The sequence below is a fragment of the Epinephelus fuscoguttatus genome, linkage group LG10 (genome assembly GCF_011397635.1).
Source record: "Epinephelus fuscoguttatus linkage group LG10, E.fuscoguttatus.final_Chr_v1".
In the NCBI taxonomy this organism is placed as follows: Eukaryota; Metazoa; Chordata; class Actinopteri; order Perciformes; family Serranidae; genus Epinephelus; species Epinephelus fuscoguttatus.
The window spans coordinates 10,693,069-10,765,157 of NC_064761.1; the positions used below are offsets into that span (position 1 = coordinate 10,693,069).

Consider the following 72,089-nt stretch of genomic DNA (forward strand, 5'->3'; position numbering starts at 1 on the left):
ACATTCAAAGTAGGCTGATGTGTCTTGATCATTGAAACATTCAAATATGTACCTCAAAAACTGTTGTTTCCATTCCGGATAAATTAGTGATAGTGATATAAAAAATAAGTATGCTCTGCCATTTCTCCTTTACTGTAACGTGGGTCACTCAGGGCTGACCATCAGACCCCCCCAACACACACACACACACAAACACACACACACACACACAACACTTTGGAAAAAGTCCTTTTGTGGGATTTATTTGAATTACCTCACTATTATACAGTATATACACAGACTCACATAGACTCACACAGAATCACACAGTGAACATGGTCCAGTCAGCTTTCTGTGTCTCTGGATCATCAGGACACAGCTGATCCCCTCAACACATCCACCATCCTGTTTATCAAACTGCAGTTTCCTTCCATCTGATGAGAGAAGAAGACAACAGAGGTTATAAATCAGCTGTCCGTCAGTAATGCAGCACATCCAGTACAGTAATTCTGCAGAAACAGAGTTATTCACTTTAATGATGGATTTACTGAGTCTGTTATAACAGTTGACTAACAAACAGATATATAATGTTAAATTTTCTACAAGTTCATCCAAAGACTGAACTGCAACACATCAACTGTGATTACTGGACTTCAGCAGAAGTTCTGCTCTGTATGAAGAACACATGGTTACCAACTGTAATGATAGTTCAATAAAATAAGAGTCAGCAATTTGTAAGCTTCAGTCAGACTGATCTCAGAGCTGTGACAAAGATAAGGACAACAAACACTTTAAAGAGGACATATTATGCTCATTAACAAGTTCTTATTTGCATTCTGGGTTTCTACTAGAACCTGTTTACATGCTTTAATGTTCAAACTAGAGTTAACAATTTACATCCATGTCTGTCAAGACTCATATGTAGCCTTGACAGTTGGCAATTCTTTTAATATGGATGCTGCTGTAACAAAGCTACACATTCTAAAATGTGGATGCTTCATAAACATCTTCAGCCCTAACACTAACACTCAGAAAAACACAATGCCTCCTGTCATGGCTGTCGTGGGTGTGCAGGCATAATAACGCTTTGATTTCCTCCTGTTAACTGTCTGCATTGGAACGCTTGTATTTTCGCCCCTCTGTCTGAGAATGAATGACTATAACAGAGAATATCAGCACTTTCTGCTGTGAAAAATCACCAATAATAGCTTCTAAACAAAACCGGCTATGTTCCAGCACGAATATGATCTGACTTTGGGGAGAAACTTACAACATCGCCAACCAAGATTATATGTTTCCCTGAAGTTAGCATGTAGCTACATGTAGCAGTTAAGGTCATGTAATGTTAACACTTAATGTGCCAGGAGCAGTTGACCATTTAAAGACATCTTAGCTTGAGTAGAAAAAGCCATCGAACACAGAGTATTCAGAGCATGCTGAAGTCCGAGGTTTTTGTTCACAGGGTCTTTGGCCACATTTAATAAGAACGTCCTTCATTGTAACATTATAGGCTAAATAAAACACACAAAAAACAGAATATCATAACCAATTATCAAGGTCAGATTTGATGGTATGACAGTTAGATGAAAGAGGACAGCTGTCTCTATACATGTGATGCTGTCAGTTGTAATGCAACTTCACTTCCTGTAGACATGAACAGTCATCTTCAGATCAACTTAAACTCATGATAACAACAAGTGATCTAACTGGCTGACTGTTCTCTCTGTCTCTCTATCCTCACAAGAAGATTTTCCCCGTTACCCTCTTTTAGCCACTCAGAAGGTCTGAGGTTTACAGGAAATACTGGATCTTTGCTCTGATACTAACTGTGTTAAATGTAATACTGCTGAAACCAGCATGGACTGACTTCAACCCTCTACTTACTCCAGAGTCTCCAGTCTACAGTGTGGACTCTTCACAAGATCAGACAGCAGCTTCACGTCTGAATCCTGCAGGTTGTTGAACCTTAGCTCCAGCTCTCTCAGATGGTAGGGGTTGGACTTCAGAGCTAAGGCCAGAGAGACACAGCTAATCTTTGTCAAACCGAAGTCACTCAATCTGAAATAAAGAATAAATTATGTCACTTTAGAAGACAATGTTCCTGCTTTAAAGGACAACTTTAGTATTTTTTAACCTGGGCCCTATTTCCCCATGTGTATGTGTGTGTATGATTCATAGGTACAACTTGTTCTAAATTTGGCTCAGTATTGAGGGAGGCGGATGGAGTTGGGAGCCATGAAACGAGCTAAAACGGTAACGGGGGCAAATGCAGCCCGTATAAGTTTGTGCATTAAAAGTGCTTTTTTTCGCCACTTACCGGTTCAGATCGCCAGTGTTATCTCTGTAAATAGCATACTAAGCGTTTCCCTTACCTCTGGGCTGTGTGATGTCATGAGCTTTGCTCTACTGTGTCTGTAGCTCTCTCTACTCGTGGGACAGCCATTTTCTTGAGGAAGAGGTGTTTCGGGATTGGATGTCTTCTCTTCTTCGTCTGGCAGTAGTCATCTTGGGAGAAGTGAGCACTGCAGACCCGATGGTCTGCAAGGCGCAGTGTCTGGACAGGAGTGTTAGCATCCATTTGTAGCACAACTAGCCACAACTTCAACATCTCCCCATCTGACAAAGGCAGCCAGCAATGAAAGCTGTACGGGGTGTTGCGCGATATCCTGTTCTTGCGTTCGGGAAAAAGGCTCGTTTATTTGAGCTCTCCAAAAACTCCAGTAACACTCCAGGGGGTAGCACGTAAAAGACTCCGTCCCAAACTCTGACTCTTCTAGCGTAACACACACACTTCATACACACATACTCACTTACAGTACCCAGCGGGGCAGCCCTCCCCCTCTCTGCTCCAACACTGACTGACAGCTGACTCCACTCATACCACACTCACGCTACAATATGCTATTTACAGAGATAACACTGGCGATCTAAACCGGTCAGTGGCGAAAAAAAGCACTTTTAATGCGCAAACTTATACAGAACGCATTTGCCCCCGTTACCGTTTTAGCTCGTTTCGCACCTCAATACTGAACCAATTTTAGAACGAGTTGTACCCATGAATCATATGCACACATACACATGGGGAAATAGGGCCCAGGTTGAAAAATACTGAAGTTATCCTTTAAATCCTTCAATTTTAAAAGTCTGTTCAGAGCTAAGGAAGACTTAGAATGTACAAGTATAGAGAATAGAAACTTAACACTCAACAGGATGCAGGTTAAAAACAGCAACATACAAAAAGTGAAAAAGAGCTCTCATAAATATCATTGACAACGTGCTGCTACCTCCATAAAGACATAGTGACTTCACCTAAACTCTGCCAGCTCCATCAATGGCTTTATCAAACCAGTCAAGTTGCAGTTACAGTTGACATCCGTGTCTGTGAAAGCATGGATGCTTCAAACACATCAATTCAATACCTGACCAAATGTTTCCTCCTCTATTCCTGAGATATGACATAGAATAATGGTCAGAAAAGTGTTTTTGCAGAACATGATGTTACAGTGAAGTTGACTTTTTAGATATATAATGACGTCACTTTGTTTTATTCTGTTTGACGTTTGTGTGATTTTTTTTTGTCATTATTAGTGAATTAAATTTTAAGTTATAGCCTAAAACATGTTTTGTCAGGTCACAGTGATCTTGACCCTTGACAACCACAACCTATTCACTTTATCATTCAGTCCAAGTGGACGTTTGTGCCAATTTTGAGGAATTTCCTTCAAGGCCTACTTGAGATATTGCTTTCACAAGAATGGGATGGATAGAGGGGTAAACAGACAACCAAAAAACATAATGCTTCCAGCAACAGCTATAAGTGGCGTGAATATATACAATGGTGTCTGACCTCAGAGTCTCCAGTTTACAGTGTGGAGTCTCCAGAAAATCACACAGCAGCTTCACTCCTGAATCCTGCAGCTTGTTTTCACTCAGCTCCAGCTCTCTCAGATGGGAGGGGTTGGACTTCAGAGCTGAGATCAGAGAACCACAGCTGATTGCTGAGAAACTGCAGCGTCTCAGTCTAAGTAAAGAACAAATGATGTAGACAAAAATATATTAATAATAAAATCAGATATGTTAAGGTGTTGAATGTGTAAATTAATATTACTATGTCCTAATCAAAGAGCATTGCCATGAACTGAGTGGAGTGACATTGTCATTGTGTTATTGTGGTGATCCCAACAGGATGCAAATAAAACTGTAAAATACAACAACAACAACAAAAAAGAGCTCTTGTGAGTATCATTGACAATGTGCTGCTAGCTCACAAGCTAGCCTTTAAACCAGAAAATGTCAATGGGCCAGACGTTTTCAGCAGCAGGCAACGTATTAGAAATTTTTTAGCAATTGGTAATGACAAATTTCTAAACAGGTACAAATTACTCTAGTTAGAGTACTCATGTTTTGTGTCACATTTGAAACAAAAACAAACAAAAAAGAAAACCATTTAGTCATATAACTGACTGAGGAACATCACATAATGCAGAAACAATAAAAAAGAGCTGTCAATACACAGAAGCATAACAAGTGACATTAACAGTAACTAATAACACACAGGATATAGTTTTATACAGTCCATGGCAGCAACAGTCACATTTACAACAGCAAAGTCACTTTATTAGCTCAATAATTTATCACTGGAAACAAACATGATAATAAAATAAATATTACTACTGACATCACAATACTGAGTTATCTTATGTAAACATGAAGAACAGATATCAATATCAGTCATTCATCCTGTTCCCTTGCCCACCTCTACTTAGGACACACCCTGTCCACAGGTTGGCTGTCTCAGGTACATTTAAAGATACGTGGCAAACTAAGTTAAACAGACTACATACAGTCAGCTTGCATTTTAGTTTGTTTTTAACAATTTGGTATTGGGGGCGGCACGGTGGTGTGGTGGTTAGCACTCTCGCCTCACAGCAAGAGGGTTGCCAGTTCGATCCCGGGCGTGGGAGCCCTTCTGTGCGGAGTTTGCATGTTCTCCCCGTCTCAGCGTGGGTTCTCTCTGGGCACTCCGGCTTCCTCCCACAGTCCAAAGACATGCAGATTGGGGACTAGGTTAATTGGTAACTCTAAATTGTCCATAGGTGTGAATGTGAGCGTGAATGGTTGTTTGTCTCTATGTGTCAGCCCTGCGATAGTCTGGCGACCTGTCCAGGGTGTACCCTGCCTCTCGCCCGATGTCAGCTGGGATAGGCTCCAGCCCCCCCGCAACCCTCAAGAGGATGAAGCAGTTAGAAGATGAATGAATGAATGAATTTGGTATTGGTCCCACTTGCATGATGTGCTTGTGCAAAATGTGACTGTAAACCATAACGGCGGTAAATGAGGGACAGAGCACTTTCTACATGATGAACTCGTGAACTAACAGTAAGTACTGGCAAAGGTTTTTTGCACTTACTTACTTATAGTAACAAGCGTAGTTGTTGTCAACTAGAGTAATCTTGAAGTAATACTCCCTTCACCTGCACCATGGCTTCTCTGCTGTTGTCTGACCTTACTCTGTTGTGTTTGTGTGTGTGTCTGTATGTGTGTGTAGGAGGTCAGCATTCAGAATGCAGGAGAGAGTCTGCAGTGTGATGTTACATGAAACCAAAACTTTAGAAAGTAACGATAAAAGACCCGGTAACAGTGGAGCTTTTGTCCCACCAGGTTTAATACTTGGTCTCGATACCAATGCCTAGCCGGGCCACTCGGAGGCTGCTTCTGGGCCTGATGTGGCCTGTGAGTCTTAATTGTGGATCAGTATAATATCAGCCTGATGTCTGCAGTTTAATGTCCCCACAACTTTCACATCTTAAAAAATCTCAGTACAGGCATAAAAAATGGTGTCTGACCTCAGAGTCTCCAGTTTACAGCGTGAACTCTTTAGAAAATCACACAGTAGCTTCACTCCTGAATCCTGCAGGTTGTTGACACTCAGCTCCAGCTCTCTCAGATGGGAGGGGTTGGACTTCAGAGCTGAGACCAAATAACCACAGCTGATCACTGACAAACTGCAGTTCCACAATCTGAATAGAGAATATGTGATCATTCATCATTAGTAATCATGTCAGATGTTTCAGGTGTTAAATGTGTAGTTCAACATTACTATGTCCTCATCAATAAGTGTTGGCCTAAATTGAGTAGAGTGACATTGTCATTATGTTATTGTGGTGATCCCACCAGGATGCAGGTTAAAAACTGTAAAATACAAAAAGTGACAAAAAAGGACTCTCATGGATATCATTGACAATGTGCTGCCACTTCAATAAAGATGTAGTGACTTCACCTCTTAAACTTCCTGCCAGCTCCACCAGTGGCTCCATCATCACAAGCTCATGTTGTGCAACCAAATACAAATCATTTATTTAAAGAATCATGAGGATAAATGAATTTTAAACTCAACTTTACTACATCAATTAAAGTTACTGTAAAACTTTAATTAGTAGCCTGGGCTATTATTTTCTTAAATCACTGAAATTGACGAGTCTGTGTTTAGGACAGGCGTATATAAGGGACAGGAATTTAATTTATTTCATATCAAACTGTTGCTCAGCAAAAAAGGGAAACACAATTAAATAGTTTTTTAAACTAGTATAGATGTTACTTGTATAGAAATTAGGCTTCAGATAATATATCATTTATGAATCATTTATTTGATGTAGCTCTAACAGACAGCGCGTTAGAGAGTGAGTTACAGAACTCAAGGATTACAGGACCCCGTAAACTGACACAACACCACTTTATTCTGTTAAAACAATACTCACAACTTGGATTTTTTTTTTTTTATGAAAAAACATTTTGATTCTTTTGATCTGAGAATGGACTAAAATAATTTGAATAATTTACTGGATAATCCAGGAATGGACACATAATTTGAGGTACATCCAAAGAACTTCTATAAAAAAATGAACTGCTTGGCAACCAGACCTAAAGTCTAATTGAGACAGGTGTTTACTTGTCAAAATGTGTAGCCACACCGGGCTAGTAAGAGGTACTGGGGGTTTAATTGATACTCTGCTTTTAACGGAAGTTTTACTGTACACTATGCAGGATTGTAGGTTACTGTTTGTAAACACGTTCGCCAGCAAAAGTGAAAGTAAAAGCCAACTATACAGTATTTGCATTTTCTAGTGGTGCATCTCTTTGATGCCTGCTGCTACAGTTTGGCACCTAGTCACTACCTTTTTATAATGCCCTGACCTCACCTGAGTGCTGTGGGGGTACATGCTCAGAAACCTCCCAAATGCAGAAAATAAGAAGTAAGAAAACACAGGCAGAGGGCAGAGTCTCTGCAGATTAATACACTACAACACACTGAGAGAAGATCATAAGTGCTGATTAAGATGAATTATTTTTGTATGAGTCTATACACTGTTTTTAAGGAAAATCCTGCAGAATTTATCTTTAAGGTTTTAGCTCCACATAGCTCTGCCACAGTCAATTGATTAAACCACTGAACAAAAAAACAGACTTAATTGTGGATCACTATAATATCAGCCTGATGTCTGCAGTTGAATGTCCCCACAACTTTCACATCTTAATAATCTCAGTACAGGCATAAAAAATGGTGTCTGACCTCAGAGTCTCCAGTTTACAGCGTGAACTCTTTAGAAAATTACACAGCAGCTTCACTCCTGAATCCTGCAGCTTGTTTTCACTCAGCTCCAGCTCTCTCAGATGGGAAGGGTTGGACTTCAGAGCTGAGGCCAGATGAACACAGCTGATCTCTGAAAACCTGCAGCCCCACAGTCTGAATGAAGAGTAAAATCAGGTAGATAAGAATCCATTAATAATACAATCAGGTTCAGGTTAGGGGTGGGCAATATGGCCCTAAAATAATATCACAGTATTTCAGGATATTTTTGCAATAACTATATTCCTGATGATATGACAAATTAGTAAAAACTAGTCCATACCCATTGAGTACAGCATACCATACCATGACTTAGTCATACCAAAAATTAGAAAAACCCCCCAAACATTCGGCCACAGGAGGAGCCAATGTGATCGGTCACATTTTAGCCATTTTGAAGCATTTTTCTGTTGTTATAGCGCCACCCAGTTGCCAATTAGAGTTACATTCTTTAGTCACCTTAAGGCATCCTGTTCTACATATCAACCAAGTTTAATAAGAATCGATATGGCGGTTAGGCCTAGATAAGAAATTAGCTCTCTAGCGCCACCATTTTGTTTGATCAGCTCAGTAATGGAGGGGTCCCCTCAGATTATGTGTGGTCATATGCCTACAAAGTTGCGTGGTGATTGGTGAAACCCTTGAGATGTTATACACCTTTATATGATGACCCACGCCCTCCGCAATATTCATTGCCTTATAGAAGCTCAGTTTTAGTAAGTTTTCCAACTTTTGCCAAGAGGGAACTTTAGATATTGGTCCCTAGATTATGTTCACCGAGTTTCATGCAGATCGGTTAAAATTACCTAGGAAGAGATCGATTTTAAGTGTTTCTTAAAAAATTCAAAATGGCGGAAAATCTATATAACCGGAAGTTATGGGTTCTTGAGGCAAATGTGTTCCTCATGAGGAGAGGCATCTCTGTGCAAAGTTTCATGTCTCTACAACATACAGGGCATGAGATATGCCTATTCAAAGTTCGCAATTTCAGTCGGTTGCTATAGTGCCCCCCTTCAGCCAATTGATGTAATATTGCTTCATTTGCATCCTCCCATGACCCTCTACCACTATAAATCAACGGGTGATTTCCTTCTCTTTTAGCAAAATCCTAAATGACATGGTCACATGGACCTTTATGCTCCGCCATTTCTCCTCTAATCATCACGTAACACAATAACTATTGCACATTCACATATATGTCGTTTTTTGTTGAGCCGTGAGCATCACATAGGTTTACATTACCAAAGGTATATGACAAAATCACTTGATGACACTGACTCCTGTGTACACACAACGAGAGAGGAAAGGGAGAGATGCTTTGTTGCTGCCAGAGGAGCAACTGAATAAGTTCCCTCTGAGCGGTAAGACGCTACAAGAGTCTGAGAGGTCTGAGGCGGTTCATAAAACATTAAGGACTCCCAGGCCTAGTAAAGTCACAGTTTATTCCATACTACTGGAGCTTCTCCTCTTCTTGGAACCACCGTTGAATCAGTAATACTTTAACAAAATATAAAAAAAATACAAAAAATATTATTTTTTTATATGATAACAAAAATATATTGATATTATTGTGAATGACATGATTTGGCACACCCCTAGTTCAAGTGTTAAATGTGTAGCTCAACAGTACTTTGTCCTGATCAATGAGCCCTAAACTGAGTGGAGTGACTTTGTCATTGTGTTATGGTTGATCATCATGATGTCAGCGTTCTACAGACATTATCCAAATATCACCACAACATTCATTCATCTTTTCATGTCAACACAGATTGTTGCTGATCTTAGTCAAGTATGTATTTAGAGGATCAATATCAAATCAGACATGTTGGCCTAAAAAAACTGTTCATTAATTAGTTTCTTACATGACCTTCATACTGTACTTGTATATGGAATAAAAAGGAGAGGGACACATTTGTAAGGCTTGTTGTTTTTGGTTTATGATTTCGTTAATCACTTGCCCTCCCGGCTGGTTAAGTGGAGTGAGGAGTCAGCAGTCAGTGATGATATGAAACAGTCAATAAAACAGGTTTTTCCACAATTGTGGATCACCGCAACTGCGAGACGTCCTTTAGCATACGTTCATACATGTGCACATAAAAGATGAGGCTGATTGGTCCAGTGGTTTGTGAGAGGAGCTGTGGACAGAAGCAGATAGACATATTCACGACCAAACACATGATCACTTCCAGGCTTATGCCTGGGGAAAATAATAACTTTTTGAATGTAGATGGGTGTGTGAGTTTTGTATGACAAAGGCCCCCAAAAATAGGAACCTGTCTTTTAAGTCAAAGATGTTTCCATCGCAGACCATTTATATGAGTTGCAATGTAAAGGTCTGTGGTTTGCAATGATTAGTCATTGTTAATGGTAAATGGTAAATGGACCTGCGCTTTGCGATGATTAGTCAATGTTAATGGTAAATGGTAGTTCGACCTGCATTTGTATAGTGCCTTTCTATTCATCCGACCACTCAAAGCGCTTTTTACAGTACGAGTCACATTCACCCATTCATACACACATTCATATACTGGTGGCCGAGGCTACCATACAATGTGCCACCTGCCACTCAGTTTTTAACACACTCACACACCGATGGAAGCATCATCGGGAACAATTTGGGTTCAGTGTCTTGCTCAAGGATACTTCGACATGCACACTGGAGGAGCCACGGATCAAACCACTGATCTTCTGATTGGTGGACGACCCACTGTACCTCTGAGCTACAACATAACTCAAGAACGTCAAGAATCTTAAATTCTGTTTGGATGGTATCATCATTCTAAATCATTATTTCTCTACCTTTCATAACTGGTCTGCTATTTGGAAAGAGATAAAATTTCAGAAAAACTGAACGCTTTATATCTTCAGTCAAAGATTTTAATTGAATATATACAAAAAAATACAATACAAAAAAACACACAAAAAAAACACTATAAGCAAGTCAACTGACCTCAGAGTCTCCAGTTTACAGTTTGGACTCTCCAGTCCAGCACACAGCTGCTTCACTCCTGAATCATGCAGCCTGTTGTCACTCAGGTCCAGCTCTCTCAGATGGGAGGGGCTGGACTTCAGAGCTGAGGCCACGACTTCACAGTGAGTCTCTGAGATTCCACATGAAGTAAATCTGACATGACACAAATATTACAAAGTATGTTATTGTCAAAGAGGACACTTCATATTTACTTCATGCATTTGATAAAAAAAAAGTTTGACATATTCTGTTTTAATAGTGAAAATAATTAAGTATAAAAAACAACATGGAGAATTAAAGCTAATTAAAATCCAATATAACTAGAATTTTAATCAAATTTCGAAGAAATATCTCAAAGCTTTCTTGTTTATCACATTCACTAGAATGAGATGAGATCACAGTGACCTTGACCCTTTACCTTTACCAGTTTTTTGGGACTTCAGAAATCTCCTTTGGAAAATAATGCTGATCATATTTTAAACTTTTAAGGCCCAGACACACCAAACTGACTTCAAAGAATTAGTGCCAATGAAGGCCCCCTGCATTATCTGATGTCACCATGTCTTGGCCAAAAAGTTGCACATAAACACACCGCAAAGACTACAGCAGATGGTCAACCAGCACACCAGCAGACAGCAGTCGTCATTCAAAAAGGGTAACCAGATGACCATCTTGACGCTAGTTAGCCAGTTAGCATGTTAATAACACAATCCAACGTTTAAAGAACAGAGCATATTTACTGTGCGTCTCTGAACAATAGCACAAACCATCAAGAAACGTTTCTGCTAAAGAGCTCAATGGATAAAGAAAAATAATCTGACCTTATGGAACAGGTTTGTTTTGGTCTCACTCCCTCTGGACTTTAGCTCTATGTTTACTTTCCTCACTTCCATTTCTCTTCTTGTGCGCTGAGCTGAACTGCCAATCAGAGTGATGTCATTCACCGTCTGGCCCCGCAGTCGCCAATTCAACACTCTAAATTGGCTGAAAAAAGCTGACTAGTGCTGGTGAGGGCCAACAGTAAAGAACACACCGCACCAACTTGGGTGATGGACACTCACTGATGACCCAACACTGACCGACAGCAAACCATCAACTTGGTGTGTCAGAACCCTTAAGGGTATCGTAAAGAAACTCAGGCATTATCTGCATGTCTAATCATATAAAACACCTTGCAGAATCTGTTTATGGAGTAATAACTTTACTGCTTTCATATATAACCATAAAATACTATGATACTGTGATGAAATGCTGCTGTGATAAAACATAAACAACAACCTTTGAAGTTCATTATTTGTTTTATCAGGTTCACATGGTGCCTCCATCATAAAGGTTAAAAACTGTTAACTGTAACAATTATTAGAAATAAATAGATAAAACATGTTCATTAACTCAACAGCTATAAACACAACCAACTGAAACATCTACACAGCATCACAGCATTTGAAACAGCTCAAGAACATCTGTGACAAAATACATCAGATATGACATTTTAACATTTTATGAGTAAAAAGAATTTCATAGTGCGTCTATTTGAAAAATTAAACTGGTAATCTACAAGATTTATGATGTTAATCACATCTGGACTTACCGAACCTTTCTGCAGTTCCTCACAGCTGGAATCAGTCTCAGTCGTCCCTCTTGTGTCGTGTTGTATTTCTCCAGGTCCAACTCATCCAGAACCTCCTCTGACATCTGCAGCATGTAGGCCAGAGCTGAGCAGTGGATCACAGAGAGTTCCTTCTCTGATCTATTCTCTGACCTCAGGAACTCTTGGATCTCCTGATGCACTGAGTGGTCGTTTATCTCCAGCAGACAGTGGAAGATGTTGATGCTTCTGTCAGGAGAGATATTATACAGGTTCATCTCCTTCAGGTTGTTGATGGCTCTCTGAATGATTTCTGAACTGTTGTTTGTTCGACCCAAAAGGTCTCCTAATAGTCTCTGGTTGGACTCCAGAGAGAGGCCATGAAGGAAGCGGACAAACAGATCCAGGTGACCATTTTCACTTTGGAGGGATTTCTCCATGGCTCTCTTTAAGAAGACATCCAGGGATGTGTAATTAATCCGGTCTCTCCCCAGGAAGTCCTCCAGTACCTTTGTGTTCTTGTTGGTAAAACAGTGGAACAGGTAGACTGCAGCCAGAAACTCCTGAATGCTCAGATGAACAAAGCAGTAGACTGTTTTGTGGAAGAGCACACTCTCTTTTTTGAAGATCTCTGTACAAACTCCTGAGTACACCGAGGCCTCTGTGACATCAAGACCACACTCCTCCAGGTCTTCCTGGTAGAACATGATGTTTCCTTTGTTCAGATGTTTAAACGCCAGCCTCCCCAGCTTCAGAAGAACTTCCCTGCCATGTCCCTCATCATACTTCTGCTTCATCCTCTTTGTCTGAACCAGCAGAAAGTGTGAGTACAGGTCAGTCAGGGTCTTGGGAAGCTCTCTTCTCTGCTCTGTAGTCAACATGTCATCCAGAACTGTAGCAGTGATCCAGCAGAAGACTGGGATTAGACACATGATGTGGAGGCTCCTGGATGTCTTGATGTGTGAAAGGATTCGGCTGGACCGCTGTTTATCACTGACTCTCCTCCTGAAGTACACCTCCTTCTGGGTGTCAGTGAAGCCTCGTACTTCTGTTACCCTGTCAACGTATGCAGGAGGGATCCGATAGGCTGCTGCAGGTCGGGATGTTATCCAGATGAGAGCCGGGGGAAGCAGATTCCCTTTAATGAGGTTTGTCAACAGCACATTGACTGATGACTTCTTTGTGACATCTGTCACAACATTCTTGCTCTTGAAATCCAGAGACAGTCTGCTTTCATCCAGGCCATCAAAGATGAACAGAACTTTACAGACAGCGAGCTCCTCTGCTGTGACCTTCTGTAATGTTGGATGGAAAACAAGGAGCAGAGTGAGAAGACTGTGCCTCTCATCTTTGATCAAGTTCAGCTCCCTGAACGAAAGCATTATCACCAGACTGATATCTTGGTTTTCCAAACCCTCTGCCCAGTCCAGAGTGAACTTCTGCACTGTGAAGGTTTTTCCAACGCCAGCAACACCATTTGTCAGAACGACTCTGATGTGTTTCTGTTGGTCAGGTAAGGCTTTAAAGATGTCATGACACTTGATTGGAGTTTCATGGAGGGTCTTCATCTTAGAAGCTCTCTCAAGCTGCTTCACCTCATGTTGGGTATTGACCTCTTCACTCTGTCCCTCTGTGATGTAGAGCTCAGTGTAGATCCTGTTGAGGAGGGTTTCACTTTCTCTTTCATCAGTTCCTTCAGTCACACGTTCACATCTCCTCTTCAGACTGACCTTATGTCCATCCAAAACCTCCTGCAGACCACTGTCTGCTGAAAGAAAAGGAAAAATGTGAGACTAAAGAAATAGATTTAAAGTCTGATGATTATTTTTATGACCAACATTAACAAGTAACACAAAAAAAGAAAAATAAACAAAAATTTTAATGTTGTAATGATGTTTTTATACAAATCTTTAAAGCAGAACACGTAAGTTAAGAATTACATCATCTTATTTCCATCATCCTGAAAGGTTCAATCAATACCTATAAACATGAGCTCCTCTCTCTCAAAGCCAGAAACTGAAGAAATAAGTGTTTCCTTAATACAGGCTTGACCTCATAACAGATCTCCAATTAATGTATGAAAATTGGTTATCGTAAAAAAGATTAATAATTATTAATAATAATTGTTAATTATGTTAAATAATGTGACTTAATTTACATTAAATCACCTTGTGGGGCACCATTCCTGAAAAGGGAAAAATGACAGCCAGTTAATGATATCAGTGTCATAGAGTTCACTGAACCTTCAATTTGGAATTCTGAGTAATAATTTTATTAATAACCATAACCAAAGTTACCATATTAATAGTAAAGGCTGAGGGATTTTGAAAGCAGAGGTTGACTATTCATTCACTCTTGTGCAATATTAAACATGCAGCAGGTCTGATTCCAAAGGTATTTATTCATAAAGAAAGCAAGGTAAACAAAACACACAAATTCTAACTAACTACAAACTATATACAAGCATGGATCTGTATATCTGTGTGTGTGTGTGTGTGTGTGTGTGTGTGTGTGTGTGTGTGTGTGTGTGTGTGCCAGAGAGTGAGGGAGCTAAAAGGTGTATGTGAAACAAAGGCAGTTTGGCCTACAAAATAAAATGGCTGGTAACACAGAACTACAAGATGGCCAAATCAAAGTTTGCTTCAGTCCGGGGGAGGTTTTGCCTGGCAGCGTGGTCAGTCAGGACAAAGACAAAGGAACAGAAGTGGGGACTCTGAGTCGCCTCTTTGGGTGTAGTTATGTTGAAAGCCAATTTGTGTATGTATGTGTATGAGTATGAGTATGAGTATGAGGTATGTGTTGCAAAAGGGTCTGGGTTAGTACAGACGATGGTAAGTTGTATGCAAGACTCTGTGTAAAGCATTAGCAAACTAACATCACTTAGCTTTGGTGAAGCCAACTAGCCAATGACCTAACTACAACAAAAATCACAACAACTCACTGAACAGCATTAAATCACAATTGACAGAATTAAACAGTCTTTCTTAACCTGTACAACTGTAATAATGCTATTCCCAGTTGTTATATTACCAATGCTTTAATGTGTGGAAGACAGAGATGCTGTGGTATGCTGCTTTTTTTAGTTGGCAATGGAAGGCTGGAAAGAACTGTGATTCCAGGTGCAGTCTTGTTGCGAAGATGCAGATCCGAGGAGACCAGTCGCCCAGTCACTTGCAGAGCTGGAAAAGTAGTTGCAAACCTTGTGTTTGGTACACTAACTTCTCTGGTCATCAGGTTCTCTGTCTGCTGGGAGCAGGCCACATTCAGAGCAAAATTGCAGCTCTTGTTGTGGGCATACTGAGGTGAGAAAATGGGGGAAGAGGCTCACCTGGCATCGATCAGATGCATATCCACTGTCCCCAATACAGACATTTATCCGATTTTTATCCATTTAAGTCCATATTATATTGAAGTCCAAGTGATTCCAACAGTTCCTTCCACTTATGCAGAAAAAGATCAGTCCTTCCATCAATACAATGTGCTATTTTTTCCAGAGTCACAACCTCAGAGACCAAAGATTTCCACACAGAAACAGAAGGAGGGCCGTACCCGTCCCACCACTTTCTTATGTTGTTTAGGAGAATCAGGGATATGTAAAAATGGATAAAAATGGATTTGCTGACACCTGTTGACATGTTGTTGAACTTATATTTGCGCATACTGCTCTCCAGAACAACTGAATTTTGTTGCATTCCCACAGGTGTAACCTAGTGCCTATGTGAGTTTTACATTTGGGATAATTTGGTGAACTTACAGTTTTATACTTACCATAAATATGATATATGTGTGATATATATACACTATGTAGGATATTGTATTGTAACTCTTTATATCCACTGCAGATTGAGATTCTGGAAGGCAACCATAGGATCTCATCCCACACATCATTATCTTTAACACATTTGAGCAAGGTGCACCAAGACTCAAGACTTTAATACTGTCTTTAACCAAGCAAGATTGTCCAAGTTCAATTTTAATATTTCAGAATATGGAAAGAATGATTGCCTGCACACTGACTTGTGTAACCCAGTAGAAACAATTCCTTATTTAATTTAAAAGAATTTAATTTAAGATTTATAAATACTTTTATATCCCTACTACTTCTGGTTCATCAAACTATGTTTATTTGAAGTTAATTGGTTGATTTATGTGCTTGTCAAGATTATTTAATTGTTATTGGCCAAATCACACAGCAATGCAATGCTATAGGAGGGAGGAAGCAAGCCCCACCCTCTTACAGGTAGCAGTATAGTTAATTACACACACTGGAGCAGCAAGAGGAGCACATGGGAATGAGTGAGGGATGAGAAGTAAATCCCTGTCAGTTGTTGCACATTAAGTTGGATATACCTGTTTTTAAAAGGTGCATAAGTGATATCGGGAGGTGATTGAGATGACCCGAAGCCTGTTGATGTGGGTTAAATGTACACGAACCGTCATGGTGAGTCACTTTCAGCTAAGCTAATGTAGCTAATGGCGGTAAACCTGTATCACTTTGCCATGCTGTGTACTTGTGTAGCTAATAGTGGTAGCTTGTGTAACTAATGGCGGTAGCTTATATCGCTTCGCCATGCTGTGTACTTGTGTAGCTAATGGCCGTAGCCTGTATCGCTTTGCCATGTTGTGTACTTGTATAGCTAGTGGTGGTAGCCTGTATCGCTTTGTCATGCTGCGTGTATGTGTTTCTGCTTGCTAGCTAATGTGCTACATGCAAAATACGATAGCTACTGCTGTGACATATAAAAAGCTTTATTTTTCATAAAAGGGCGCATATGTCAATGTTAATATGAGGAAAAAGTGTGAACCAAAGCTTTATTGTTTACTTTGCAATTAATTTGGTATTTCTGAGTACAGTTAATACCATTGTTATTCTGTAAAACAAGGTTGGTTAAAATAGTGTTTATTAAGAGTGTAACAAAAAAAGGTTAAAGTATGTGAAGATAAAAACTATAACCTTTATGCAGGTTTTAATATGTACGATTTCATATTGAATTGTATTTCAGTTCATGATATAAGAATTCATGGTTTAAAATGTTTAATCATAATTTCATGGTTAAAAAGCTAAAACCAATTCATATTTCATTTAATGTGATTTAAAAACAGTCCATAAAATGATGTGATTTGAAGATATGATCACAGAACAATAAGATAAAGATTGATTGTATCTATTGTTTCCTGAGAAATTGGATTTAATCTGAGATATGGTCATAAGTGATTGAAATGTTCTGACTGTAAACAATAAGGGTTTTATATTGTTATGCAGGCTAGGTTTTTCATGCTACAGGGAACTTCCTTGGATTCTGGAAACTGGATTTTCTTCCTGACGAGGGAGATGGCGAGCCACTGGGAAAACTGATTGCTTCATTCATCAGAGAGGATTTGACATGACCTCAACCTGATATTGACTTGTTACAGATAGGGTGCACCCAGAAGAACAAAAGACACTTGTTGGAACTTGAATAAACTCTTGACTACAAGACAATTGAAACTTAAAGGACCCACTGACAAAACTATGTGACCTGACTGAAAGAAACTGCGCAGAGCCAACAAACTGTTTCAAGGATTGCCACAAGGAAACTGAATTGAACTGAGTTGAAAGCTGAACTTTATTACCTCTTAATATTTACTTAATATAACTTATCACTGACTGAGTTATACTCAGGTTATTGGGTTCATAAGAGGGACTTGACTGTGTTTTCTTTTCATAGAGATGCCGGCAGATAAGTTGTAAACTGTTTATTTTTTTATTTTCTCTACAAGGTATATAAATTCAAGGTGTTCAACGTAAGTCATCCCTGGGTCTGTTTCTCTCCTTTCTGACTACTACACAGCACAGCATTTACTTCCCTGAACCTACACTCTGGTCCACTATTCAGCTTACTAATCTAAGCTTACTTTTGGTCCTCAACCATTACAGGCAGGTTAGTAGAGCATGGTTACACTTGCACTTACACAGCAATGGTTTTTAATGAAGCAACGTTTCGGTCCTCTGGACCTTTATCAAGCATGAAGCAGTAGTCAAAATGACTTACTTAAATAGAGGAAGTAGGTCAGAGTTGACCAATCACAGTTTAATATGTGTCATTATTTCAGAATAAAATTTAGATATAAAGTACTTTTGCCCCTTGTGATCCAGAAAAAAATCTTCTCTAGCAAAGTAATTTGAAAATTCCAGCAAGTTGGCTTTCTTATACGCATAATGCCTGACCTGCAAGTATTTGTAGAAATCTTTATTGCATATATTGTACTGAGCTTTCAGAGACTCAAATATTTTAAATCTATCTTTCTCAAGGAGGTCATACACTCTAGTTTTACCTAAAGTAAAAAAAATGGTCCTGGTCCTTGTGCTGAATGGTAGGGGTTAATGTCTTTAGAACATTACGTGTTTCAGAGTTTCTGAACATTTTTTCTTAATGTTTTTTTTGTCCAGGGGTTAATATTTTCTGTGTAAACCTGATTAATATGGGGGGTGACTTTCATTCTGAAATACTTAAATCCCGCTGGAGCCCAATGAAAATGCTTGACATAGGCTGGTTCATTATTTCCACTGTTGTCCAAGGTCAGTATTTCTGATTTATCAAAATAAATTGACTTTACATCCAGATATCAGCCCAAATTCTGTGATACACTCAGTTAAAACTGGTAATGATTTTGTGGGTTCATTTAACATCAAAAGGATATCATCAGCGTATAATAAAACCTTATGTTGTTTTGTACTAATTGTTAGGCCCTGAATATTTGGGTTTTTTTCTCTAATAGCCATAGCTAAGGGTTCTGTAGCCAGTGCAAATAGCATAGGAGACTGTGGGCTTCCTTGAGTCATGCCTCTTGTTAGTTTAAAGGGAGCAGATAACAAACTATTTGTTATAACTGAGGCTGTAGGTGCTTTATATAAGAGATTAATTCACCCCAGAAAATTTGACACGAAACCAAATCTCCTTATAACCTCAAGCATATATTCTCATTTGATTGTATCGAATGCCTTATCAGCATCCATAGAAAGAACTGCACCCAGTTTTTGACAAAAAATAAGATCAAGATTAAGCAAATAATACTAAATAGGCGTCTTGTGTTGTGATAAGAGGTTCGAGCCCTAATAAAACCAGTCTGGTCTGCATCCACAATGGAGGGCATAACAGACTCTAGCCATTATCTAATAATAGATAGCCATTAGATAATATTTTATTGTCCCCTCCGAGAAGGTTAATTGACCTATAGGAAGAACACAGCTCTGGATCCTTATTTTTGTTTACTATTAGTGTTATATTGGCCCTATACATGGATTCTAGAAGTTCAGACTCTTGAAATGATTTATTAAAACCCCTCAACTAGAGGTTATCAATTTTCCCCTTCATCACTTTATAAAACTTGACTTTGAAGCCACCCTCTCTTGGACATTTCCCTGAGTAAAGCGAAGAAAAGAGCTTTATCCACTTTTAACTGGGCAACAGGGAACTCTAGTAAGTTTGCTTGATCCTCTGACATCTGTGGAAAAGTTAGGATATTTAAAAAGCAACCTTTCCCGAGCCTCTCCAGTTCAATCTCTGAACTATATAAAGTATCATAGAATCCTTTAAAGCACTTACTAAACTTACGATTATTTATTTGCCTTTGGTTATTCTTATCCTGTATATCGAAGATGAGGACTATACAGGGGCATTCCTTGCCAGCCATGCTAAAAAATGATTTGTTTTTTTGGCCAATTCAAATATTCTTTGTTTAGCAAATAATGCCTTTTCTGCTTTCCTAGTTATTAAATTATGCAGTGCTGTTCTTGTTGATTTGAGTGCAATTAGGGTCGCTTCTAATTTTGTTGTATAGTAGCTCTCCTCTAATTGTTTTAGTATATTTTCAATTTCAAGTTGCTTTGCGGCTTGCTCTCTTTCAGGTGGACCTGCTATGCCCTTCCCCCATTTTCACACCCCTGCATGCCCACAGCAGGAGCAGAACCTGGAGACCAGTGAAGTTAGTTTGGCAAACACAAGGTTTGCAACTAACTTCCCAGAAACTAGGAGAACCAAGTTGAGTTAGCAACCCAACATCTAATTCTGCAAAGACACAGAGCGACTGGCCTCCTCAGATCTGCACCTTCGGAACAAGGACACAGCAAAGACTGCTTCTGGAACCACAGCTCTTTCCAGCCTTCCACTGCTGGCTAACAAAAGCAGCACACCACAAAGCAGCTCTTCCCTCCATTCATTCAAGGATTGGTAATGTAACAACTGGGCATACCATCACTGCAGTTGTACAGGCTGAGGAAGACTATTTAAATCAGTCAGTTGTGATTTATGCTGTTTATTGAGTTATTGTTGTGAGTTTTGCATGCAACTCAACATCCTCTGTACTAACCCACACCCTTTGCAACACATATCATAAACACATATGTGTTAATTTGCTTTGCTTTAATGATGACAAAATACATTTGGAATCATATAAGTCGCCCTCAGTAATCATGCGGGTGTAGTCGATATCAGCTAATTGACTTAATAAAGATGCACAAAAGGCTTCATCTTGGGCATTAGGGGCATAGACATTTCCTAACAAAATATTTCCACCATATAGCACCCCTTTCACTAGAACTTATCTTCCTTCGGTGCCTTTACAGCAAGCTGTTAAAGTAAATGGAAGGTTTTTACGAATTAGGATAATCACATCCCTTTTATTTGTTGAGTGTGATGGGAAGAAAACCTGACCAACCCATTCCCCACAATATTTTTTTGTGTTCTACATCATTTGAATGTATGTCCTGTACAAAAGCTGAATGGATCTTGTGTTTTTTTATGACAGTTCAGGACATATTTCCTCTTATCACATTATTAGAACCCTGGGTATTCAGTGTACATATTCTAATGGTCATTGACAACAAGTTGTGTTATGAAGTGTGTGCAATGTATAAATTTAGCCATGAAACATACGGTGGACTGGTCTGTAGCTACAAATGTAAAATTGACTCTGATGAACACAGAAATGTGTTCCAAGCAAGAACAGAACAAAAAGCTTGGAGCCACTAAAAACTTAAACACAGGGAAAAAAAAATGTTGAAGAAAAACCTAAAAGATAATAAAATCTAACCTTGCCTAGTTGTACTCCTTGTAACAAACAACAGCTGTAGGGGATCAAAATCACAAGCACAAATTGCAGCCATGTAAATACTGTAGTGTATATTCAGTTATATGACAATAAAATGAGATAGGGAGAGCCCCACTGTGCCCTCATTTCACGTTATTCTATATCTAGCAGTCATACCTTATGCATTCCCAGACTATCTACCCTCAAGGTTTATTTTGTCATGGCAGTTTATTGATGTAGTCATTAATTTCTTCCATAGTCGAGAAGAAAGAGCTGGTACCATTGGGATGAAAGATTCTGATTACAGCAAGAGTACGGAATGCCAGCTTCTCTCAGTAATTTGTGGGCGTTTGCCAACTCCTTTCTCTTTCTCACAACCCCCATGGAGAAATCCTGATGAAAAGACACGTTTGCACCATCAATATTTATTGTGCCTCCTTTTCTTGCCACGTAGATGATTCTCTCTTTGTCGGCGTAGCTGTGCACCCTCACCAGAACAGTTTTCGGACCCTCCTTACTGGTGTGTCTCATCGGGCTGTGTGGTGGGCTCTCTCTATCTTAATTCGCACCTTTTGCATATTCAGGACATCTAGTATCAGCTATTCAAAGAAATCAACAGGTGTTTTGCTCTTCACACCTTCTTTAAGCCCGACAAGCCTCATGTTCTGCCTTTGAACTTGGTTTTCCAATCTCTTCAGGCGATCTAATGCTTTCTTTAGCGAGGCATTCAGAGCTCCCATCTGGGGTGTAGTTGTAGCTGAGTGATCCTCTAAGTCTGAAACCCACTGCTCTACTGTCCTCATCCTCTCGATGAGGCTGTCAAGTTTCTCCGAGACTTCACTAACTGGTCTAATTTTGCACGCAAACTTAGCATCCAGCATCTTCTCTATGTTAGCAGTAACACTCAACAGTTAATTTGTCTTGGTGTTTATTCACCTCTTTGCTGTCAGCAGGGTTAGTCCCATACACCGCATCACCCTCCAGGTCACGCTCATTGTCTTGGCTAGCATGGGCAGCATTAGCATTGCTTTTACCTCCCGTTTTATGTGTAAAAAAGTGCCAAAAAGTTGTTGAAAGACATTATGGGTATAATGTACAGCGGGGGTGGTTTTCCACTGGCAGAAAATGTATTAAAAGGGGAAAAGCATTGTAATCCAGCTGGGAGCTGAATGTTTATGTCTGCTCTGTTCGGCGCATCACATGATCCTTTTTTGTTACTTTTGAAAGTTTTGGTTTAATGTATCATCATGCTGTAGCCCTTCTGCTATCTGTATGTTGGGACTTATCTCCTCCAAACACACACACACACACACACACACACACACACAGTGAGGTCAGAGAACAGCAGACAGACCGCGGTGCAGATGAAGTAAAGATAACGCAAAGATAAATCTAGTTGATGACAACTACACTTGTTACTGTAAGTGCAATAAAACTTCTGGCAGTAAAAAGCCAATCCTTTATCAATACACGTGTTCAGCACATAGACAATGATATTTCAAGCTGCTCTGACTGCAGAGGGAGGAACACAGAGGACAAGATGATCAGGGATGACTGATAGTGACTGATGCATGTGTTCTTCATTCTTTAATAGTGTGACGTAACGTAACGAGTTTAAAGGTTTTTACTGTTGTAAACTTGACTGTTGCCACCATAGACTGTATAAAAGTACGTCCTTTTAATTTTCCTAAACACTTGACCTCAATGGAAACTTCATTGCGTAAGATAGTGAGTTATTGCTAACAGTTATTGCCACGTGTTATGATTCTGCGCATTCACAGCTTTTTTAAATCTGTTTCTGTGTCATGTGATGTTCCTTGGTCAGTTATATGACTAAAATTATAGGGTTTTTTTCAAATGTGAAATGATAAACATTGCTACTTTACCTACATTAATTTGCATTTGCCTAGAAGTTGTCATTACGAAAAGCTAAAAAAAAAAGAAAAAAGAAAAAGTTTTTAATATGCTGCTCGCTGCTGAAAATGTCTGACCCACTGACCTGTGATAGTGTATAAACTCTGGAGGTGCTTCACAGACAATTAATGGGAAGCAGATTGTATGGACCCACAGAATATTTGTTGTCTTTTTTTTATTCCCAAATGATATACCGAAAACAATCCCAAGGGTGCTCTGTGTCAATTAGAACATCTTTCACCATTCATTGTCTGTGGAGCAGCTCCAGACTTTATACCCTATGACATCACAAACTAGGGTTTAAGCACTCTAGCTTCTGGATTTGAAAAATAGTTTATTTTTACCAATAATTTTTGGTTGTTTCAGACCATGGCAGTAAATACATTTTGAAAATGGGCATAGTTCCCCTTCAATCTCTGTGCTGAACAACACAAAAAAACCAAGAAGAATCATGTTTTTCAACATGATGACATCAGCAGACACATGTATAGTCTTACTGTGTACAGTGCTGGTCTTACTAGCTGTCTGCAGTCCAGCTCTTGTTCTGGATCTTTCTCTACACTGGGGACAGGAGGAGTCTCCTGATGAAGCAGACTGGTCCCAGTATGAGGTGATGCACTGTCTGCAGAACACGTGTCCACAGCTGGTAGAGATGGTATCCTTCAAGACGTCCTGACACAAAGCACAGCAGGACAACTGCTCCTCTACAAAAACATGACTCTTCTTCTTCTCTCTGTGGAGATGAACACATTCAGTACATCTTGTCTGGCTGAAAATGATTTGTTTTATTCACACACTCAATCACAGGCAGTTCAACTATCTCATGGTGGAGCGTCATGAAAATCTCATGAGTAATGCTGTGCTCCACTGTGAGACGTCTTTCAAAAGGCAAAAAGCACCCTCATTTTTTAACAGTCTCTTACTTTGCATTTGAGGGCCCAGGTTGATTACTGAACTTTAGAGGCTCGTGTCTTGACCAGTCACTCTTCATAGACAGACAGCTGGATATTGGAGACTCTGCTCTCTGTCTGTGGAAACAACAAATGTTTTACACATATTTCTAGTCCTTGTGAAGACCAGAGGTAACATTACAACAAGTCCTACAACTCATATGAGAGAGTTACTGCCCCAAGCGAAGGAGTTCAAGTAATTCTGAGTCTTGTTCACCGATGGGGGTAAAATGGAGAACAGTTGGGTGAAAGTCTAGAGTTTATCTCCCACCCTCCCTTTGAGGACTTTCTTGGTCATTATACTATGGTAGCTGCCTGCAGCGTCAGAAACAGCCGCTACCTGGTGCATCTCATACTGCAGCAAAGGGTGCCTCTGTGCCTTGGTGTCTGCCGCTGAGGTCCACTAACAAAGTGGCAGTATTTGACGAATTGGGAGTGAGAAGCTGTTGTCCACCTGCATTTTCTTTCACAGTGATGTTCAGGAGGAAATCTGTGCCACGATATTATGCCACCCCTCTCCCATCTATTTGTACATGTATTACCACACAAGACAACACCATGGTTACAGTGATTATCTTGTGTCTTTATGTACCGACCAGGTTCAAACAGTATCACCGTTGGCGCTGCCTGTGTTTTACCCACCAGCAACTATGTGTCACCTATACCTGAACACCCTTGTAAGTATACAGGTAATTTAGTTTTCCTTCTTATTTATTCTTTCAGTGCTACTCTTATATATTTTGTTCTATTTAAAAGCATATTTTATTGTTATTTTCTGTTTTCAGTTGATAACCAAATTTAAAGGCCAAATAATTTGATCAGGACATCCTTGATGACTGAATAAATCAATACCTCATGTAATTGTAAAAACAGTGTTGTGGTGTAGATTGTCAGAAAATAATAAAAACAGAATAGTCTTCAGGTCAGTTTACAGTCGAAACCATCTCTTACCTTGCATTTGAGGGTCCAGGTTCATTACTGAACTTTAGAGGCTCATGTCTTGACCAGTCACTCTTCATAGACAGGCAGCTGGATATTGGAGACTCTGCTCTCTGTCTGTGGAAACAACAAATATTTTACACATATTTCTAGTCCTCGTGAAGACCAGAGGTAACATTACAACAAGTCCTACAACTCATATGAGAGAGTTACTGCCCCAAGCGAAGGGGTTCAAGTATTTCTGAGTCTTGTTCACCAACAGGGGTAAAATGGAGCGTGAGATGGACAGGTGGTTTGGTGTGGTGTGCAGTGATGTAGGTGCATCACTAGACTGTTGTGGTGAAGGGAGCTGAGCCTTTAGGCAAAGCTCTCAATTTACTGGTCCATCTATGCCCCAACCCTCACCTATGGTCATGAACTGTGGGTTGGCACTTAAAAGCATTCTTAAGTGTAACTAGTCCATACCCATTGAGTACAGCATACCATACCATGACTTAGTCATACCAAAAATTAGAAAAACAAACCCAAAACATTTGGCCACACGGGGAGCCACAGCGATTGGTCGTATTTTAGCCATTTTGAAGCATTTTTCTGTTGTTATAGCGCCACCCAGTTGCCAGTTAGAGTTAAATTTCTCCAGTCACCTTGAGGCGTCCTGTTCTACATATCTACCAAGTTTAGTAAAAATCGATATGGCACTTAGGCCTAGATAAGAAATTAGCTCTCTAGCACCCCCATTTTGTTTGATGGGGTCATTAATGGAGGGGTCCCCTCAGATTATGTGTGGTCATATGCTTACAAAGTTGCGTGGTGATCGGTGAAACCCTTGAGATGTTATACACCTTTATGTGATGAGCCACGCCCTCCACAATATTCATTGCCTTATAGAAGCTCAGTTTTAGTAAGTTTTCCAACTTTTGCCAAGAGGGAACTTTAGATATTGGTCCCTAGATTATGTTCACCCAGTTTCATGCAGATCGGTCAAACTTCCCAGAAAGAGATCGATTTTAAGTGTTTTTCAAGAAATTCAAAATGGCGGAAAATCTATATAACTGGAAGTTATGGGTTCTTGAGGTAAATTTGTTCCGCATGAGGAGAGGCATCTCTGTGCAAAGTTTCATGTCTCTACGACATACGGGGCATGAGATATGCCCATTCAAAGTTTGCAATTTCAATCGGTTGCTATAGCGCCCCCCTTTAGCCAATTGATGTAATATTGCTTCATTCGCATCCTCCCATGACCCTCTACCACTGTGCCAAATTTCACATGGATTGACCAAGTCAGTGAGGAGAAAAACGTGGAACAGACACACACACCCACACGCACACACACACACACACACACACACACACACAGTTTTCGTCATTATATAGTAAGATTCTTCCTGCTCATTCTGCTGTGAGTTAACCATGTCATTAACCAGTTAAACATGATGGATATAAAAAGAGTTGGGAACTAAATGTGGAATTATGAAATCATAGTCCCCTGAAGTAACAGAACAGAACAGTTGGCCCCTGATTGAAAGTCTGGAGTTTATCTCCCACCCTCCCTTTGAGGACTTTCTTGGTCATTATACTACGGTAGCTGCCTGCAGCGTCAGAAACAGCCGCTGCCTGGTGCATCTCATACTGCAGCAAAGGGTGCCTCTGTGCCTTGGTGTCTGTCGCCAAGGTCCACTAACAAAGTGGCAGTATTTGACGAATTGGGAGTGAGAAGCTGTTGTCCACCTGTATTTTCTTTCACAGTGATGTTCAGGAGGAAATCTGTGCCATGATATTATGCCACCCCTCTCCCATCTATTTGTACGTATTACCACACAAGACAGCACCATGGTTACAGTGATTATCGTGTATGTTTCTTATGTACCAACCAGGTTCAAACAGTATCACCGTTGGCGCTGCCTGTGTTTTACCCACCAGCAACTACGTGTCTCCTATATCTGAACACCCTTTTAAGTATACAGGTAATTTAGTTTTCCTTCTTATTTATTCTTTCAGTGCTACTCCTATATACTTTGTTCTATTTAAAATCATATTTTATTGTTATTTTCTGTTTTCAGTTGATAACCAAATTTAAAGGGCAAATAACTTGATCAGGACATCCTTGATGACTGAATAAATCAATACCTCATGCAATTGTAAAAACAGTGTTGTGGTGTAGATTATCAGAAAATAATAAAAACAGAATAGTCTTCAGGTCAGTTTACAGTCAAAACATTCTCTTACCTTGCATTTGAGGGCCCAGGTTCATTACTGAACTTTAGAGGCTCATGTCTTGACCAGTCACTTTTCATAGACAGGCAGCTGGATATTGGAGACTCTGCTCTCTGTCTGTGGAAACAACAAATATTTTACACATATTTCTAGTCCTCGTGAAGACCAGAGGTAACATTACAACAAGTCCTACAACTCATATGAGAGTTACTGCAAGCGAAGGAGTTCAAGTATTTCTGAGTCTTGTTCACCAACAAGGGTAAAATGGAGCGTGAGATGGACAGGTGGTTTGGTGTGGTGTGCAGTGATGCAGGTGCAGCACTAGACTGTTGTGGTGAAGGGAGATGAGCCTTTAGGCAAAGCTCTCAATTTACTGGTCCATCTATGCCCCAACCTTCACCTATGGTCATGAACTATGGGTTGGCACTTAAAAGCATTCTTAAGTTTAACTCTTCCTGCTCGTCATGCTTTTCCATTCTGCTGTGAGTTAACCATGTCATTAACCAGTTAAACATGATGGATATAAAAAGAGTTGGGAAATAAATGTAGAATTATGAAATCATAGTCCCCTGAAGTAACAGAACAGAACAGTTGGCCCCTGATTGAAAGTCTGGAGTTTATCTCCCACCCTCCCTTTGAGGACTTTCTTGGTCATTATACTACGGTAGCTGCCTGCAGCGTCAGAAACAGCCGCTGCCTGGTGCATCTCATACTGCAGCAAAGGGTGCCTCTGTGCCTTGGTGTCTGTCGCCAAGGTCCACTAACAAAGTGGCAGTATTTGACGAATTGGGAGTGAGAAGCTGTTGTCCACCTGTATTTTCTTTCACAGTGATGTTCAGGAGGAAATCTGTGCCATGATATTATGCCACCCCTCTCCCATCTATTTGTACGTATTACCACACAAGACAGCACCATGGTTACAGTGATTATCGTGTATGTTTCTTATGTACCAACCAGGTTCAAACAGTATCACCGTTGGCGCTGCCTGTGTTTTACCCACCAGCAACTACGTGTCTCCTATATCTGAACACCCTTTTAAGTATACAGGTAATTTAGTTTTCCTTCTTATTTATTCTTTCAGTGCTACTCCTATATACTTTGTTCTATTTAAAATCATATTTTATTGTTATTTTCTGTTTTCAGTTGATAACCAAATTTAAAGGGCAAATAACTTGATCAGGACATCCTTGATGACTGAATAAATCAATACCTCATGCAATTGTAAAAACAGTGTTGTGGTGTAGATTATCAGAAAATAATAAAAACAGAATAGTCTTCAGGTCAGTTTACAGTCAAAACATTCTCTTACCTTGCATTTGAGGGCCCAGGTTCATTACTGAACTTTAGAGGCTCGTGTCTTGACCAGTCACTCTTCATAGACAGGCAGCTGGATATTGGAGACTCTGCTCTCTGTCTGTGGAAACAACAAATATTTTACACATATTTCTAGTCCTTGTGAAGACCAGAGGTAACATTACAACAAGTCCTACAACTCATATGAGAGAGTTACTGCCCCAAGCGAAGGGGTTCAAGTATTTCTGAGTCTTGTTCACCAACGGGGGTAAAATGGAGCATGAGATGGACAGGTGGTTTGGTGTGGTGTGCAGTTATGCAGGTGCAGCACTAGACTGTTGTGGTGAAGGGAGATGAGCCTTTAGGCAAAGCTCTCAATTTACTGGTCCATCTATGCCCCAACCCTCACCTATGGTCATGAACTGTGGGTTGGCACTTAAAAGCATTCTTAAGTGTAACTAGTCCATACCCATTGAGTACAGCATACCATACCATGACTTAGTCATACCAAAAATTAGAGAAACAAACCCAAAACATTCGGCCACACGGGGAGCCACAGCGATTGGTCATATTTTAGCCATTTTGAAGCATTTTTCTGTTGTTATAGCGCCACCCAGTTGCCAGTTAGAGTTAAATTTCTCCAGTCACCTTGAGGCGTCCTGTTCTACACATCTACCAAGTTTAGTAAAACAGAGATATGGCAGTTAGGCCCAGATAAGAAATTAGCTCTCTAGCACCCCCATTTTGTTTGATGGGGTCAATAATGGAGGGGTCCCCTCAGATTATGTGTGGTCATATGCTTACAAAGTTGTGTGGTGATTGGTGAAACCTTTGAGATGTTATACACCTTTATGTGATGGGCCACGCCCTCCGCAATATTCATTGCCTTATAGAAGCTCAGTTTTAGTAAGTTTTCCAACTTTTGCCAAGAGGGAACTTTAGATATTGGTCCCTAGATTATGTTCACCCAGTTTCATGCAGATTGGTCAAACTTCCTAGGAAGAGATCGATTTTAAGTGTTTTCCAGAAATTCAAAATGGCGGAAAATCTATATAACTGGAAGTTATGGGTTCTTGAGGCAAATGTGTTCCTCATGAGGAGAGACATCTCTGTGCAAAGTTTCATGTCTCTAAGACATACGGGGCATGAGATATGCCCATTCAAAGTTTGCAATTTCAATTGGTTGCTATAGCGCCCCCCTTTGGCCAATTGATGTAATATTGCTTCATTCGCATCCTCCCATGACCCTCTACCACTGTGCCAAATTTCACATGGATTGACCAAGTCAGTGAGGAGAAAAACGTGGAACAGACACACACACACACACACACACACACACACACACACACACACAGAGTTTTCGTCATTATATAGTAAGATTCTTCCTGCTCATTCTGCTGTGAGTTAACCATGTCATTTACCAGTTAAACATGATGGATATAAAAAGAGTTGGGAACTAAATGTAGAATTATGAAATCATAGTCCCCTGAAGTAACAGAACAGAACAGTTGGCCCCTGAGTGAAAGTCTGAGGTTTATCTCCCACCCTCCCTTTGAGGACTTTCTTGGTCATTATACCACGGTAGCTGCCTGCAGCGTCAGAGACAGCCGCTGCCTGGTGCATCTCATACTGCAGCAAAGGGTGCCTCTGTGCCTTGTGTCTGTCGCCAAGGTCCACTAACAAAGTGGCAGTATTTGACGAATTGGGAGTGAGAAGCTGTTGTCCACCTGTATTTTCTTTCACAGTGATGTTCAGGAGGAAATCTGTGCCATGATATTATGCCACCCCTCTCCCATCTATTTGTACGTATTACCACACAAGACAGCACCATGGTTACAGTGATTATCGTGTATGTTTCTTATGTACCAACCAGGTTCAAACAGTATCACCGTTGGCGCTGCCTGTGTTTTACCCACCAGCAACTACGTGTCTCCTATATCTGAACACCCTTTTAAGTATACAGGTAATTTAGTTTTCCTTCTTATTTATTCTTTCAGTGCTACTCCTATATACTTTGTTCTATTTAAAATCATATTTTATTGTTATTTTCTGTTTTCAGTTGATAACCAAATTTAAAGGGCAAATAACTTGATCAGGACATCCTTGATGACTGAATAAATCAATACCTCATGCAATTGTAAAAACAGTGTTGTGGTGTAGATTATCAGAAAATAATAAAAACAGAATAGTCTTCAGGTCAGTTTACAGTCAAAACATTCTCTTACCTTGCATTTGAGGGCCCAGGTTCATTACTGAACTTTAGAGGCTCATGTCTTGACCAGTCACTCTTCATAGACAGGCAGCTGGATATTGGAGACTCTGCTCTCTGTCTGTGGAAACAACAAATATTTTACACATATTTCTAGTCCTCGTGAAGACCAGAGGTAACATTACAACAAGTCCTACAACTCATATGAGAGAGTTACTGCCCCAAGCGAAGGAGTTCAAGTATTTCTGAGTCTTGTTCACCAACAGGGTAAAATGGAGCGTGAGATGGACAGGTGGTTTGGTGTGGTGTGCAGTGATGCAGGTGCAGCACTAGACTGTTGTGGTGAAGGGAGATGAGCCTTTAGGCAAAGCTCTCAATTTACTGGTCCATCTATGCCCCAACCTTCACCTATGGTCATGAACTATGGGTTGGCACTTAAAAGCATTCTTAAGTTTAACTCTTCCTGCTCGTCATGCTTTTCCATTCTGCTGTGAGTTAACCATGTCATTAACCAGTTAAACATGATGGATATAAAAAGAGTTGGGAAATAAATGTAGAATTATGAAATCATAGTCCCCTGAAGTGACAGAACAAAACAGTTGGCCCCTGATTGAAAGTCTGGAGTTTATCTCCCACCCTCCCTTTGAGGACTTTCTTGGTCATTATACTACGGTAGCTGCCTGCAGCGTCAGAAACAGCCGCTGCCTGGTGCATCTCATACTGCAGCAAAGGGTGCCTCTGTGCCTTGGTGTCTGTCGCCAAGGTCCACTAACAAAGCAGCAGTATTTGACGGATTGGTAGTGAGAAGCTGTTGTCCACCTGTATTTTCTTTCACAGTGATGTTCAGGAGGAAATCTGTGCCATGATATTATGCCACCCCTCTCCCATCTATTTGTACGTATTACCACACAAGACAGCACCATGGTTACAGTGATTATCGTGTATGTTTCTTATGTACCAACCAGGTTCAAACAGTATCACCGTTGGCGCTGCCTGTGTTTTACCCACCAGCAACTACGTGTCTCCTATATCTGAACACCCTTTTAAGTATACAGGTAATTTAGTTTTCCTTCTTATTTATTCTTTCAGTGCTACTCCTATATACTTTGTTCTATTTAAAATCATATTTTATTGTTATTTTCTGTTTTCAGTTGATAACCAAATTTAAAGGGCAAATAACTTGATCAGGACATCCTTGATGACTGATTAAATCAATACCTCATGCAATTGTAAAAACAGTGTTGTGGTGTAGATTATCAGAAAATAATAAAAACAGAATAGTCTTCAGGTCAGTTTACAGTCAAAACATTCTCTTACCTTGCATTTGAGGGCCCAGGTTCATTACTGAACTTTAGAGGCTCATGTCTTGACCAGTCACTCTTCATAGACAGGCAGCTGGATATTGGAGACTCTGCTCTCTGTCTGTGGAAACAACAAATATTTTACACATATTTCTAGTCCTCGTGAAGACCAGAGGTAACATTACAACAAGTCCTACAACTCATATGAGAGAGTTACTGCCCCAAGCGAAGGAGTTCAAGTATTTCTGAGTCTTGTTCACCAACAAGGGTAAAATGGAGCGTGAGATGGACAGGTGGTTTGGTGTGGTGTGCAGTGATGCAGGTGCAGCACTAGACTGTTGTGGTGAAGGGAGATGAGCCTTTAGGCAAAGCTCTCAATTTACTGGTCCATCTATGCCCCAACCTTCACCTATGGTCATGAACTGTGGGTTGGCACTTAAAAGCATTCTTAAGTTTAACTCTTCCTGCTCGCCATGCTTTTCCATTCTGCTGTGAGTTAACCATGTCATTAACCAGTTAAACATGATGGATATAAAAAGAGTTGGGAAATAAATGTAGAATTATGAAATCATAGTCCCCTGAAGTGACAGAACAAAACAGTTGGCCCCTGATTGAAAGTCTGGAGTTTATCTCCCACCCTCCCTTCGAGGACTTTCTTGGTCATTATACTACGGTAGCTGCCTGCAGCGTCAGAAACAGCCGCTGCCTGGTGCATCTCATACTGCAGCAAAGGGTGCCTCTGTGCCTTGGTGTCTGTCGCCAAGGTCCACTAACAAAGCGGCAGTATTTGACGGATTGGTAGTGAGAAGCTGTTGTCCACCTGTATTTTCTTTCACAGTGATGTTCAGGAGGAAATCTGTGCCACGATATTCTGCCACCCCTCTCCCATCTATTTGTACGTATTACCACACAAGACAGCACCATGGTTACAGTGATTATCGTGTATGTTTCTTATGTACCAACCAGGTTCAAACAGTATCACCGTTGGTGCTGCCTGTGTTTTGCCCACCAGCAACTACATGTCTCCTACATGTCTCCTTTTCCTTCTTATTTATTCTTTCAGTGCTACTCCTATATACTTTGTTCTATTTAAAATCATATTTTATTGTTATTTTCTGTTTTCAGATGATACTCAAATTTAAAGGGCAAATAACTTGATCAGGACATCCTTGATGACTGAATAAATCAATACCTCATGTAATTGTAAAAACAGTGTTGTGGTGTAGATTATCAGATACTAATAAAAACAGAATAGTCTTCAGGTCAGTTTATAGTAGAAACATTCTCTTACTTTGCATCTGAGGTTCCAGGTTTATTACTGAAGACTGGAGATTTTTTATTACTCTTCAAAGTCAGCTGACAGCTAGACATAGAAGACTTTGATCTGTGCCCCTCTTCCTTCAAATAATCCATCTTCCCAAATCTGAGAGAACTGTAACACACATATAGAAAGAGATAAAGTCAGTAACTTCTTATTCATGGGACATATTGGGTGGGTACTTTTATGACATACAATATGGGAGAGCGGGTCGGCTGGGACACTTTTGTAATTATACAAAATGACTTTCGATTACTCACAGACTACTTGAACAGTAATGAAAAGAATTTGATCTCTGAACAGATAGAGGCATCTGCTAACAATTTATCAGACTTTTCAGAGCCCAACTCTAATGTGAAAGACATTTTTTATTTTTTTAATGCACAATGTGTGTGCAGTTTCACAAAATTCTGTCTCCCCAGGACAGTTGGGACATCGTGTACTGGGATAGGCTTTCAATATAAATAAGTTGGACATACAGTTTACAACCATGTCTGTGAAAACATGGATGTTCCATATGCAGAAGATCTATACAATCAGCACAGTTTTACAAGATTGTCACAAATTCAGTATTTGACCAAATGTCTGAGTCAAGGTGTCGAGTAATGGCCAGAAAAGTGTTTTTACAGAAAAATATGATGTCACAGTGAAGTTGATCTTTGACCCTTTGGTTATGAAATGTCTTCACTTCATCATTTTATCCTGTTAGACATTTATGAGAAATTTTATCATAATAGCATATGAATTCTTGAGTTATGACCAAAAACGTGTTTTGTAAGATTGACCTTGACCTTTGACCACCATTGTTTAATTGCTTCATCACTGAGTCCAAGTAAACGTTTGTGCCAAGGAAAGTCCCTTGAAGCCTTCTTGAGATATTGTGTTCACAAGAATGAGACAAGGTCACATTGACCTTGACCTCTGACCACCAAAATCTAATTAGTTCATTCATTCATTCATCTCCTAACCGCTTCATCCTCTTGAGGGTCGCGGGGGGGGGCTGGAGCCTATCCCAGCTGACATTGGGCGAGAGGCAGGGTACACCCTGGACAGGTCGCCAGACTATCGCAGGGCTGACACATAGACACACTCACATTCACACCTATGGACAATTTAGAGTTACCAATTAACCTAGTCCCCAGTGTGCATGTCTTTGGACTGTGGGAGGAAGCCGGAGTGCCTGGAGAGAACCCACGCTGACACTATTTTTGCCATTCATGTGTATGGGGTTTGTCATTATAGATATCTCCAATTACATTATGACTATCTATAATTCCAGTTTGAGATATGTACAACGTCATTTTGACTAGTCATAATTCAGTTGTAGATATCTACAACGTCATTTTGACTATCTGAAACTCAATTCAAGATATCTAGAAAGAACCATGTAGATATCTTCAATTTATGATAATTAAAGATATCTTGAACTTGAATTATGACTAGTCAAAATTAAATTTTAGATATCTCAAACTGGAATTACAGATATCCACAATTCAATTGCAGATATCCACAATAACAATTGCAGATATCCGCAACTACATTGGAGATGTAACGGGTGTAGGATGAACCCAATTGCAGCACAAATGAACCAGGTTTGCAGTGTAACAGCTTTTATTCAGCAGGTAAATGCAAGCACACAGACAATCACTTGATGTGTCAGTGGGTATGGCAGGATTCGAACCCCGGTCTCCCGTGTGGTAGGCAAGGACGTTACCACAAGACCAACAGGGCAGGCAGGAATCACAGTGAGGCTCGTGAGCAGTTAATTGTCCACAGTTCTCAACAGGCTCAACGAGTGTGTTGGAGGGGAAATGTCTCAAACTCACTGCTGTTGGAAGTCTTCCTGGCAGTTGGTACAGATGAGGGCTGGGAACGGATCCGGACCTTGAGACGAAGTCGGGTAGGCTGACGGTACCAGAGGTGAGGAGCTGACGGGGTGTAGCTGACGCAGTGGATCTACCGGCAGAGCAGGAACAGGCTGAGTGCCAACCAGCCACAGACTGACGACGGACAGAAAGCAGGCAGGCAATACTCATAGTCGAGGACATAAGGCTGGTGGATTTACCGGGGCTGAGACGTGAAGCAAAGGTCGGAGGCGAGTCGGGTCGATACCAGGGAAGCAGTCCGGAAACAAACGCTGGAGAGTCAGGCATGAGCACCCATTGGCTGGCTGGTCGGGGTGTTGCCGATGAAAGTCAGCCACGAGATTGGGGTGCACAATATGGCGAGCAGGAACCCAGGACCTCTCTTCAGGACCATACCCCTCCCAGTCCACAAGGTACTGGAGACCTCTACCCCGCCGACGGGAGCGAATCAGACGACGCACTCTATACACTGGCCCACCATCGACCATTTGTGGAGGGGGAGGTGGTGGTGCCACAGGAACTAAGGGACTGCTGTGGACCGGCTTAACCTTGGACACATGGAAGGTTGGGTGAACTCTCATGGAACGCGGGAGCTTCAAACGGACAGCCACTGGATTGATGACCTTCTGGATCGCGAAAGGCCCGATGAACTTAGGTGCCATCTTGTTGACTCCACTCGGAGAGGTAAGTCTCGGTGGAGAGCCACACTTGCTGACCGGCTTGGTAGGTAGCGCGCAGCAGCTACGGCGGCGGTTGGCAGTGGCAGCATAGCGACCCACAGAACGAAGGAGGGTGGAGCGAGCTTGGAGCCATGTTCTGGCAGCGACGGATGAAGGCTTGGACAGATGGGCGGAAATCTCCTTCTCTTGGGCGGGAACAGGGGAGGTTGATAGCCGATGCGCACTGGAATGGAAAGAGGCCAGTGGCAGAGCAGACAAGGGAGTTGTGAGCATACTCAACCCACAATAGTTGTGACGACCAGGAGGAGGGGTTTTGGGAGGCCATGCACCGCAGGGCTGTTTCCAGTTCTTGATTCATGCGCTCAGTTTGTCCATTGGTCTGGGGGTGGAATCCAGAGGACAGACTGGCGGTGGCACCCAGCAGACTGCAGAACTCCCTCCAGAACACAGAAGAAAACTGGGGCCCACGGTCCGACACAACATCAACAGGGAGGCCGTGCAGGTGGAAAACATGGAGCAGGACCAACTGAGCAGTCTCTTTAGCAGTAGGGAGCTTGGGCAGAGGCACAAAGTGGGCCATCTTACTAAAGTGGTCCACGATGGTCAGGATGACTGAGTGGCCGTCAGAGGTGGGAAGACCAGAGACAAAGTCCAAGGATATGTGAGACCATGGGCGGTGAGGAACAGGAAGAGGTTGAAGTAGCCCAGCAGGCGGCCGGCGGGAGGTCTTGTGTTGACTGCAAGTAGGACAGGCCTTGATGAATTCTTGGACATCCTCCTGCAAGGTGGGCCACCAGAAACGTTGGAGGAGGGCATGCCGTGTCCGTAGCACACCAGGGTGGCAGGAGAGCTTGGAGGAGTGGGCCCATTGTAGCACCTCCGATCTCAAGGCTGGAGGGACGAAAAGGCAGTTCGACGGGCAGGAGCTGGGACCCGGCTGTCCTACTGTGGCTGCTCTCACCCTCCTCTATGTCCCAGGTCAACGTGGCAACAAGGCAGGATGGGAGGATGGGCTCAGGTCTGTCACCAGAATCCTCTGTCCTCAGGAACTGACGGGAGAGGGCGTCAGGCTTGGCATTGCGGGATCCTGGATGGTAAGAGAGGACAAAGTTGAAACGGGCAAAGAATAGGGACCAGCGGGCCTGGCGAGAGTTCAGTCTTTTATGGAGCATATATACTCCAAATTCTTGTGGTCAGTCCACACAAGAAAAGGCTCCTTGGTGCCCTCCAACCAATGGCGCCACTCTTCTAGGGCCATCTTGACTGCCAACAGTTCTCTGTTACCAATGTCATAATTTTTCTCAGCAGAGGACAGGCGTCGAGAGAAGAAGGCACAGGGATGGAGCTTTTGGTCGGTGCCAGAGCGCTGAGACAAAACGGCCCCCACCCCAACATCTGAGGCGTCCACCTCGACCACAAACTGTCGTTCAGAGTCAGGCACCTGGAGGATGGGTGACGAGGTGAATCGATCTTTGAGGGTCTGGAAGGTTGCTGCAGCTGGAGGTGACCACTGGAAAGGCACCTTGGAGGAGGTCAGGGCGGTGAGAGGGGCTGCCACAGAGCTGTAGTTGCGGATGAAGCACCGGTAAAAGTTGGCGAACCCCAAGAAACGCTGAAGCTGTTTGCGGTTTTCAGGAACAGGCCAGGAGGTGACAGCTGAGACCTTGGCTGGGTCCATCTGGATGTTGCCTTGTGCCACAATGTTCCCCAGAAAAGATACTGAAGAGACATGGAATTCGCACTTTTCAGCTTTTACATATAGGGAGTTCTCTAGGAGGCGCTGGAGGACAGACTGTACATGGTGAATGTGTTGCTCTTTGGACTGGGAGAAGATGAGTATATCATCAAGATACACAAAGACATATCGGTTGAGCATGTCTCGGAGCACATCGTTTATCAATGCCTGGAAGACGGCAGGGGCATTGGTGAGGCCAAATGGCATTACGAGGTACTCATAATGTCCGGTAGGGGTGTTGAATGCCGTCTTCCACTCATCTCCTTCTCTGATGCGGACGAGGTGGTAGGCATTGCGCAGGTCGAGTTTGGAGAAAATGGTGGCCCCCTGGAGCAGTTCGAAGGCAGAGGAGATGAGTGGCAGTGGGTAACGGTTTTTTACAGTGATTTCATTCAGTCCTCGGTAGTCTATGCAGGGTCTCAATGTCTTGTCCTTCTTCTCAACGAAGAAAAACCCAGCTCCTGCAGGAGATGAAGACGGACGAATGATGCCTGCGGCCAGAGAGATGTAAGTCTCCATGGCTTTTCTCTCGGGCTCCGACAGGAGTACAGGCGCCCCTTGGGAGGTGACGACCAGGCAGGAGATCTATGGCGCAGTCGTAGGGGCGGTGTGGGGGCAGAGACGTAGCTCTGGCCTTGCTGAAGACCTGGAAATCATGGTACACTGGTGGCACCCCGGTGAGGTCAGGTGAAAAGCTGGAGCTGGAGGAGTGAAGCGGAGCTGAGGCTTGCTGCAGGCACCTCTGATGACAGGAGCTCCATTCCAGAACGGCCCCAGTGGCCCAGTCAATGTGAGGGTTGTGAAGACGGAGCCATGGATATCCCAGGATGAGAGGCAGGCAGGAGGAGCTCAGAATGTGGAACTGGACTGTTTCGTGATGATTACCAGAGAGCAGCAGGTGAACAGGAGAAGTCTGATGTGTGACGGTGCCCAAGATATGTCCGTCTAAGGCTCTAGCAGGAACCGGGTGAGGCAAAGGAACCTGCTCGAGCCCCAGCTGAAGGATCACCTCCTCATCAATAATACAGGCATCAGCCCCACAGTCAATGAAGATGGCCAAGGTGTGGGGGCCATCTGGAAGGAGGAGGCGGCCTTGGAACACGGGTCTCTGGCTTTGGGGAGGTGACAGGGCAGTTGAGCTCACCAGGGTCTCCCCGGCTACTGGTGAGCTCTGGCTTTTGCTGGACAGCTGGAGATATAGTGTCCCGCTACCCCACAATAGAGGCAGAGGTTGGACCTACGGCGCGCTCCTTCTCTTCCAGGGAGAGGAGGTGCGACCCAGCTGCATGGGTTCAGGATCCCCAGGCTGCTGACCCATTGAGGTGGAGTTGCTTGTAGAAGCACCCCCACGGGAGCGGGGTGGAAGAGAACGTTGGGTTCCCCCTTGACGCTTCTCTCGTCGACGAGCCTGGATTCGAAGATCGATTCGGATGGCTAAATCAATCACCCCGTCCAAGGTGATGGGGGTGTCATGCGAAACCAGTTCATCTTTGATGTAGTCAGCCAAGCCATGGAGGAAGGCATCACAGAGGGCTGAGCTGTTCCAACTGCTATGGCTGGCCCTCGTGCGGAAACCAATGGAGTAATCTGCTACTGTTCTTTCGCCTTGTCTCAGTCCCATCAGTCCCCTTGCAGACTCAGAACCACAATTCTCAAAGCCGAAAACCTTGCGAAGCTCAGCAGCAAACAGGTCAAAGGAAGCACAGGCTGGAGACTGCCTCTCCCACTCAGCTGTTCCCCATAGCCGAGCTCTGCCCGTCAGGTGGTTGATGACAAAAGCAACCTTCGCTGGTTCAGTGGCGAAGGTGCGGGGTTGCAGGGCGAACAGAAGAGAGCAGTTGGTGAGGAAGGGCCCACAAGTCTCTCGATCACCGTCGTAACGCTCCGGGGTACCCACCCGGGGCTCAGGAGCATCTCTGGGCGGAGAAGAGGCTGGTACAGGTGCAGGAGCCGATGCTTCAGAAGAGGAGGCAAATCCAGTGGAAGAGGAGAGCTGGGAAAGTTGAGCTGCTAGCTGTTGCATCTGTCCAGCTAATGCTGCTAGCGCTTGTCCCTGAGCCTCAGCAGCAGACTGTCTGGCTTCAGCAGCAGATGCAGTCATCATGGCTTCATGTTGCTGCAGGACGCCCTCAATAGTCTCGAGGCGACTAAGTGGTGTGGGATTGTGTGCTGGGTCCATAGCTGGCCAGATTGCACTGTAACGGGTGTAGGATGAACCCAATTGCAGCACAAATGAACCAGGTTTGCAGTGTAACAGCTTTTATTCAGCAGGTAAATGCAAGCACACAGACAATCACTTGATGTGTCAGTGGGTATGGCAGGATTCGAACCCCGGTCTCCCGTGTGGTAGGCAAGGACGTTACCACAAGACCAACAGGGCAGGCGGGAATCACAGTGAGGCTCGTGAGCAGTTAATTGTCCACAGTTCTCAACAGGCTCAACGAGTGTGTTGGAGGGGAAATGTCTCAAACTCACTGCTGTTGGAAGTCTTCCTGGCAGTTGGTACAGATGAGGGCTGGGAACGGATCCGGACCTTGAGACGAAGTCGGGTAGGCTGACGGTACCAGAGGTGAGGAGCTGACGGGGTGTAGCTGACGCAGTGGATCTACCGGCAGAGCAGGAACAGGCTGAGTGCCAACCAGCCACAGACTGACGACGGACAGAAAGCAGGCAGGCAATACTCGTAGTCGAGGACAGAAGGCTGGTGGATTTACCGAGGCTGAGACGTGAAGCAAAGGTCGGAGGCGAGTCGGGTCGATACCAGGGAAGCAGTCCGGAAACAAACGCTGGAGAGTCAGGCATGAGAGCGAAGACAATCTGGCAAAGAGTGAGTGGAGTGAGGCTGCATATAAGCTGGCTTGATTGGAGATGGTGAGCAGGTGACAGCAGCAGGTGAAAGCAGTGAAGCTGATGAGGGGTGTGGCTGAGCAGCAGAGCAGGGGAGAGGGAAAGCAGACTGTGACAGGAGATATCTATAATGACAAACCCCAAACACATGAATAGCAAAAATAGTTTGAATCCTACTAGTCAAAACTGAATTACAGATATCTGTAATTAGAGTTTTGACTAGGCAAAATTATGTTGCAGATATCAGTAATGAATATCCAGTCTAGCGATTAAATGTTAAAACGACTTGCCATACGCCTCAAGCCTTTCCCAGCTGACCCAGAGCCAGTCGTGGTGTGCCATCAAGGTAGAAATATGCCCGCCGGGAGCCGTTCAGCACCACGGAGAGCTCCCCACACAACCCCAACCCCAGAGTTAATAACAGGAGGTTATGGTGTTTTATTCTTTCAATCAATCAATCAATCAATCAATCAATCTTTATTTATAAAGCACTTTTCATACAAAAAAATGTAGCACAAAGTGCTTTACAAGGTTAGAATAAATGCAGGTTAGAAGGTCCAGGGCTCAAATCCAGCTGGGGTCGACGTCAGCAAAGGCATGCAGTCGCAAGAGGCTCCCACTACCTACAACTAATGTATAAACCTCTGGACATTATCTCATATGTGTTTAAGAAACATTTCTGCTCATGTTAAAAATGTTAACAATATCAGATGATGGTGGTGCTAAAAGCAAGTCTAATGATAAAATTATGGAGATATGCATGTAGGACAAGACTGCTATTAAAAAGCAGACGTTGGTAGGGTAGTGGATAGTGCCAGCACCCCCTATATACAGAGGCGATGCCTCGCTACAGCGGTAACAGGTACACCGACAACCATTTGCTGCATGTCATCCCCCCACTCTCTCTCACTCCCCCATTTCACTCTCTCCTGTCCATTGAAGGCAAAAGCCCCAAAAAATAATCTTTTAAAAAAAAAAAAAGCAGACATACCTAAACGCCCCCAAAGAACACCTTAATGCCCCCTTTCTAAATTATTGCTGCCAGTGCCCCCGCAACACTTTGGACTCCCGTGTTAGCTACCAACAAACGTTAAACTGAAACTAGCACAACCTGATAGGCCTGAAAAGCTTCAAAACTTTCCACTTATATGTTTTTTGTATGTGGCACAACTAAAATCAGTATAGCAGAAGACAAATGACAAAAGAGCCAAAACATTTACTTACATGCAGCAGGTTTCAAAACTGTGAATACATTGTGAGGAATAGTCAGACGGTCCCCATTTTGAGGTTGAAGGTGAACAGGGCGTGGCTGAGCATGGTGGACGACAGAGTTTCTTTCTACCGTGCTAAATAGGCAGCACTGACAGCCCCACTCTCACCTATAACACACTAAACAATGAATCAGAATAAAAATCAGCAGATTAATCAATAATGACAGTAATCATTATCTTTATAGTATCAACACTCTACCTGCCTCAGTTCACCTGTATTCCTCTGACTGCTGTGTCAAGTTTGAAATGGAGTCTGAACGCAGGGACTTTAGACTTTCACCTTCAGTGTTCCCTCCTGTTGGCACCTCCTTCCTTTATATTCATAGGAATTTTGTTAAGCCACACAGAGTTGCCTGAGACTCGTTCTCAAGATTTTAGACTCTACTTGGAGCTTAGATTCGAACAATCTATCACTATTATTTTTATTATTTCTTTGGTGCATTAAACTTTGATCAGTGCGTTTACAGGAGGGCAGGGCTGTGCTACACACACACACACACACACACACACACACACACACACACACACACAGTTTAGAGACCTTTTGACAGGCTGTTACAAGGACTATGTCTTATTCGCACACACACACACACACACACACACACACACTATATAGTTTTTTTATTTGTTGAGCTTGACATTAGCTTACATTAGAATGACATTTGGCCCTGTACTCAAAACATTCAGGGTTGAGCCTTGACAAAATGACACTGATGCCCGTTACCATTGTGCATGGTGAGAGAGGAGAGGGAGGTAGAGACGCTGTGCTGCTGCCAGAGTAGCTAATGACAGATTTTACTCTGAACAGCAAGTCAGAAAAAGGGTCTAAAAAGTTGGCAACACTGGGTGTTCCTAGATGGAGGTGCATGTGTATGTGTCAGGTGCCTGCATGTGAGTTAGAGGGCGGAGATAGCTATGTTTGCCGCACAAGATTCAGTGTTTGTATAAGTTCATAATTTATATTCATGTTCAGTATTTTGGCTATGAAAAGAGACCTGTGGCTATAGCCAAAAAGCCAGGTTTTAAACACGCCTCTGCTCTGACTGCCCAGTGCCCTCTACTCTGCTACCTTCCTTTAAATCTAGACAAGACGTGGTGTAAATGCCTTGTTTCTATCACTCACTTACAGCACTGCACTGACTGTTTAAAGCCTGGATGCAAACACCAGTTAAATATAACATGATAACACGATATTCCTGACTTCCCTTCATTGACAAGGACCTTCTGAATGCACCATTTAACAATTGACCATTGCATAATGGGCCACAAAGTGTAGAGCACTTTGTATCCTCCAATTTCAGCCGCTGAAGGCTGCATTTATTTGTCTGCCTTTGAAGAGGCCTTTGGAGGAGGACAAGTTTGTCAACTTGAGCGACATTGGGTTTTGAAATGCGCACTATAGGAGGATGCAGCTTTTTAAATTGAGATGCAACACGCTGCCAAGAAAAAGTCCCTGAGTATCCCATTGTGTTTTCCCCACATGTGGTCCTGTGCTCCCCTGTCGCAGTTGCCTCTAATTAAGGCCTACCTTTTTATCCCTAATGTATTTAGTCTGTGTCCTCAGTCAGTTGTGTGCCTGAGTCTCTTCTGCTGGGAACAGTGACAGGCCAGTGGAATAATGAATAAAAATGAGCACAAAAACAAAGGAAATGGTCAAAACATATTTGGTCATTGAAATAACTTTGAAAGGTTTTTTTTTTAAAGATTTTTTTTAGTAGTTCACATCATTTTAACTGAATAAGTGCACGATAATAATCTACAACTTTTCATTCCCAATTTCTCAAATAGCAACACTTGGTCAATGGCCTTATGTGTAAACTGTTAGGCTCGAGGTCCCCCTGTAGCGTCAGTCTTGGATGCTCAGGGATGTGCCAGTTTCTGTTAGTTACATGCATAGTACCTTTGAAAATAAACTTCAGTGTTCACAGGAGATGTACAGTTTTCACTCATTACATGCATACAGTCTCTTTTTAGAATAAACTTACTATGAAGGTTTACTCAGTTTTAGGTTCACTTTGTTAGGTTCAGGCAGCAAAAAGGTTTGAAAAAAATCATTGTTTGGGTTAAAATATGTATGCTTGTTACTAACGAAACATAATGCGATGTATGTCATGTGGCATACCATGTTACTGTAGGTAGTTAAAATAACTTACTGTTGACTTTTGGTTTCAGAAAGGACACATACAGTGGTCTCCTTGGTGAAAGGCTTGAGTCTGACCCATCCATCCACCCCAGTCACCTCCCTGTATAGACTTTCTCGCTATTTATACTACATCAGTTGCAGTGGGTGTCTAGTATTGATGAAGCCCAGTGCGTCACATAAACGCAGCAACCTCCGGGGCTGAAGAATGCAGCTAACTGCCAAAAACTGCAGTTCCTTGAATGGCCACTTGAGGCTGGCTCTAAAGCAAATTGATCCCCACTGACATCCATGCCCAACTTTACAACAGAAATTAACATGTTTACAGCCTGGTACAAAAGCTTTTTTGGTCTTATTAGGTAATTTCAACATTCACTGTACAGGGAGTTATGTTTCATATAACTCACCTGTTTTCATGTTTTGAAGTTGTTGGCTCGCTGTGACGCATTGCTACAGTCTGTGAGCTAGATCCACCCTTCGCTCCTCCACTTCACCAGCCTCCCATACAAATATGTTCACTTCTGACTGCAGAATCCAAATGGTGACAGCTTAAATGCCAAACTCAAGGCTTCAAAATAGTCCACAAACCAATGGGTGACATCACGGTAGCTACGTCCATTACTTTATACAGTCAATAGTTACATACAGACACTGCTCAGGTGTGTTAGTATCAGATGCTGAGAGCGACTGAACAAACAGTAGTAATAGCTTTGAATGCTTATGAAAATGCAAATTACATTGCAAATACAATTGAGAACCACTTGTCATTTTGGAAAGAGGATTCAACCTTTAATAGTATCATAAACCTTACCTAAAGAGAGAAATTGCTTTGCTTGCTATCTCACTAACAAAAAACAAACAATAACAAAGCATATTTAGGACCACACTGCACACCATCTAGTTGATACTGTTATCCAACAGTAAAATACCCTTGGCACACAACAGACCATGGATTTTTAAAGCAGGATTGCAGAGGGCAGCAAGCTTAGCACATGCCTCAGATTTTAACTGTTCTTGGCCAATTGCCAATTTTGCTTCAGCTTTCCTTCTCCCACACCCTGTCCTGCTCCGAATCCCGAGGCCTCTGCTGCCAAGCCTCTTACATCTTGTGCCCCTTTTATTCTCAGGACCTGAGTTTCCTGGTCGTATTAGCTGCAGAGTTCCTTAGAGCCCAACAAATCTGTGAAGCATCCCTGTAGTCGTTTAACAAGCCCTTGTTGAGTTTCCCTTGGTCGCTTTCCTTCGGGTAATTCCTGCTGCCATTTTAAGTGTCTACCATTACTCTGCAAACTCAAGTGGACTTTTATGAAGTCTCAACCCTTCAAGGGAGCGAGTGAACAACGATGTTCAGGCAAGGGCCACATCCTGCAAATGATCTTTTCTGATATATCTTTTCCCTGCATAATGGACTATGTGATATACAGTAAAAGTGTGCAAAATATTTGAACAGCATACCTCAGTTTGTTTGACCTGCTTAATGGCTGCTATGATGCACTTTTAATCCTCTGCTGCTTTTGAATGCTGCCCCCTCACTCTGCATGAGACCACTCTTTTATAGTGCTACATATTACCAGGTGCTGAAGGGAAGTGAAGTAGGGCGTGTTGAATGATTTCTGAAACACTCAGCCGTTCACCAGCTATGTGGTTGGTAGCCCACCCATCCCTGCTTTTCATCAGTATTATAAAGTTGTGCAGAGTCCCTGCCATGGCGAGTTGTGTACAGAATATGTGCTGCAAGCCAAAGATTGTTTTCCTGAAGAAAGACATTTCAGTGAAAGTAATTTTTCAAAGGAAATGTTTTTGGTTGTGCTTCTCACTAGAGCCCGAGTGGAAGAGATGGTGAACTGCCAGTGATCAATTTTTGTGTTGACCAACAGGTGTTGAGCAAGAGAGAGCAGCTATGGCAAGACCCCAGGGGAAAACTAAGGAGTAATACACTGGTGGGTAAAAAAAAAAAAGAGAGAAATTTGATTGCTGCTGCGATCTCTTGATTTAATTTTCAGTGACTTTCATTCACTGTCACTCAGATAATAAGTAAACTATCTGCACAGCTCCAGACACCAAAATTGCACTGTGCTGTTTGATTGTTACTGACACATCCCCTCACTGTGCCTTTCCTCTGACTTTGGCAAGTCATGTTCGCAGTGACTCAAGGCCACCAAGTGAAAATTCCACCTCTCCTTGATACACCATCTATCAAGAAAACTGAGCTCATAGTGCCAGAAATGCTGGTAAATTGTGTATGTTATTACAGCAGCAGGTGGGGAGTAATGGGAAGTATAATTTGCACATCATTGCATAATTTTTATGATATGAAGAGCGAATACTGTGGAAAAAAGGACATTTTCCATAGCAGACATTTTGACATATAATTGTAGGAAAAGCACAGGTGTTACTAATAACATTTATGATAGCTCCACAATACCCAAGGCGAAATGCAACAAATCCATCATGAATTTTATTCTTTAAACTTGTGCCTTTCTGACTGTGACATGTCAAAATATCTTTTGTGGAAAAAAAACTACTGTCCAAGGTTTCCCCTGCAGCCAAAACAAATGGCAAACGCAATGAAAATGACACTAATATTTAACTTTCAGTTGTTCTGCATGGATGCCTGATTATTCAGTGCATACTTATAGTGTTAGATTTTGTTTTCTCATCATGCTCATTTTTATCTTAATATATCAGTGTTTTGACACACAGATTTCACGTTAGATAATTTATTTAATTTTCAAAAATCTAAAATTGCACGATAGTGTCTCCCTGGATAAATGGCCTGAATTCACAACTTTTGGATGATGTCAGCCAATAAACAACTTTTTTGTATTCAGATCATGGTTGATCAGTGGTGACATAAGGAATGGTAACAACAAGATTTTTATTTATTGTGGTCATTTTAAACAAAGGAAGACATCACATCCCATATACTATTCCAATCATGCCAGTATCCTGTCCAATACACACAAGATGAATGGAGTAGATATTTTTGGCCACTTCAGAGCAGTGGAAACAAACTGTAAACACAACACACAAATTATCATCTGTAAGGGGAGCATCACCTAAATTACCTGAATCTTACTATATAATGACGAAAACTCTGTCTGTCTGTGTCTGTTCCACGTTTTTCTCCTCACTGACTTGGTCAATCCATGTGAAATTTGGTACAGTGGTAGAGGGTCATGGGAGGATGTGAATGACATAATATTGCATCAACTGGCCAAAGGGAGGCGCTATAGCAACCGATTGAAATTACAAACTTTGAATGGGCATATCTCATGCCCCGTATGTCTTAGATACATGAAAATTTGCCATTTTGAGTTTTTTTAAAAAACACTTAAAATCGATCTTTTCCTTGGAAGTTTGACCGATCTGCATGAAACTCGGTGAAAATAAATTAGGGACCAATATCTAAAGTTCCCTCTTGACAAAAGTTGGAAAACTTACTAAAACTGAGCTTGTCACAAGGACCCGATCAAACAAAATGGGGGAGCTAGAGAGCTAATTTCTTTTCTAGGCCTAACTGCCATATTGATTTTTACTAAACTTGGTAGATATGTAGAACAGGACGCCTCAAGGTGACTGGAGAAATGTAACTCTAGAAAAATAAAAATTTAACTCTAAATGGCAACTGGGTGGCACTATAACAACAGAAAAATCCTTAAAAATGGCTAAAATGCGACCGATCACTGTTTGTTTGTTGTTTTCTTTTTGTTTTTTTTTTTGGTATGACAAAGTCATGCTATGGTATGCTGTACATAATCATGGAAACTGTCAGTGAGTCATTCTGTCAGTCAGTCGTTCTGTCTGTCCCACGTTTTTCTACTCACTGACGTGGTCAATCTATGTGAAACTGCACATAGGCATTGAGGATTGGCATAGGCAGAAGGTGACTAGCTACCAATGGGTATGGTCTAGTATCTTAATATTTGAATACTGTATTTCCATGATCTAGAAAAGTTCAATCAATATTTAAAAGACACCTACCTGGACTAAAATAAATATATATACAGTACAGGCCAAAAGTTTGGACACACCTTCTCATTCAATGCATTTTCTTTATTTTCATGACTATTTACATTGTAGATTCTCACTGAAGGCATCATAACTATGAATGAACACACGTGGAGTTATGTACTTAACAAAAAAAGGTGAAATAACTGAAAACATGTTTTATATTCTAGTTTCTTCAAAATAGCCACCCTTTGCTCTGATTACTGCTTTGCACACTCTTGGCATTCTCTCATTGTCATTGTCCTGTTGAAAAATAAATGATCGTCCAACTAAACGCAAACCGGATGGGATGGCATGTCGCTGCAGGATGCTGTGGTAGCCATGCTGGTTCAGTGTGCCTTCAATTTTGAATAAATCCCCAACAGTGTCACCAGCAAAACACCCCCACACCATCACACCTCCTCCTCCATGCTTCACAGTGGGAACCAGGCATGTGGAATCCATCCGTTCACCTTTTCTGCGTCTCACAAAGACACAGCGGTTGGAACCAAAGATCTCAAATTTGGACTCATCAGACCAAAGCACAGATTTCCACTTGTCTAATGTCCATTCCTTGTGTTTCTTGGCCCAAACAAATCTCTTCTGCTTGTTGCCTCTCCTTAGCAGTGGTTTCCTAGCAGCTATTTGACCATGAAGGCCTGATTCGCACAGTCTCCTCTTAACAGCTGTTCTAGAGATGGGTCTGCTGCTAGAACTCTGTGTGGCATTCATCTGGTCTCTGATCTGAGCTGCTGTTAACTTGCGATTTCTGAGGCTGGTGACTCGGATGAACTTATCCTCAGAAGCAGAGGTGACTCTTGGTCTTCCTTTCCTGGGTCGGTCCTCATGTGTGCCAGTTTCGTTGTAGCGCTTGATGGTTTTTGCGACTCCACTTGGGGACACATTTAAAGTTTTTGCAATTTTCCGGACTGACTGACCTTCATTTCTAAAAGTAATGATGGCCACTCGTTTTTCTTTAGTTAGCTGATCGGTTCTTGCCATAATATGAATTTTAACAGTTGTCCAATAGGGCTGTCGGCTGTGTATTAACCTGACTTCTGCACAACACAACTGATGGTCCCAACCCCATTGATAAAGCAAGAAATTCCACTAATTAACCCTGATAAGGCACACCTGTGAAGTGGAAACCATTTCAGGTGACTACCTCTTGAAGCTCATCAAGAGAATGCCAAGAGTGTGCAAAGCAGTAATCAGAGCAAAGGGTGGCTATTTTGAAGAAACTAGAATATAAAACATGTTTTCAGTTATTTCACCTTTTTTTGTTAAGTACATAACTCCACATGTGTTCATTCATAGTTTTGATGCCTTCAGTGAGAATCTACAATGTAAATAGTCATGAAAATAAAGAAAACGCATTGAATGAGAAGGTGTGTCCAAACTTTTGGCCTGTACTGTGTGTGTATATATACATATATATATATATATATATATATATATATATATATATATATATATATAGATATATATATATATATACATATATATATATATATATAAAACTATAATTCCTTGAATGGCCACTTGAGGCTGGCACAAAAAGTGAGTCAATCCCCATAGACCCCATGTTTAAATGCTGATTTTACAGCAGAAATAAACCTGGTTACAAAAAACTGTTTTGTTCTCTACAGCTAATTTCCTCATTCATGTCAACTGTACAGGGGCTACATTTTTTGTATAACTCATCCATTTACATTTTATTGAGGCTTAATGTTATTCATGTTTTAGGCTGGGCCTGCTTGAACGATAGGCTGTCTGCGAGGATGTCCCTACAGTCTATGAGTCAGATCCACCCCTCACTTCCCCACAGCTCCATCGTCTCATCCAAATATGGTCGCTTCTGGCTCCAAAAAACCAAGATGGCGATGGCCAAAATACCAACTCGAGGCTTTAGAATGGCAGTCTGTAAACCAATGGCTGATGACAAGGTAACTAGGCCAATTATTTTACACAGTCTATGAGAAGAAAGTCTTAAACTTGCGATCTCATAAGGCAGCCTGTTCTCGTAAAATGTTTTTTCTTACAATATGCCATGTAATCACGAGCCAGTAATTCATGCATTGCTCACATATTTTGGAAGGCTGCCACATGACCAATGTACTGACAGGAGTAAACAAGGAAGCAGTCCCAAATGAAGCACTTAAGGAGACCAGTTGAGGTTGTGGATGGGTCAAAAACACAGGACTTTCCCCCGGGGACTTTGTGTACGAGACGGGTGTTCATCACTAAACTCTGAGTGAACTTTAAATTGTTTTAAGGAACAACCTCACCATGTTCCCTTTCTCCAGACCTAACCAGAGTAACTTTACTTGGCTACACCTAACCTCCTTAACTTTACTTGTCTTAAGTAACTTTACCTTTAGGACTTCACCTCATTCGTAGGGTGCTAATTCATAGGCTAATATACAAACTGTTGTGTGTGCATTTTTATAGGATATCATACAAACCGTTCTGTGAGGATACATTGCATTGGGTACAAAGTGTGGAGCTGCTCCACTGACAACAAATGAGGGCCTGAATTTGTAGACCCACAGAATGTTTACTTTCTTTCTCATACTCAAATGAGCTTCATTTTATTGCAATGTTCTCAGCTCTGAAACACAAAATGTTCCCATATCCCTAAAACCTTCCCCTGGCTGCTCTTATTGTCATCTGTAACATCGCTCCCAATTTATTGTCTGCGGAGAAGCTCCAGGTTTTATATATGACGACATCACTAATGTGAGTTTTAGCACTCTAGTTTTTGGATTTAGAAGGGAGTTGTTCATGTTTACGGTTATTTTTTGACAGTCTTAGACCATAGCCATAACCTTTGAATTGCGAAAATGGTCATAGTTCCCCTTTAAGTTGATATAGCATACTTGATAACAGGCAGTTGTTCATCGACTGCACACTTTCAGCAGTTATGGAGCATTAGCTTTCATTATAGGTCGTGTTTCTGCCAAATACTCACTGTCCTATAAGCTCTGTTATGCTTATAGCCAACTCCTAAGGGAACTATCTGGCTACTACATGCTCCACCAGCTTAGATTGCTAGATTTTGTTGGCCTTTTCACAGAAAACGGCACTATGAGAGCAGCGAATGTGAACCAAAACAGTTAGGTTTAGGACTGGAAAACACAAAACATTGAGCTAAAAGACTATAAATCTATAAAGCTCTGTAGAGCTAGTCATGTGATTCATTGTTGATGTAAAAATATTGATTTAAACTGCTTTGAAAATGAGTATCTTTCTATGAAAGAAGTTATTACATAGAGCTGAGGATGTGAAATCCTGCCAGTTGACTCAAGACTGCTCATTAGCTTAGCTTTTTCCCCCAACAGGGAGCACTGAAAGGCTCAGTGCAGAGAGCTTGGCAGGACACACTGTGTAAGGTCTTTGCAGGCAGTTATAATGCAAATCTTAAACAATGACAGATAGTCCTTGATTAAGCTTCTGCCTATGAGGGGTGCTGGATTTGATAGCGCAGGAGTGCGAGATCATTTGCATTGATTATGTCACACTCTTGTTATAGAGACCCAATCCCTGAGAATTAACTTCAGTTCCGGAACTCTAATCATTTTTAACCATCCCGCTGAAATGAAGGCAAGAGTGATCGATATGACTTCGACTGATTCCATGCGGGGGTCGCTCCACTTTTTATCTCCTCCTCTAACAGCATTGACAGATGAATTTAACAAGAGGGGCACTATCTGCCTCGCCAAGAATAGAACGGCTAAACTATCTGCGGCCTTGCTTGCATGGTTTCAGCTGTATTGATGAATATATCACAGTGTGTTCAGTCAGAAGGAACCAATCCTCCTCCTCCCTTTCTTTTTTCTGTCTTTTTTTTTTTTTAATCACTGATTCGGTTAGATCTCTTCCCATGGAGCTGGGTGCGATGACCCAAGGTAAGCTGCATTTTCACAAGCTGATTTGTGTGCTGTTAAATTGAAATGCTCTCAATACCGAAATGCATTTATTCCGTCTAGTCTGCTTGAGGTCATGAGTGCTGTTACAGCTCAGTAATCAAGTGGTATACAGTGTGTGTGGTACGGTATGTAAACAAATTACCTGGAGTGATAGCCTTTTCTTTAATTTACTTCACATTATGGGTACTACATGATGTAGGAGCTGCACACATAACAGCTCTGTTATATGGTGAGTTTGTGTATGGGCTGCTTTCATCAACTGCAAGTTTTACTGTGGGCATTAGAAAGAAGTTTTGGTCATTCAATCAATCAATCAATCAATCAATCACTTCATTTGTCACATATATGTATATAAAGTATAAATCCTGTCAGTTCCTTCAGCTTGTGCATTAAATTAAAGACTGTAATAGTAAATGTGTGATTGGGCAGTCTTAGGCAGTGTCCTCATTTAAGATCCTTGTGGTCTGAGGGTAGAAGCTCCTCCTGAGCCTCTGTGTATCTGCTTCCCGACCTCAGCAGGGAGAAAGACTGTTATCCGGGTGGTTGGGACCTTTAACAATTATCCTGGCCTTATTCTTGCAGCGCCTGGTGTATACATCCTTCAGACAGGGTACAGCAATGAGCTATAGTATGTTCAGCCAAACTAAGCACTCTTTGCAGGGCCTTACAGTCATGTTGGGTGCCATTTCCGCCTCAGGCTGTGATGTTCCCCGTCAGGACGCTCTCTCGAAGGCGCAGGAGTAGAAATTCCTCAGTACTTCAGGGGATAACCACAATTTCCCAGGTGTCCAAGGCGAAACAGCCTCTGTCTTTACTTTCTCACCACTGAGTCAGTATGCAACACCCAGTTCAGGCTCTCAGGGATGTGGACACCAAGGTACTTGAAGCTGTCTTTCCTTTCAGCCGAGCACTCGTTGGTATTAAGGGGCGTGTAATTTCTTCCCAAAGTCCACTAGCAGCTTCTTAGCTTTGCTGACATTCAGGAGTAGGCTGTTGCCCTGACACCACTGGGTCAGGTTCTCTTCTACCTTTGAATTCTCCAGATAGGCACCTTGCCTGACTCTCTCCAGTGGCAACTCACAGGACCTCAGATAGACACTTGAATTTGATTGCACTTGAAAAGTGTTTAAGGATTTGGTGCTGCCGGTGTTCAGTAATACTATTTCATAGTACAGTTTCCATATTTTATTTGAAAGCTGGAGCACATGAAGCAGCAACACACTTAGCTTGTGAGGGAAAGAAAGAGAAAAGTTAAGGTGCGGACACACCAAACCGACATCTAAGAACTAGTGGCAACGGAAGCCAACTGTTGCGTTGTCGTCTCACGTTGCCCTGTGTCAGTTGCATTTGAACACACTACACGGACTACATCCGATGGCCAAGTGGCACAAACATTCTGTGCCTGCGTGAGAGAGAGCGGAGTGACAGAGTGGTACATCCTGACAGCCAAGGGGTCATGGACCATTACGTCCAGACGGTCCCGGTGTTTCCTCCACAGGCTCCACTTCACTCAGCTGCCTGATAAACCCGCTGCTTCCTCCCACTTTAACCTGAATAACAAACCAGGGCTTGGTGCTCTGGTTGGATCCAAACGGAGAGCCGGGGCTGGCTCAGAGACTAGCAGAGGCTAACTGGCTGTGTTTCCCTCCGGTCATGCTAGCCGCTCCCAGCTTGCTCCGGTTTGTTATTCAGGTTAAAGAGGGAAGAAGCAGCGGGTCTGTCAGCAGCTGAGTGAAGTGGAGCCTGAAGTGGAAGCACCGGTTAGCCCGGTTTCACTACAGGCAGATTCACTCGCTACAGGGGCAAGGGAATAAAACCTGAACAGCCAATCAGAGTGATCTCTTTCACCGACTAGCTCCGCCACCGATTCAACATGCTCAATTGGCCGAAAAGCCGCCGACACCAACACTGACACCGAAGGGCCGACGGTGTGGGACACACCGCAAAAACTAGGCCGACAGATGCTCACCGACGGCGCGACTTTGGTCGACAGCCGACCGTCAGCTTGGTGTGTCAGGGCCATTAGTTGTTCACACTGTCAGCATGCTTTAAAACAGGTGAACCAAATATAAAACTATCGTTGTTGTGAAAATGGCATACTCAGTTGCCTATCTGATATTATCTGATAATATTCATGTTTTATGAGATTGTTGCTTTTTAGATATTGCAGCTTTATGTTATTCAGGTCAGGACCGATGCAGTTAACTACAGTGAATTTCCGTCGGCCATCAATGATTGAGTCATTTTTTCCTCTTTGAATGAATCATACTGTATATGACTCGTTGCTCATGTTGTGTAGTCAGTGATGGCACCGCTTCCTTTTACCACACCTGGTAATTTCTGCCTCTCATTCAGCTATAAATGAAACAAACAGTAAAACAAGCAATGCCATGCTATATTCTACATCTTATATTGTTGATTTAATGTGTCAATGTGCAAACTGTATATTGTATGTTGTAAAAGTTGTCTTTTATGGTCTGTATGGCCAATAAAATATTAGATTTGAATTCAGTCAAATAAGATAAACACAGTCCCCTTTTAAAATTATATTTTGCCAAATGCCTTATTCAGATGGTTTACAGTGTCATCCAATGTCTTTGAGTGCATTAGTTTGATTTTCTCTGTCCAAGAGATGTTAATTGTTTGTTTTTATTTAATTCAATATTTATTTATTTATTTATTTATTAGCCTTACAGGCTAACTAAAAGCACCTGGGTGGTGACAGTTAGTTCTCCTCAGGATTGATTAAATGTGGTGCATAGGTTAACAAGATCCCACTGCGGGGAATGATGAAGGACACTTATTAATATCACAGCATGTGCAGGCCTGGGGGGAAAGGAGCACTCTTTGTTTTTCCAAGCAGTGTGCCATCCTACAGTGTCAGCGCAGACAGGAAGGGGAGGCTTATTTACCACTTGTCCCTCAGGTTCTGTGACATTTTTGTTCCAAACTTAACCCTTCCTCCCACTCTCTGTATGTAGACCCCCTCCTCCAATGCAGTCCATAACTTTTTCTGTATTCAAACTGCAGCAGAGACGTCTCGTTTAATTGCTTCCCCTCATTGTTGTTGTTGGTCTGAAGTGAAAATATCCTTGGACAAAAGGACAGGTGTTATATAACAAACCACTTATTATTTCTCAACAGAGTACACTGAGTATAATAATGATAATAATTATAAATATACTATTATGAGCATTTCACTCTGATCCCATTACATATGTTAAACCCAATATGGGTTTTAGTTGGAATGAGGCTTACAGGGCAAGGTGAGTGATATCAATACAGTAAGTGTGTGCAGCACAGATAAAATATGGGTTATTTGGTTAGGGGGTTACTGATGACAGAATATCATTAGGTGATGTGAAAATATTATCCTGAGAGACGTGTGTGTTTGTCTGTGTGTATTTTCTTTCCATTGTTCTGATGACATGGAAACTATACCCATAAATCATATCTTGATGGGAAGAAAATAGTATATAGGTTAGATACTGTACTTGAGTTTTATTATATACTAGTCCATACCCACTGGTAGCTTTGTCACCTTCTACCTATGCCAATCCTCAATGCCTATGTGCAGTTTCACATAGATTGACCACGTCAGTGAGTAGAAAAACGTGGGACAGACAGAATGACTGACTGACAGAATGACACACTGACAGTTTCCGTGATTATGTACAGCATACCATACCATGACTTAGTCATACCAAAAATTAGATTAAAAAAAACAACAACATTGGGCCACAGGGGGAGCCACAGCGATCGGTCGCATTTTAGCCATTTTTAAGCATTTTTCTGTTGTTATAGCGCCACCCAGTTGCCAATTAGAGTTACATTTCTCCAGTCACCTTGAGACGTCCTGTTCTTCATATCTACCAAGTTTAGTAAAAATTGATAAGGCAGTTAGGCCTAGATAAGAAATTAGCTCTCTAGCGCCCCCATTTTGTTCGATCGGGTCCTTGTGGCAAGCTTAGTTTTAGTAAGTTTTCCAACTTTTGCCAAGAGGGAACTTTAGATACCGGTCCCTAGATTATGTTCACCGAGTTTCATGCAGATCGGTCAAACTTCCTAGGAAGAGATTGATTTTAAGTGTTTTTCAAAAAATTCTAAATAGTGGAAAATCTGTATAACTGGAAGTTATGGGTTTTTGAGGCAAATTTGTTCCTTGTGAGGAGAGGCATCTCTGTGCAAAGTTTCATGTCTCTATGACATACGGGGCATGAGATATGCCCATTCAAAGTTTGCAATTTCAGTCGGTTGCTATAGCGCCCCCCTTTGGCCAACTGATGTAATATTGCTTCATTCGCATCCTCCCATGACCCTCTACCACTGTACCAAATTTCACATGGACTGACCAAGTCAGTGAGGAGAAAAATGTGGAACAGACACACCCACAGAGTTTTCGTCATTATATAGTAGCTTAAGATAAGATAAGAAGATATATTTGAGCTTTTTTTTTCATTCAGGAAAAAGTTTCTTAAAGCTGCATTAATGGATTTTTGGCCACCTGACAATCTTTTATATCTTTTTATAGTTTGGCCGTCACCATATGTTTTCTTGTGTTCTAACCACCCTACGTTCACCAGCATTTTTTTTTCTATTTGCTCAGTTTTGAGACTAAACCGTGTACCAAACATATGCAATTTACCATGAAATACCCTAAAGTTGATATAAGTAAACCAAAACAATGAGTTTAAACATGCAATGATCTCCATAAAACAGCAAACATAGGTAATGATTCCCTGTAAACAAGCAACCTGAGCAACATGTTTCCAATGCTAATGTCAGAAATATTGCTTTAAGTAGGTGTAACAGCTGCTTTCTGATGGAGCTATTCATTGCACATTTTTAGAGAATAAAGTTTTACTTTTATTGCCATTTATAGAGAAGCCACAGGACTTTTTAAAATTAAATATTTGTGCCAACGCAATAGAAACTCCCACAATAAGATACAAAAAGAAGAAGAAGAAGAAGAAGAAGAAGAAGAAGAAGAAGAAGAAGAAATACTTTATTAATCCCCAAGGGGAAATTCAGTTTTTTTCACTCTGTTGTCATATACACAGAGCCCAAAATACACACACATGAACAAACAAGACATATACATGCATTAAATGGACAGATGTCAGAGCGAGGGGGCAGCCATGGATGGGCACCCTGAGCCATTGGGAGTTCAGTGCCTTGCTCAAGGGGAGACAGGGACTTTGGCCCGCAACCATCCGGTTCCCAACCCAAGTCCCTATGGACTGAGCTACTGCCGCCCCCTCTCAAAAACATATATTCCACAGACCTTTTTAAATGACCAGTAAATCTGCCAACACCGATGTTACAGTGTCACTTTTTCTTTGCTTACCACATACCATGCTGTGAAAATGCTACTTTTATAAAATGAATTTTAGTAAGGATGATTATTAGAGCTGTAGTTGGTTACTTTTAGAAAAAAAATAACCTTTTGTCATATTTGCTTAAACTGTAGTAAATGAGTCAGATAATCGGTGAAGAAAATAGGTTTCTCTGCCTTCTCGTAGTGTTTCTAGTGGTATTTGCAAGAATCAATCACAGCTGAATGAAAACAACCAATCAGTGACAAGGAGCCTCCAACATTTGTAAGGAAGTATGTGACCCGGCCGCCACACTGAAAAAAGTTGGGTCCAAACCAAGCACCGCCCACCCACTAGAGCAAACTTTCTCATTTTACAGCTAAATGGTACAATAAAATATGTTCCTGAACACATTTAAGGTGAGAGACAGGCAATGCAGTAAAAGAATCTTGAATCGGTGTTGCTTAGTTTGGCAGTTTGACTGCAGTTAACAGTGACTGACATGATTGACAGCTGCATTTGACACTCCTCAGCTCTGATTGGTTTCTTTCATTCAGCAGCAGGATGGATTCTTGCAAATGTAATTAGTAGCAGTAGGAGGAGGCAGGGGAGAGGAACACGATTTTTTTTTTTTTTGTCTTACAGATTATCAGTCTCATGTACTAATGGTTCAGCAAATATGTCGGCAGACAGTGTTTTACCTCATCAAAAAATTTACAAAACAACTTTTCTCAAACATTACTTTGTTTGTAATGTGTGTTTTGAAACATTTTTTCCCCATTGAGAGAAAACTGAAAATATAAAAATAGATCATGTTTTTCTACTTGACCACTAGTCCACCAAAAACGTAAAAGAAAACATACTCTGTATTGCACACAATGATGAGGCGTTGACATTTTAACAACTACACACTCTGAGTTTCCCGCGGTATAGATTAACTTTCAATTTTGTTAATTGGCCCCCCAAATGACATTTTATTTCTTTTTATTTTCCTGCAGAGGTAATTAGAGTAATGAGGAACATTGCTGTTTAACAAGAGCAGGCCACACAACTGTGCTTGGGCAGACAACCGCTGCTGCACTGAAACGTGTTGATGGCTGAATTGTAAGCGCTGGACTGGCAAGCGAGCAGAGGAATTTTAAGAGAAGCAAAGACAGAGCGAAAGAGAAGGAGAGGACCGGGTGGGGGTGTGGGGGGTGAGAGAAATAATCACTGGGAGAAGAATGTGCTATCCACAGGGGCTCCTGCTAATTGCCTCGCTCATGAGTTTGTGGGACGTGTTAGTCGGCTACTGGATCTGGATCCAGCTCTGCCGCCTCAGGGGTGTTGGCATCTCGGCTCACCAGACGACAGCTCAGTTTGACATGGATTTTTTTTTTTTTTTTTTTCCTTCCTCCCAGCCATTGCAGCTTGCCTCCCCTAGAGGTTTCCCCCCCATCAGAAGTGGCCTAGCTGTGATGGATTGGCATCCTGTGAGTGTCAAACTGCTTTATGGCTCTTTAATGAGGCGATCAGGCAGAGGGAGCCTCCACTGCCACTGCCACTATTGGTGCTTAAATAGGAAATCAAAACAGGTGAAGTTTCATTATAGCTGCTGCTGTTAGCACTCGCCTTCAGTGGCCAAACTACTCCCACATAAAAACAAACACACACACACACATATTTTCAGTGAGAATGAACAATGAAGTATTTCCATATTTCAGTTTGCCTCAGGTCATATGTTGATATTTGTGCAATGGACATCCACTACTCAAGGGATTTGTGGGAATGCAGTTCTTTCTCATTTTAATGGAGTTTCTGGAATCAAAATTCTATTAAAGTAATCACAAAACCTAGACACAACCTGCATTATTCTTATGTCTCCATTTAAATTCAGACCCATACTGTACGTTCATATGTATTGCATAAATTAAAGATAAGGCGATGGCATGCACATGCAGAAAACAGATGTCTGCCCGGCTTCAATATCGCATTATTTTTGGAATTACATCATTAGTGAAACACCACAGAACAGCCAGCAGATAGCTTCATTAAATAATGATATTACAGCTCACAACAATCTGTTGGTTTAATGTATTCTGCATTGACAGAACACCAACCCACACATGCAATCTGCACATGTGCACAAACACACACCTAATCTTTCTCCAAAACATACATGTCCAAACACATCCAGCCTACACACACAAACACACAAAAACACTCAAAACGGGAGCAAAGTGAACCCTGTTGACAAAGAAATACTCCAATTATGCATAAAAGAAGATACAGAAGCAAGCAATTATTCAAACTGTGCCAGCTGTCACAACAGTAATATGGCTGTGCATATGCTGTATTCCATCAATCAAGAAAGTGCCACATGTTTGCCTCGGCACAGAGCTGTAGTCTGGTGACTGGCAAAAATAATCTACCCTGACAAAATTAGTCACAACTCGAAAGCAAAAAAAAATTGGTCTGTACATTGCGAACAACAAATTCCACTAGAATGTATTGAGTGTATATATAATTTTTCAAAACTGTACTTTGTTTGTTGCCATCAAGTTGGCTGTGGGAACAATCTTGCATCATAAAAGTGACAGCTTAAACTCGAAGTGAACTGAGCATGAACTCTGTAATGCTCATTATTGTTTTTGGACACACACTGTAAACATTTGTCTTTCATAAAAATGAGTATGCCAAAAAAATAAACTTGTCACCCAAACATGGTGCTATAAGCTACAGTTAAAGTCAGGCAAATAAATCAGTTTTGATTGAGGACTACACAGTAAACTTCCACTGGGAAACCTCTTTGAAAATGGAATCAATGTATTTACTTCTTCAAATGGTTTCTTTTGCACAAACTCCAAATGCTGGCAAAGTATGGTCTACTGCCTCAGTCAGTGAGTTTGTGTAACTGTGTGATTTGGGTGTTTTAAAGGATTAGTTTGAATTCACCAAAGTCACCCAATAACACACAAACTCCCAACTGAGGCAGCAACAGACAAGCAGCTCCTGTGTTCAGCAACATAAAATTATTATTTTTGTTAATGGAGTCTGGCTTTGAAGAGAGCAAGTTTCACTATTAGTCCCCTGTCTGAAACAGCTGTCTGTCTGGGAAGTACTGAGCAACAGGAAAAATGAGACTTGGATCATACTGCACAAGTTGTCTGTGAGAGTTTAACATGTTTTGATAGTTTTGCTGTTGATAAACACAGACAATATTGACTCCAATTTATCAAGAATTCTCTGAATTGTTTGTTCACCGGATGCATCACAAAAAAATTGATTTTGTTACAAATACAATGTAACATGGGATGAGTTATTGATATACAAACTAGTCCATACCCATTGAGTACAGCATACCATACCATGACTTAGTCATACCAAAAATCAGAAAAACCCCTAAAACATTGGGCCACAGGGGGAGCCACAGCGATCGGTTGCATTTTAGCCATTCTAAAGCATTTTTCTGTTGTTATAGCACCACCCAGTTGCCAGTTAGAGTTACATTTCTCCAGTCACCTTGAGGCGTCCTGTTCTACATATCTACCAAGTTTAGTAAAAATCGATATGACGGTTAGGCCTAGATAAGAAATTAGCTCTCTAAGACGTTATACACCTTTATGTGATGAGCCAGGCCCTCCGCAATATTCATTGCCTTAAAGAAGCTCAGTTTTAGTAAGTTTTCCAACTTTTGCCAAGAGGGAACTTTAGATATTGGTCCCTAGATTATGTTCACCAAGTTTCATGCAGATTGGTCAAACTTCTTAGGAAGAGATCGATTTTAAGTATTTTTCAAAAAAATTCAATATGGTGGAAAATCCATACAATTGTAAGTTATGGTTTCTTGAGACAAATGTGTTCCTCATGAGGAGAGGCATCTCTGTGCAAAGTGTCATGTCTCTACGACATACGGAGCATGAGATATGCCCATTCAAAGTTTGCAATTTCAATCGGTTGCTACAGCGCCCCCCTTTGGCCAATTGATGTAATATTGCTTCATTCGCATCCTCACATGACCCTCTACCACTGTGCCAAATTTCACATGAATTGACCAAGTCAGTGAGGAGAAAAACATGGAACAGACACACAGACAGACAAAGTTTTTGTCATTATATAGTAAGATGGCCATTTGGGGGTTGAAGTATTCCTTTAATTAAAAGTAGCAATACTACACATAATAGTAGTTTTTCAAATCCTGCTCTGAAAATGTTTATTAAAGCTGCAGTAGGTAGAAAGCCAGAAAACGGTTGATTTTTGAGTCTCATCTGAGTTAGGTTTCGTTCATCTCCGCCCTGAGCCCCTCCTACCAGACGAGCATGCGAGTATTTTATCCTACAGTACTTGATTCTATTTCTCCCTCTCTGGGAGCCTCGGGTCTCCCTCACCACACAGCAGCCCTCCCCATCACTCCCCATCCCTCCCTCGCGGCCCCGCACATACTCCCGAGGCTCGGCTCTGGCTCTCCGCGGAGAGCCCTCGGCTCCACTCCCACGGCTGAACCTCGCACCCTCTGGCCAGGCCCGGCCCCACCTCACCCTTCCCCTCCCTCCGGAGCTCTGGGAACCGAGTTCTGTCTTCCTTCATTTGGGTTTAGCCGTGTAGACAGTTGTAGCCAATGCTGGAATAGCTATTTTACATGGTACACTGTTCGCCATTGCCGCTTGCTCTCCCCTTGCTGGCGGCATGGGAACGCACATATGCAGTAGAACAGCCAATAGGAACGCAGTGGTCTGAGCTGACCTTTGATTGGTTGATGCACATCGGCACGATACTGATTCTTTAGAGGCTGAACACAGAGCCATGGTGAGGTGCAGAAACCTATTGTTTGTCTCAGACCACTTGATTTACATTATGCTTAGAGGATATTATAAAATTTTTACTCAATTATACCAAAACAATGTTGCCTACTGGAGCTTTAAGTAAGAGTACAAAATGACTGATGTCAACGGACCCTTTTACTGTTAGTAAACAGTATGACATTCTTTGGTGGGTGGGGCTTAGCTGGAGGCAAAACAATTCTCCATAGACATTAACCAGCACTGGCCAGTGAGTTCTTTTGGCCTGTTTTAGACAATGGAGGAAGATGATGCAAGTGGTGCATTTAGAAATACTTATTGCACTCTGACACAAACTGGACCGCTCCTAAGTTCGTAACACTGTCGGAATGTACCGTTTGGTTATCCAGAGCATGGCACTCTCAGAGTGGCACAGCGCATCTAGGCACTCTGTCTGGGGGGGACGGTACAGCAGAGCGCTGAGCAGAGTGAATGTGTGATTAACTTATAGAAATATAATATATAATGCTCCGTTTCTTCGACCAACTGGGCTCTCATTTTAATGTAGAGCATCAGACTGAATTTACAAAAGCACCATGTCAGGTCACTCACTTTCTCTACGGGACCGCGATTGTTACTTGAAAAAACAGACACAGACTGGCCGACCCGTACGCTCTCACTCAGTGGATGGATGATTTAACAGGAATGCTGAAGGTGGGATGTCCGGCTTTGTGGTTGATTACTATGCCAATCTTACAAAGGAGGATGACTCTTGTATGGCTTCTCTGGTTTATTTTGCTATTGAAGCTAACATTAGCTCATGCGCTAAAAAGTTAGCATTACATAGAAATCTAATATTCCTCCTAACACCTCCCCAGTGTCTGATTCAAACCACACATTATTCATCCCTACAACGGTAAATACTTTTCCCCTAACCTGATATGAAGTGTGAGCATTTTTGATGATCGCCCACGTCCAGTCCTTTTATCTGATTGCATTTAACCATGGTTGTCTTTGTTTTTGTTGACGGGCAGTGGGGGCTGGTATGTGATAAAGTTGAAGAGCGATGACTCCTTCTATTCTGGCTCCCAATAACACAACAAGATGACATTTTAAGACTCCTGTGTAGCCTACAGCCCTGTGGTGGCAAGTCGTCTCCAGCTAACAAACTAATGTCACTGTGACGCTGGCCATAAAAGGGTATAAAACGTAAAACTACACAATGCTGAAATGTGGCCACTGTGAGTGTTGTACTATCATATAATATATCCTTATATTATATCCTTAGATTATTTTAGGTTGCTTAACGTGTAAGTAATGAGTAGCTGCTTGAAATACCTCAAAATAGTATTCTCAGGCATCCTGTGGAATTGTCATGTAAACAAACAAAGTAATTTTTTACATTCAGCATAACTCACTGTATCCTTGAGGTCTATACGTGCACTTTTTGCAAGTATTGAACCTGTGACTTGGAATCTTCAATCATGCAATACTGAATTGTGTGACTTGGAAGTGTGTGTGTTTCATCTAGTTAGACTAGATGATAATACAGCACTTTGTGGTATCCTCTTCGATATAAATCAGTAAGAAAATATCCTTTTTATTGTATTTAATATGCCATAAATGTCCAGCAAAGGATTATGCAGCAGAATGTGGCTGATACAATAAACTATAAACTTACAAACTAAAGGTCTACAAGTTCATAACCACCATGAGGTCGAGAGGACATAAAATGTTAGAATTTCATCTTGTTTTTATTTCTTTATTTATACAGTATGGATCAATTAAAAAACAGCATATTAGGAGCATATTGCAAAAGATACAATAAATTAATTTTGAGTCATTTTCCTGAATGACTATCAAAATTAAAGCCCTTTATTTATATATTTATTTTTAAGATCAAACCAAAAACAGTGAGTTCCATTTTGTCGTGCATCTCCATTGCTCCACAGAGGCTGAACATACAGAGCTTTCTGATTGGAAAAATACTTGGTGCTCCTCTTCTAAAGAAATATGTGTCCTAGGAATTGCTTGCAAACAGAACCAATTTCATGCTGCTTTAACACTCAGAAAATCATTTTAATTCAGGAACACAAAGCTGATCCCAGACTGCTTCAGTCAGATGAAGGCCATTATGAGACTAGGATTAATTCAACAGTATATGGTATTGACATGAAACCTTCTGTGTATTCCTTTAACACAAATAGATCATAACAGATTCAGCATCTCTCTCTAAGGTGTAACAATCCAAAGGTTTGCTGTTATGTTTGAATCATATAATTGCACCTCTGAGAATTCTCTTTATCTGTTCCACGCTTCGCTAAAGTCAGTATAGGTATCTGTTCAGTGCATTACATAGTAACTTGGCAGGAGCAAAGTAAGGCTTTAAGAAATGATGACCACAGTCTTTCTCTAACAATTACCAAGTGCATGAAGTAATGACATGTTTTTGCAGTTAAAAGCACCTTATTGTAATTGGATCCATTGTGTGTGAAGCATTTTGTGTATTGCATAACAACATGGGGGCATAGAAACCAATGATCTAAGTCATGGCTCAGTGTTGTTGTACTGGTGATCGGTATTCATCTTGAGACCTGTGTTAAGACCACTTTTTGAAGATCTCAATCTTAATCAGAATCTCAGAATCTACTATGTCTTATCTTGGTCTCAAACTCTAGATTTTACTTTAAGACCAGTCAAAATCACAACTACATCATATCCTCATACAACGGTTCAGATGATACTCTATGAAAACGCAAACACAATGGTTCGTCTGATACCATAAAACTTTAATTAATAGCTCGGGCTTTTATTTACTGAAATCATTGAAATCGGTGGGCCTATATTTGGGACAGGCGTTCATATGGGACTAGTCTCTATATACAGACTCTACATTCAGTGAAGAAGAGCAGAAGAGCCCTGGTTTCCGGTTGTAGGCTGTTTGTAGTCCGCGTGATATTGACCCATCATGTTTGAGCCGGCTGCAGTTGTTGCCAGGTTAAACGCTCCGTGCGGGGAACTAACGAGGCGGAACATAATTGGCGTCATTGCAAACTCTGAATCCATCGCAATGGTTCAGCATATCTGCTTACATATAAACAGAAGTCGGAAATGGAAATTTGCCTCCTTCGCCAAATCAAACCAGAATGCCAAAAAATCGGAGGTCTGCCCCCAGAGGCTGTATCGCCGTCTGCCGGAAGTCAGACGCCGAATACAGCCGATGGGTTCCGAGAATGTATGGGACAGGCCTTTAATTTCTTTCACACAAAGCTCTTGCTCAGCAAAGATGAGAAAATAAAATCTATTTGTTTATATAAACTGGTATGAATATTACTTGTGTAAAAAAATAGGCTTCAGATAATATATCAATGATGAATCATTCATTTGATCTGGCTCTGACAGACAGCTCATCAGAGAGAGGGATTTACTGCACTCGAGGATTACTGCACCCAGCATACTGACACAACACCACTTCAATCTGTTAATACAGTGCTCACAAATTGGATTCATTTTTATGAAAAACCCTTTTGATTCCCTTGATCTGAAGACCCCTATGGATTCAAGAAATATAGATAAATAACAGGGTAATCAAGCAATGGACACTTATTTTGAGGTAGCCAACAACCCAACTTGATACATCTGAAGAACTTCTATTAAAGAAAAAAGAAAATCAACTGCTTAGCAAACAGACCAGGCGTCTATTTGAGACAGGCATTTATTTGTCAAGATGTATAGCCACAAAAGAAAAGAGACTGGGCATTTAATTAGGACTAGGCTTTTAATTGAAGTTTTACGGTAACCTCCAAATAAGCGCCCTGCAGATGACATTACATACTTAAAGTTACTCTGGTTAGGTTTGGGTCAAGGTAAAGATACATGGTGATGACATACCTTAAAGTGACTTGAAGTTTACACGGTTCCATGTACCAGTCTCCCGGGGAAGTCCTGCAGTAAAGTCTTGTGTTCTGTGACCCACCAACGACCCCTACAACCTTCTGGGGACTGCCTCCTTCCTTGCTCCTGTCAGTGTGTTGGTCACATGATCGCAGCCTTCCAAAACACATGAGTTATACACAATTTACTGGCCCATGAATATGTAAGATATGAACGAATTTTGGTGCATTACTTTCGTAGGAAAATGTACGAAGTGCATGAAAACACCCTGACAATGCTGGGGATATCATTAAATTGCTTCTGCATTGTCTGATTTATTTGTTTCCTTCATTCCTGTGATTGAATGTTATACGTCCTTCTTCGAATGCAACCAATTACTTGACTCATCTCGAATTTGAAATGTTTGTTACTGTTTACAGCTCCCCACCACTTTTTACACGCACCACAGGAAGCATGCAGGAGTTGAGAGAAGAAGCTGTGGCTTTCTGGGGTGTCAGCCAAAGCTTCTTCAAATAAAATTTCAGTACATAAACTACAAAGAGTTCATCTGCAAAAAAGCTTCCAAAAAGAAAACACACAGCAGTATGTTAATTCTGCAATGCAACACTAACTGAGATGGCTGGGACCATGTCAAACTTTTAACACTTAGAAAGCAAGCATAAAGAATGCTAACTGTAAGCGATGCTAGCAAAGCTAGCTAGCTAATGTTAGCTGTCTTCCTCTGTACCAAAACTCTTTGGAATTTCATTATCCAGGTCTGGTCTTGGTCTTGACTTGGTCCCAACCCCTTAAAGTCTTAGTCTTGTATCGGACTCAGTAGACTCTGATCTTGATCATAACTTTATCTTGGTTTAGGTGGTCATGACCATAGCACTGCCATGGCTTTTTCTTTGCTGTCCAATTCGAAAAATCCATGGCCAAGCTCCTCACACAAGTGAGTGACAGGTGGGTAGAGTAAGACCCTCTCAGTGTCTCAGTAATCAGGATCAGAGCTGCTCCCAGTGCACCTCACTTTGAAGGAGTTCAGTGTGATCTCTGGTAGCCTGGTCTCGGACCGCTTGAATTGCTGCCCACATCTCTGAGATTCTTCAGTGGATCTAATCTGGGCCTCTGCTCTTTCATGGCTGTTTCCTCAAGTCTGAAAAGTAGCAAAGACAATTAGAGCAAAGTAGGTAGAAGTAAAAATGGGAAGAAGAACTGCTTCCTGTGCCAGAGCCAGTGAAAAGCAACAGAAATTTCTTCATCCAACAGGAAAAACAGATCTAATGGGGCCACATTTGTTGGACCAAAATAACATTCCCTACCAAGGAGGAAATGGCTTACATACACAGTTAAAACAGATTGAGTGATGAAGTAAAACAATGTAGCAATTTAGTTTTTAAATCACATTTGTATGTATGAGTATGAACAGTATATATATATAAAATAATAAATAAATAAAATAAATAAATAAATATATATATATATATATTTCTCCTCTTTTTCCTTGCCAAATCACTGACTAAATGCTTAGTCATGCTAAATGCTGTCATAAAAAGTAATCCAGAGTTGTGCAGATCCATTATCAGCATTCTGCCTGTCAATAAGGCTGCATGATATTTGCCCATGTATACTGCTCTAGCATGCAAGTGTCTATTTCAGCAATTAAAACAGTGTTCTGTAATCACTTCTCCCATTGATACCAAGGTTTGGGTGGGGCTGCGTTCAGTGGAACTCTGCTTGATATGCAAAGCAAACCCATAACGTCCTTGCTTTGCAGCCATAGTAACTCTGACACTTACTCTGTCACTCCACAGAATAGCCTTCCTAAAAAGCTCAGCAAGTGGTGATTATGTAAGGTGGGAAGTAGGTTTGAAATGAATCGCATCCCTCAGCCTGGCCCTTTGGAACAAATTCAGTCTCCCCAAAAGTGCAGACACTGTCTGTCTAACATGGCATCCATGCACTTAAACTCATTTTGAGTATTTTGATTGCTATTTGTCAATGCTTCTGATACTAATCCCTGTGCATGGCCACCAGAGAATGACTGTTGGGAGGCTGTGGGCAGCATTAAAAAGGTGCCTAGGACAATGATTTTAATCAGCATGGTGCATTTGTTAATGCCATAGCTAAACTAACAAAATCCTCCGAAGTGCACTTAATAGGTCAAATTAAAGAGATTAACCATGTCTTAGACACATTGCATTTTTGTATTTTTGACTCCAAATTAAGACACCAGAGAGAGCAGTGATTCTCACAGTGAAAAGTTTTTAGACTGATCAGATTACCCTGATATACAAAACATTTATTTATACAAAAGGCCTCATACTGTAATAAATAATATTTAGATTTTAAATTAGTTTAGTAGTATTACAATAGTTCATAGATTACATTCTTATCTAACAGATCTATACTGTATCTATCCCCTTGTGTTGCTCTTTCACATAAATGAAACCATATATGGAACTGTAAAATCTAAGGTGAATCATTCCAAGGAACATACGACATGAGGGGGTCTCATCTTGTGATTATTAGCGCTATGCACAGGCATTAAATGTGTGTGGCAAGATATGGCAGCTGTTATACCTTGTAAGCATGTTCAATAAATAAATAAAAATAATTAATTAATTTCCCTTGTATTACCTTTAAATTGATCACATGTGCTCAATAAATCTTGGATCCTGGATGAATAAAGATACATAGCCTATTGATATTGCGTGTATCGAGTGTTTGCATGTGTGTGTTTGTGACCGTGTTATTAGAAATGCATAATGTTAACATGGTATTGTTGGACCCGTGAGCTGTGTAAGTACTGCACATATGGCTATTGCATGCATACATTATTACAATCAACTGTAAGCACAACATGCATTCATTCAGGTCTAGTATTTGTCCATGAGAAGAAAATATGATAATAATAAAATATATATGTGAATATGAGCATCAGTAAGGGAACTTTTTCATTTCTCAAGTGCCTGTAACAGTCTCCATTAACTGACGGCCATGACTATAGGTGTTTTTTTTTTCTTTTCCAGTTTTGAATGAATTCAAACACATAATTCAAGACTGAAATCAGCCTGTGTGGTTGGGTCTTAGTTCTTTACAATAATTTGTTCCAAATTTGCTTTGTGTTTTGCTGTGTTTTAAACATCCCTCAGTTAAATTAGCATGTAATTCAATGCATTTTTTTCCTTTCTTGTTCAGTTTAAAGAAATGACTAATGTTAATTAGACTTCACTCCCTGTCCATGGTGTTGGAATATGCACACACCACAATAGATACAATGACAGATGTTTCCACTGCTCTAAGATGCAAATTACATGCAAACACTAGGGACTGTGAAAGTGAGAGAAAGCTGTGTCTGTCATAAAAGTCTCCATTATCACATGTCATAGTGCCATAGCTTGGCTTTTGCTGAAATAGCATCCTTGACACAAGGTCTACTTACTTACTGTTTCCTTTCCTAGAGCTTTTATTCACATCTTGTTGACCTAATTGAAGTATCGTCATGGAACGCTTCATATGATATCTTATGAAAAATCACAATGGTTCATGTGATATTGAATGAATTAGTGCCCCACGAATGATGTACATAATGTCAAGTTACAGAGGATCGGTATAGGCATGTAAATTACTTTGGGTAGGTTTAGGATAAGAGATTGGACATAGGAAAAGTAAAGTTATGAAGGTTAGGATCAGTAGAGGAAACATGGTGACAATGTACCTTAAAATAACTCAACGCCTACTCGGTTTCCACCCCAACCTGCCTCCTTACACAGATTTTCGGTCATTATACTACATCCATTCTTACTTCTGTCAGTGTGTTGGTCACAGAAATCACAGGGTCATACACAAATTACTGGCTCATGATTACATGGCTTACATACAAACTGTGGTGCTTGACTTTCCGTGGGTGGACGTATGAACAGTACGCATGAACAGCCTGCCCTCATCAGTGGGCTACAAGACGTGACCGAAAGCTAGAAACTTTTGAGCACACATCAAACTATTTAAAAAGAAAGAAACTTTTAGCTTTGCTATTATTTGGAAGGCCTTAATGCTTTTGTTTTTGTAAATCAGTTGTAAATTGAAACTAAATCATGGCTCTAATTTTCTTGTTTATCATTGGATGGTAAAGGGAGCACATAAATTGATCAAGAAACCTGCTGCTTCCTTCATTTCAGCATCAGTAGGAGAGATTAATCACAGATAAATTATCTCAGCTAACAATAAAGATTGTTAATTTCTGAACCGTATTGGACTCTATTGAAAAGGTTTGCTGAGTACACTTTTCATATTGCCAATGAGCAGTTTGGACTAATGATTCTGATACATTATGTCTGATATAAAGCAATTATGGCTTCGCTGCAATACTTTATGCAAGTTATACTCCGTGTATTGGACAATGGCTCTGCAGCGCTCTGTTATTACAGAGATGAGCCCTCCAACTTGCTGTAGCTTATTTCCATCTGAATGTCAGCTTTGATTAATCACCTCAGTGAGAGCCCTCCACCATCTCATGCATCTGCCAAGACCCAGCACCACCACACAGCACACCAGCAGACTCTCAAATAGGGCCCCGTCCGCTGGCAGATTCAGGATTGAGAAATTACAGTACGGGCTGCACTACAGTGAGAGGATATTGAAAGAATGTCACCAGAGTTTCATCAAATTAAATCATTTTGGCGAAGATATCAAAGGAACGTGGAGTCTAAATGGAATTAGTATATGTCATGGTATTTCCTCAGACTGATTGACATTTCCGTCATGTGTCTTGTCTCAATAAATGTTTATCGTTCTTCAATCAAATTACAAATTGAAAATCAAAAGGATCTCGAGTTATTTTTCTCACAGCCGTGATAAAAGTGCTTTACAGTGGAATGATTTCATTAAGCAGAATGAATTCCACGCAATATTTCAATATTAATAGGAATGAAGCGATACACAATATAAGTGAGGCATATTTAGTCTGTCAAAGTTGTCTTTCAAAAATGATTTGTTTCTAAATTACCTGTCTTATTGTGATTGCATTTTATTACAGATGACTGATAAGGAAACAGAGATTGTAATCTCCCATTAGGCAGCAAGGTTGCTGATTTATGAAATATGATCTAATTTTGAAAAAGGTGTTATTAAGTCATGAAGTTATTAATAAATTTTGCATAAAGTTTGGTGGTGGGAAAAAATTCAGATCTCGGGAGTGCACTTTCTCAACTTGGAAAATTAAATCTGTATTTCTGGGCAAAACTCTTTTTTTTTCTTTTTTTTTTTTTTATCTGGAAGGTGGCAAGAGGATGTAAGTTGAACCAGGAAAATGATCTGATTGATTTTTATAGTGGGCAGTTTTCTCTTCCGAATAATTAAAATAATAAAGCGGACTGATCAAGATCTTTATTTATAACTTTTCTGACTGTTTGATGGCTTGTGTTTGTTGCCCAGTTGGATCCACATTTTGCTATGTCACCCCATTCCCAGATCTCAGCAAATGCTTTTGTGAGTGCAATCTCATCATATCCAATAAAACCAATGGCCAGAACAGCAAAAATAAAACACTTCTAACAAGCTAGAATTATTCTTTTAAGAAAGGGACTCAGGAAAAACAATTGTTTGCCTGTCCGGCATCTTATCATGATTATTGGCACCTGGAACAATAACACTGATGAGCTTAAAGCTTTACGACTCGACCTCACAACTTCACCTTATGTGCTGCTCATGTGTATTTGATTGCATCCTTCCATTGACTCTATATATGGAGTGTTTATATTTTCCATTTTTGTTGTGTCTGAACGCACCTTTCATACCTTTTATAGGGCAGAAGAAAACACATCATGGTTCATATTTGCAATAACATTCAATCTGCAGCTTTCTAAGGCAAAGATTGGTCTCAAGATTGTGTTGTTAGACATGGGCATGAATGTCTGTAGACTTAGGGGGCTATTCAAGGTAAACACCCATGCTCAACAGCAGGCTTGTAACTTATATTTTATCTTAAAACTTTTGCGTGTAAATGAGGCGCTGTCAGTTCTGAATGTAAAGGAAGATCTCTGTGTAGGTTCCTACATTCTTCCCAGTCATTCTCTATAGACGTGCACTGGTGACATTAAAGTATACAAATATAGTGCGGTGATCATACCTACATGGAATAAAGAGGGTCTTATACATTCACAGGTAATTGTAGAGCTAATTATTGTCAACTCTAACAGATGGTGCAATAGAGTAGAAGCTGATTAAGAAAATCCCCTGGCAAAGTTCCTGGATTGCTCATTTTTTAAAAAAAAAATACTGAATATCTCAGCCACCGAAGTTGTGTGGCTG

At 41.2% G+C, this 72,089-nt stretch overlaps 1 pseudogene; it reads right to left on the reverse strand.

Moving 5' to 3' along the window:
• Positions 1-364: 364 nt before the first annotated feature.
• Positions 365-33,459, reverse strand: LOC125895516 (NLR family CARD domain-containing protein 3-like; annotated as a pseudogene).
• Positions 33,460-72,089: the final 38,630 nt, after the last annotated feature.